The 71,784-nt window shown below is 49.8% G+C and overlaps 5 long non-coding RNA genes across 5 annotated transcripts in view; 4 read left to right on the top strand and 1 right to left on the bottom strand.

Moving 5' to 3' along the window:
* The first annotated feature begins 9,857 nt into the window (after window positions 1-9,857).
* Window positions 9,858-12,183, top strand: LOC148217561 (uncharacterized). The gene is made up of 2 exons (XR_015800997.1): window positions 9,858-10,887; window positions 11,214-12,183. It is a non-coding gene; the product is annotated as an uncharacterized LOC148217561 (long non-coding RNA).
* A 19,436-nt stretch (window positions 12,184-31,619) lies between these two features.
* On the top strand, window positions 31,620-33,779 carry LOC148217560 (uncharacterized). The gene is made up of 3 exons (XR_015800995.1): window positions 31,620-32,585; window positions 32,827-32,994; window positions 33,312-33,779. It is a non-coding gene; the product is annotated as an uncharacterized LOC148217560 (long non-coding RNA).
* LOC148217559 (uncharacterized) lies at window positions 32,752-35,838 on the bottom strand. Its single transcript, XR_015800996.1, has 2 exons — window positions 35,378-35,838; window positions 32,752-34,715 (listed from the first exon to the last, which is right to left on the bottom strand). It is a non-coding gene; the product is annotated as an uncharacterized LOC148217559 (long non-coding RNA).
* An 18,734-nt stretch (window positions 35,839-54,572) lies between these two features.
* On the top strand, window positions 54,573-56,036 carry LOC148217558 (uncharacterized). The gene is made up of 2 exons (XR_015800994.1): window positions 54,573-54,740; window positions 55,067-56,036. It is a non-coding gene; the product is annotated as an uncharacterized LOC148217558 (long non-coding RNA).
* Window positions 56,037-71,692: 15,656 nt separating this feature from the next.
* The window catches only part of LOC148217557 (uncharacterized), a 2,677-nt gene continuing 2,585 nt past the window's right edge, over window positions 71,693-71,784 (top strand). The window contains exon 1 of the long non-coding RNA XR_015800993.1: window positions 71,693-71,784. This exon is cut by the window's right edge and continues 1,289 nt beyond it. This is a non-coding gene — a long non-coding RNA (uncharacterized LOC148217557).

Below are 71,784 nucleotides of genomic sequence, written 5' to 3'. Positions count from 1 at the left end.
GAGCTAGTAGAACTACCCAAGAAATTGGACTTAACGCAGCTTTTACAAGGCTCAAAGTAGCCATACCGAGATGTTTGAGCTAAAAGCCCCAGTTACCAGACTTACAGGCCTAATAGTTATCACCACACCACATTCCCTGGTTGCAGTATTTTTAACAGCAGTGCAGAACGCTACTGAAAATTATTTTTAGGTTGAATTGTTCTCTCCCCTCACTGCCTGTGTAGCTGTTAGAGGCTTCCAGGAGGCTGGGGAAGCAGACTGCTGGTTTCACTTCCAGACACGTCACTTCCATGGTCTGCTGGAGGGCACTTTGAAGCCCGTGTCCTTTTCTTGCTCTATTGTATCTGACAACTTTCCTCCCCCACGTCTGTTTTTTAGCGGGCAGCATTTTTGGAGGGCCAGTCAAAGACCTCAGGCTCCGAGAGAATTCGTCTGCTTTGCTCTGTTTATGTGTGCAACAGATGGGAGCAGCAACTAAGTCAAGTAGTAACTTCTGAGCTGCCCAGTTATCAGTAAAACAAAATATTCTTTTGTGACTCTCGCCAGACGAACATATCATCCTATCCGAGTCACACACTGCCCCTCTGGCATTTTCCAGTCAGACAAAGAATTCCTGGCCCCTTCCTTGCATGAACCTCAGCTCTCCACCTTGTTCCAGAAAGAGTTCTAGATCCAAGGCCCAGTGAGCCAGCTACCCTTTGCTGCCCTGAGCAGTATGGAAACAGCCAAGCCCCAGCCCTGCAGCCCTGCCTAACTCGCCTTTGCCTCCCAAACCTGAACCTTTTCCTTGGCTGTGGCATCCTCACTCATGCAATCCTGAAGACAAAAATCTGATTTGGCAGGTGAGGCCGTTTCTAACGCAAAAGCTTCACCAAGGTTTCTCTTCCAACTTCAGCCTTAAACAGTCCTGTCCTCCTCAGACAGCCCCCACCTCCAGCCTTTAGCTGTAAATACTGACTGGTTTATAGCTAATGCTTGCCACCCCTCAAAATTAAGTCTTTTGATATGCATTTACATCCCTCCCTAACCATGTCCTCATCACCCTTCCCAAACTCAGCCTCATCTCCAGGCCTAGAACCTCTCCCTAGGTGAGGGACTGTCCTCGGGTAGGAGTGCTGACAGACCTGTGCATGAGCCCAGCTGCATAGCCCGTGCTAATCCCAGCCCAGCTCTAGCCTTTAAACCCACTGGGGCTTTGGTACTGGAGGCCCAGTTACAGTAACCCCTGTGGCCGTTCCGCTTCCAGGCCATCTGTGAGTTGTGATCCCCCACCCTACACCACTTTGGTGAGAAATGCATTCCTTTCTTACAAGAAAGTTTTCATTTTATGTCTAAATTCAAGCATTCAGAGAAAACGTGTAGCAATTATATCAAGACAGACATGACAGGCACCAACATTAGTCTTTCATTACACACTTTTCATGCCTTCTCTCCACAGATTTCTTTGAGGCAACTCTGACTCCTTTTCTCACAGGCAGCTCCACACAGCCCCGACTCCTCCTCTCCTCTGTACGACTGGCTAAACCCCAGCCTGTCCCTTCCCCAGCCACCTGAGCCTGTCTGTCCCACACACAGCATCCTCTCACCTTGTCCATCCCTTGCACGGCCACGTGTCCCTTCCTCCTCGCAGCACAGCCAGCAGGCTCCAGCCCACACTGCAGCAGGCTCTGCACCTCCAGCTGGAGCTGTGCTTAGTGAAACTGGCAGCCAGCTGACCCACGCTTTTATAACAACCAGCCTCACTGGGCAGGCAAGGCTGTTTCCACTCCTTGCTAATCAGTACAGCTGTAACTCGTTGGCAACTAGTGCCTTCTGCACTATCCTTACAAACTATTCTCCTACAGAAATGGACCGGAATTCCGCGGGGATTTTCCGGGGATTCCGGGGGGATTTTCTGGGGATTCCGGGAGGATTTTGTCGGGAATTCCGGGGGGATTTTGTCGGGGATTCCGGGGGGAATTTCTGGGGGATTCCGGGGGGATTTTATCGGGGATTCCTGGGGGATATTCCCGGGGATTCCGGGGGGATTTTATCGGGGATTCTGGGCATATTTTCTCGCGGATTCCGGGGGGATTTTCTCAGGGATTCCGGGGAGATTTTATCGGGGATTCCGGGGGGATTTTTCCCGGGAAATGCGGGGGGGCTTTTTCCCCGCGATTCCAGGGGGATTTTCCAGGGATTCCAGGGGGATTTTATCGGGGATACCTGGGGGATTTTCCAGGGGATTCCTGGGGGATTTTCCCGGGGATTCCGGGGGGATTTTCACGGGGATTCCGGGGGGATTTTCACTGGGATTCCGGGGCGATTTTCTCAGGGAATTCCGGGGGATTTTCTCGGGAATTCCGGGGGATTTTCTCGGGAATTCCGGGAGGATTTTCCCGAGTATTCCGGGGGGATTTTCCCGAGTATTCCGGGGGGATTTTTTCGGGGAGTCCGGGGGGATTTTCCCGGGGATTCCGAGGGGATATTCCCGGGGAATTCCGGGGGGATTTTCTCCGGGATTCCGGGGGGATTTTCCAGGGGTTTCAGCGAGGAATTTCCCGGGGAATTCCCGGTGGATTTTCCAGGGGATTCCGGGTGGATTTTCTCGGGGATTCCGGGGGGATTTTCCCGAGTATTCCGGGGGGAATTTTTCGGGGGATTCCGGAGGGATTTTCCCGGGGTATCCGGGGTGATTTTACGAGGAATTCCGGGGGGATTTTCCCGAGTGTTCCGGGGGGATTTCCTCGGGGATTACGGGATGATTTTCTCGGGCAATTCCGGGGGATGTTCTCGGGTATTCCGGGGCCATTATCTCGGTGATTCCGGGGAGATTTTCTCGGGGATTCCGAGATTATTTTCCCGGGGAATTCATGGGGATTTTCCCGGGGATTCCGGGGGGATATTCGCGGGGATTCCGGGGGATTTTCTCGGAGATTCCGGGGGGATTTTCATGGGGATTCCGGGGTATTTTCTCCTGGATTCCGGGGAATTTTCCGTGGATTCCTGGGGGATTTTGCCGAGTATTTCGGGAGAATTTTCTCGGGGATTCCGGGGTGATTTTCCCGGGAAATTCCGGGGGATTTTCTCGGGGATTCCGGGGGATTTTTTCGGGGAGTCCGGAGGGATTTTCCCGGGGATTCCGGGGGGATTTTACGAGGAATTCCGGGGGGGTTTTCTCGGCGATACCGGGGGGATATTCTCGGGGATTCCGGGATGATTTTCCCGGGGAATTCCAGGGGATTATTCCGGCGATTCCGGGGGGATTTTCTCGGCGATTGCGGGGGGATTTTCTCGGGGATTCCGGGGGGATTATCCCGGGGAATTCTAGGGGATTTTCTCGGGGATTCCGGGGGGATTTTCCCGGGGAATTCCGGGGGGATTTTCTCGGGGAGTCCGGGGAGATTTGCCCGGGGATTCCGAGGGATTTTCAGGGGAATCCGGGGGGATTTTCTCGGGGATTCAGGGGGGTTTTTCTCGGGGATTCAGGGGGGATTTTCCAGGGGATTCCGGGGGGATTTTCTCGCGTATTCCCGGGGCATTTTCCTGGAGATTCCAGGGGGATTTTATCGGGGATTCCGGGGGGATTATCCAGGGGATTCCGGGGGGTTTTTCCAGGGGATTCCGGGCATATTTTCCCGAGTATTACGGGCGAATTTTCTCGGGGATTCCGGGGAGATTTTCTTGGGGATTCCGGGGGGGCTTTCACAGGGATTTCTGGGGGATTTTCGCGTGGATTCCGGGGGATTTTCTCGCGGATTCCGGGGGAAATTTCTCGGGAAGTCCGGGGGGATTTTCTAGGGGAATTCCGGGGGATTTTCTCGGGGATTCTGGGGGGATTTTCCCGGCGATTCCGGGTTGATTTTCCCGGGGACTCCGGGGGATTTTCTCGGGGATTTCTGGAGGATTTTCCCGGGGATTCCGGGCGGATTTTCTCGTGGATTCCGGGAGGATTTTCTCTTGGATTCCGGGAGGATTTTCCCGGGGAATTCCGAGGGATTTTCAGGGGAATCCGGGGGGATTTTCTCGGGGATTCCGGGGGGATTTTCTCGGGGATTCAGGGGGGATTTTCCACGGGATTCCGGGGGGATTTTCTCGGGGATTCCGGGAAGATTTTCTCACGTATTCCCGGGGCATTTTCCTGGAGATTCCAGGGGGATTTTATCGGGGATTCCGGGGGGATTATCCAGGGGATTCCGGGGGGATTATCCAGGGGATTCCGGGGGGATATTGCAGAGTATTCCGGGGGGATTTTCTGGGGGATTCCGGGGGGATTTTCCCGGGGATTCCTAGGGGATTTTCCAGGGGATTCCGGGGTGATTATCCCGGGGATTTTCCTGGGGGATTTTCCCGGGGATTCCGGGGGATTTTCTCGGGGATTCCGGGTTGATTTTCCCGGGGAATTCCGAGGGATTTTCTCGGGGATTCCGGGGGAATCTTCCAGGGGATTCGGGGCGGATTTTCTCGGGGATTCCGGGGAGATTATCCCGGGGATTTCGGGGAGATTTTCTGGGGGATTCCTGGGGGATTTTCTCGGGGATAGCGGACGGATTATCACGGGGATTCCGGGATGAGTTTCTCGGGGAATTCAGGGGGATTTTCCAGGGGATTCCGGGGGGATTTTCCCGGGGAATTCCGGGGGATTTTCTCGGGGATTCCGGGGGGATTTTCCCGGGGATTCCCGGGGATTTTCTCTCGGATTTTTTCCCCAATTTTTCAAGCATTTTTTCCCGCAATTTTCCTGGATTTTTCCCAAATTTTCCCCATTTCTCACTGATTATTTTCCCCATTTCTCAATGATTTTTGCCCCAATTTATCAAAGATTTTTTTTCCCCATTTCTCACTGATGTTTTTCCCCATTTTCCCCCCATTTCTCACTGATTTTTATCCCCCATTTTTCAATGATTTTTCCCCATTTCTCTCTGATTTTTGCCCCATTTCACCATGATGTTTTCCCCATTTCTCACTGATTTTTCCGTTGATTTTTCATGGATTTTTCCACCCATTTTTCGTGGATTTTTTCCCCATTTTTCCCCATTTCTCACTGATTTTTTCCCCCATTTATCACTCCTTTTTCCCCATTTTTCCCCATTTCTCACTGATTTTTTCCGCCATTTTTCATTGATTTTTTCCGCCATTTTTCATGGATGTTTCCCCCAATTTTCATGGATATTTCCTGATTTTCCCCCCCATTTCTCACTGATATTTGCCCCCATTTCTCTCTGAATTATTCCCCCCATTTTTCATGCATTTTCCCGCCCATTAATCACTGATTTTTTCCCCATTTCTCACCGACTTTTCCCCCCATTTCTCACTGATTTTTATCCCCCACTTCTGACTGATTTTTCCCAATTTTTCGTTGATCTTTTTCCCCATTCCTCACCGATTTTTCCCCATTTCTCTCTGATTTTTCCATCATTTTTCATGGTTTTTCCCCCCCATTTCTCACTGATTTTACCCCCTTTCTCACTGATTTTATTAATGTTTGTATTTCTATTTCTATTTCTATTTATATTTATTATTATTGTTTTGCATGTTTATGTTTATGTTTATGTTTATGTTTATGTTTATATCTATGCAGGTTAACGTTTGTGCATGTTTATGTCTATGTTTATATTTATGCATATTTATTTTTATGCCGGCGAACGCGGGCAGGCGTTTTATGTAAACGCCTATCCGCCGGGGTCCTAGAGAGGCCGCCATTTTGAGCGTGTCGGGACTCTCAAAATGGCGCCTCGGGCGGCACCCCGGCTGACCTGCCAAAAATGGCGGCAGAAAGGGCGGGAAAAAATCAGGACCCCGGTGTGTAGGCATAAGATGCCTGATTACATCGCCGACGCCGATCCGCTCGCCGCCAATTTTCCCGGATGTTTCAGAGCGTGCCGACAACGGCCGCGCAGTCCGCGGTGCCGCGGGCGTGAGGGCGCCGGCGAGCGCGGACAGGCGTTTTATGTAGACGCCTATCCGCCGGGGTCCTAGAGAGGCCGCCATCTTGAGTGTGTCCGCACTCTCAAAATGGCGGCTCGGGCGGCACCCCGGCTGACCTGCCAAAAATGGCGGCAGAAAGGGCGGGAAAAAATCAGGACCCCGGTGTGTAGGCATAAGATGCCTGATTACATCGCCGACGCCGATCCGCTCGCCGACAATTTTCCCGGACGTGTCAGAGCGTGCCGACAACGGCCGCGCGGTCCCCGGTGCCGCGGGCGTGAGGGCGCCGGCGGGCGCGGACAGGCGTTTTATGTAAACGCCTATCCGCCGGGGTCCTAGAGAGGCCGCCATCTTGAGCGTGTCCGCACTCTCAAAATGGCGGCTCGGGCGGCACCCCGCCTGACCTTCCCAAAATGGCGGCAGAAAGGGCGGGAAAAAATCAGGACCCCGGTGTGTAGGCATAAGATGCCTGATTACATCGCCGACGCCGATCCGCTCGCCGCCAATTTTCCCGGACGTTTCAGAGCGTGCCGACAACGGCCGCGCGGTCCGCGGTGCCGCGGGCGTGAGGGCGCCGGCGGGCGCGGGCAGGCGTTTTACGTAGACCCCTATCCGCCGGGGTCCTAGAGAGGCCGCTATCTTGAGCGTGTCCGCACTCTCAAAATGGCGGCTCGGGGGGCACCCCGCCTGACCTTCCCAAAATGGCGGCAGAAAGGGCGGGAAAAAATCAGGACCCCGGTGTGTAGGCATAAGATGCCTGATTACATCGCCGACGCCGATCCGCTCGCCGCCAATTTTCCCGCACGTTTCAGAGCGTGCCGACAACGGCCGCGCGGTCCGCGGTGCCGCGGGCGTGAGGGCGCCGGCGGGCGCGGGCAGGCGTTTTACGTAGACCCCTATCCTCCGGGGTCCTAGAGAGGCCGCCATCTTGAGCGCTGCCGCAGGGCTGGGTCCCGGCCCGCGGGCCCTTCCGCCATACTGAGAGGGGCACGGTGCAGTACCCGCCCGTGTCCACACGGCGGCAGCACTGCCGCCCAACTCAGCCCGGCACTGCCGCCCTGTCAGGGACAGCCAGAGAAGGGAGAGAGTTCCAAGCACCAGAGTCCCCACCCGTCATAAAATCCTCTCAATGAACGCCCCAAAAAAACCCCGACCCAAACTAAAAATGCCCTGCCTCTGACCAAATGAAAAAAAAAACCTTTTATATATAGAAATCATCTATTTTTTAATTTTTAATTTATAGTCATAATCTAGACATATTGCATATATTCAATTTAATTGCTATTCTATTTATCATATATACAATATTATTTTATTATTCATTATATACATAGATTTATATTACTAATGTTATTTCTATTTTATCTATATCCATCTATATTTGGAGGTTCATAGTTTTTAATATTATTTCCTTAAAAGCTCTGCCTCTAACCAAATAGAAACAAAAAACTCGATTATTTTAAATTATATTTGAATATATTTTTCTATTTAGTTTTCATATTTATATCTGTAGATTTATATGTCTATATTGTGTATTCTATATTTATATACTATTTAATGTAGTTTTTACTAGTATATTAATATACTAGATGCTATTTACATTCTATTATAACATACTATTTAATATAACATATTAAAATCGATAAATTATTTCTATTACATACTACATACATGTATTTTATATTTATATTTATTTCTATAGATTTATACTTACATATATATATGCATATATAGTTATAATAATTTTATGTCAGTATCTATTTTTGCATATTTGTATATTTTTGCCTATATTATTTTCAAAAAACCCTCCTCTAACCAAATAAAAACCAATAAAACATTCCTTTTAAAGTCTGAATATTTATATATTTCTATTTTCATAACATAATATAATGTAATGTAATATATTTATATATTGGTTTCTTATATTTGCTTCTATATTTTTATTCTTTATCTTTTCTATTTACAGTATCTATAAAAAAACCCTACCTCTATCCAAACACAAGCCAATAAAACATTCCTTTTAGACTATATTTAGCTATTTTTTAAGGTTCTGTTTTTCATGCATTCTACACCCACCCCTCCCTCTCAATGTTCTGGCACCCACCATGACCCCCCGCCATGCCCGACTCACCTGCTCCTCCAGCGCAGCCCGGCTCCCTCTCCCAGGGACCTTGGGGTGCCCCAAACCACGTCGGAGCCCCCCTCAGCCTTTTTTCCTCACCCCAAAGAAGGCACAGAACGACTCCTTTAATGAAGTTGTTTTAACAATTGTAAGGCTAGAGCTTTTGGTATCCACTGCTTGCCATCCCTTGTAAACCAATTTTTTTCTTCTTTCTTCTGCAGCTTAATAAACCTCTTTTTTTCCCCATAGTTTTCCAAATGCATGTATTACCGCATATGCATATTTAGAATCAGTAAATATATTTAATGTCTTGTCCTGCTATAATTCACAGGCTCTCACAAGCGTGTGCAGCTCTGCTGTCTGAGCTGACCAGGTGGCTGGTAACCTCCCCCCTTCCTTTAATTGCTTTCCATTCACGATAGAGTATCCTGTAAATCATGAAGAATGGGGGGGAAAATCAGTGAGAAATGGGGAAAAAAATCCCTGAAGAATGGGGGGAAAAATCAGTGAGAAATGGGGAAAAGTGGGGGAAAAAATCCGTTAGAAATGGGTGGGGAAATTCCATGAAAAATGGCGAAAGAAATCAGTGAGAAATGGGGAAAAATGGGTAAAAAATCAGTGCGAAATGGGGGGGGGGGAAATCAATGAGAAATCGGGGAAAAACATAAGTAAGAAACGGGGGGGAAAAGTCCATGAAAAATGGGGAAAAATCAGTGGGAAATGGGGATAAATCTGGAAAAAATCCATGAAAAATGGGGGAAAATATCAGTGAGAAATGGGGGAAAATGGGGAAAAAGTCAGTGAGAAATGGGGAAAAATCAGTGAAAAACGGGGGGGAAACTCCATGAAGAATGGGGAAAAAAATCAGTGAGAAATGGGGAAAAAAATCCCTGAAAAATGGGGGAAAATATCAGTGAGAAATGGGAAAAAATGGGGAAAAAAATCATTGATAAATCGGGGGAAAAATCAGTGTGAAAGGGGGGGAAAAATCGGGATCGGGGACGTGGACCGGGATTGGGATCGGGGACCGGGACGGGGAAATGGGACAGGGACCGGGATCGCGGACGGGGACCTGGGACAGGGACCGGAACCGGGATCGGGGACGGGGACTGGAGACAGGGACCGGGACCGGGATTGGGGACTGGGACCAGGACCGTGATCGGGTTCCGGGACGGGGAACTGGGACTGGGACCAGGATCGGGGACCGGAACCGGGGACTGGGACCGGGACCAGGACTGGGGACGGGGACTGGGGACAGTGACCGGGACTGCAATCGGCACCGCCCCCCGAACCGCTCCCGGAACCGCTCCCCGGGCTACCCCGGCACGGCGACCGGGAACGCCCCCGGCACCGCCCCGGCACCGCCCCCGGTGCCGCCCCCGGCACTGCCCCGGCACCGCCCCGGGTAGCGCCCCCGGCACCGCCCCCGGGGCGGGCCGCCGAACGCACGCGATGACGCGCGGGGGGCGGGACGGCGCGGGGCGGTGACGCGCTTCATGCCAGGAGCAGGGCCGGGTGCGACGAAGACGGGAGCGGGCCGACCCGATACCGCGCGGGGCCGCGGGCCCGGCGGAGCCCGGCCCGCTGGGTAGGGGCCGCCAATGGCACCGGGGGCTTCTGCTTCGGCTTCTGTCCGTGTCGGCGGGGAGGCCCCAGCCAGCGGTGCCCCTCTCCCTCGGCGACACGGGCGTGGAACTCGGCATCGGGCGCTGCATCGCCGCGGACAGCAGGGGGCGCACGGGTACCGATACTGCCATGGGGCCCGGCGCTGCTCTCCTGCTCCGCCGCCAGGCGGCGCTGCGCTGCCGTCCTGCCGCGCCTCCGGGCACGCTCGGTTTCCTCGGGACCCCGGGCCCCGCCTGTCCCGCCGCTGCGGAGGCGGGGGATGCTTTATGGGACTGCCCGAGCTGGCAGTGCCGGGTCTGGGGCGTTGGGGCGCGCCTTGGGGGGCTGCGGGTGCGCTCGTTTCCTCTTCTGCATGGCCTTCTGTGTGAGCATCTCTCGTTGCGACTGCTCTTGGAGAGTCAAACCCCTCCTCCTAAGTGGTCTCAGGAGCCTGGCAGGGTGAGTTTTGTTTCACAGGGGAAAGGGCCACTGGTCGTGTCCAGAGACCTGTGCACCCAGCCAGGTTTCTGCCTGATAAAATTCCAAATGGATGAGGATTTCTCCCAGCCCCAAGCTGCCCCCACCTGTAACCCTGGCTGCCTTTGGGGTGCCCAAAGCCTCCTCTGTGCAGATCTCAGGAACCTGGGAGGGGTGAACAATGTTGCACAGGGAAAAACCCCACCGATTTTATCTCCGGGCCTGGGGCCAGGAGCAGGCATTTGCGTGCTATAATTCCAGAAGGAGCACGGTGTCTCCCAGACCCAAGCCGCATCCAGCTGTGACCCAGCTGCTCTTGGAGTGCCAAAAGCCTCCTCGTAGCTGATCTCAGGAACCCTGGAAGGGTGAGTTTGGTTTCACAGGGAAAAGGCCTCCGTTTGTGTCCAGAGATCAAATAAGGGACTCTGCTTTTCCTCTAGTTCTCCTTCCTGTTTTCACCTGGGCTACAAGGATGGGCATGGCCTGTATTTCTCATATCAAAGTGATGTTACTAAATTTGTCCAGAAGTTCTGATTGTTATTTTTATTAGTAGTAGTAATTTTCTGATAGAAAACACTCTCATTTTGCCTTTCCCACGTTGTTTCCAGGTGCTGCCCAGGATGGACATCTGTGGTCTCAGACAGTGATTCCCGAGGAGCAAGGAAAGCCTTTTCCTCACCTGCACAGTTCAGGTGGATGGGACAGAATTGGTGTGGCCTGACAAGGCAGGAAAAGCTGTCTGTGTTCTGGAGTGCCTTGAAAGCTTTCTCCGTCAGGTTTGGAAGGGGTTTCTCTTTGGGATTTCTTGTGATGCAGCACCACGGGTATCCCTTTGTGCCAAGTCCAGTGCTAAAGGATTGAAGAACTGACAAGTGGGGTCTGGGATGAAAATGCCTCTAATAAAATTAAGCAAAGAATACAATAAGAGAAATGAGCATCCTTTTAATGTCTGAAATAGTTAGGAATAAAAATGCTGGAAAAGGGCACTCTGAATTGGTGTCACTTGTCATGGATAAAACCCCAGAGTGAGGAATCAGAGCAGAAGTTGAGAGCTGGAATCCTTCTGCAGTCGACTTAATTTTCTTTTCCTCCTCTCTTTCAGGACAGGAAGAATCACGACTCTCCTGCCATCTTTGCCAAGAGCTGTGGTGTTTGATCAGCCAAAGCCCAGAGGCTTCAGCACCAGAGGTCTGAGCCTGGAGGGCTCCTGGTGCTGCCCGTGCTGCGGGCTATGTCAGAGGATGCAGGGTTCCTCTTTGCCTCCCTGCTGGGATTAACTGCCATGGGAATGTGGGATCTGGGTGAAACTCCAGCTCTCCTGGTGTTCAGGGGAGCAAGGTCTGAGGGACTCCTCTCTGGGGATGTGCGGTGAAGGACTGAATAGTGTGGAAGGAGAGTATTTATAAACTGTATCACTGTTTCTCCCAAAATTGGGGTGGAGCGGTGATGGGGGTGGTTGGGTTTGGTCTGGGCCTGTTATTCTTTGTGCAATTTTTAAATTCTCTTGTATGATTTACTGTCCGGTATCTTTCTAACAAAAGCTGACATAAATTTAGATTAAGGATTAGAACTTGGCTCCATTCATTGCAAACATTTGACAAGGCTGGAGGACTGGGGTGGTGACTGCTCTCAGGAAAGGTTACTTATTAATACTGTGTCAGATTTCCCGCAGTGACTGTCAGGCCTGCATGGCTGTGAGTTCGTGCTCTTCTCACTGGGGAAATAAGTTCAGCAAAATTAGAAATGTTAGAAAAATCCAGCCAAAAATTCCACCTCTGTACCCCCTAAGTTTTCCCAGTTTTTCCCAGCTAGGAGCTGCACAGAAGTCAGGCAGGGGAAGTGACAACAGGGAACAGCTGAAAAATTCAAAGGCACAAAGAGGAAAGGGGAAAGGTTTCAGAAAACAATTCTATGGTCTAAGAATAATTTCTGATTCCCTACTGAGAAGAACACGAACTCACAGCCATTCAGGCCTGACAGTCCCCTGCAGTGAGAGCTCAGCACACATCCACAGAGGCAAGTCCAGCATCTTAAATGAAAAAATAAAAATAAAAACCAGAAGAAAAAGGTGATTTCTTTTGCTTCAGAGTTATTTCAAGTTCTTAAAGCCCAAGCAACATTTGCTCTTGATTTTGGTTAGGTGAATCATGAGCAGTGGGCACGGGTCATGCCATTCATTGAGCAGAAAACCCGGGGTCATTTAGAGGGGACACAAGAACTGTTTGTGTAGCGACCTCGGGCTGCAGAGGGGCAGGAGAAAGGCCAAGGGAGCTCCCCGGGGCCACCAGGGCCTGTGGGGAACAGAATGGACGCTTGGATGACCAGTGGAGGTGAGGAGTGGATCTGAGTTCATCTACAGGGAAATAAGGAGGGGATACTCTGGAGTGAAAAGCTGAGGTGATGAGTTCACCCACCTGGGCACGAGTTGTGTTTGCACAAAGTGGGAACAGAGGTGAAGGTCAATCCAAAGTCGATCCTGCTTGACCTCTGAATTCCAGGATAAGTTTTACAAGCTGCCAAATGAGGGAGTAAAAATACACAAAAATGAAACTGAGAGCATTCATGAGGTTCCTGGGAGTCCATTACACTGTTGTCATAGAATTCTTAATGAGTTTTGAGCTTTTAATGACAACAATTCAGTACTTTCTTTGGATTAATCACTGTGTAGGATTTGGGGTTTATCTGGATTTTAAAGGCGTCGTGGTGGCCCTGACACTGCTCAGGAGCTGGTAGGAAAAGCAGGGTCAGAGCTCCTGGCAGGCACAGGGTGTTTTTCCCAGAGTGGACTGTGGAGGAATTGTTTGGGCCTTGGATTGTCCCTCTGGGTGATGCCAGTTGCTGTGATTTGTGTAATTCCATACATTTAACTCCCAATACTTCCCAGCCCAGGAGCTTGAGCTGACAGGGCAGCACACAGATTGTTCTCTGTGCTGTGCCCCGATTTGGGGTTGGCTGTCAGCTTTGCGAGCTCCCGTGAATTATGCCCATAGCCCCGAATTCCCTGCTCAATTCCCACTGCCATAACCTCACAGCGCCTCATGGAGTGGGGATATACTGTGGCAGGAAGCTCAGCAGCATCGGCACAGGGACAGGTGTATATTCCAAAGAATTTGCTGTTTCAAACCCTCATCCCCCAGCCCCGCCGATGTCCCTGGGGGGCACTTGACAGAGTTACCTGGATTTCAGCTGATTTCACACCCCCGAGCTCGGGCTCCAGGTGATCTTTTCAAGCAGGAGAAGGCAGGGGCCGGAGGCGCTCGTGGCCCGTGCCGAGGCAGTCCCTGGGGCCACGAGAGGACATCTCTCCCTGCAGAATTTCAGTTCTTTCCAGAGCCTCAGCAGTGACAGAGGACAAAGAGGAAGATGAGGAGGAGGAAGAAGGGGGAGAGGGTTTGAGAGGAGGGGAAGCCCAAATCCGTGCTGTGTGCGGAGCTCCGACAGCACGCTGCAGCCCGCAGCTCAGTGTGAGCACGGGGCAGAGGAGGCGATTTCTGGGCATTCAATCACCCTGAGGCGGGCCCGGCACCGCCCCTGCAGCACCGTCCCCAGCACAGCTCGGTACCGCTCCGGGATCACCCGGCCCCGCCCCCGGTGCCGCCCGGGACCACTGGGGACCGCCCCTAAAGCACCGCCCCGGCCCCGCCCGGTCCCGTCCCCGGGACCTCCGTGCCCCGCCTCGCCAAGCCCCGGCTCCGCCCCGAGCCTGCCCGGGCTGCGCCGGGACCATCGCTGGCGGCCCCGCCCCTCTCCCCCGGGCCGAAGCGGGCTGAAGGAGATGTCCGCACGATTGGAAACGCCGCCGAAAATCGCACCCGTGGGATCGGTGTCGGCGTCGTGCGCAGGCATCCCACTAGAGCGAGCGGGCTCCTTGCTGTGCCCCCCTCCTTTTGCAGCCAGAGTTAGAAGGTCGGGGAGCGACACCCGAGCCGCCATCTTGGGAGAGGCAGGCGCGCAGTACCGCGCTCTGCCCACAGGGTGGCGCTTGGGAGACAGGCAAGGGATGGAATCAAGGAGTGTCCCAATCCTTGAGGAAATCCCCCGGAATGAACGCCCCAAAAAACCCCGACCAGAACTGACAAACCTCCTGCCTCTGTATGAGTGCAAAGGGTGTGCAAGGAGTGTGCAAATAGTGTGCATTAGCAATCGATCGGCAGGCGCGATCAATCGATCGCCGATCTAATCGATCGGCAGGCATTAGCAATCGATCGCCGATCTAATCGATCGGCAGGCGCGATCAATCGATCGCCGATCTAATCGATCGGCAGGCATTAGCAATCGATCGCCGATCTAATCGATCGGCAGGCGCGATCAATCGATCGCCGATCTAATCGATCGGCAGGCATTAGCAATCGATCGCCGATCTAATCGATTGGCAGGCACGATCAATCGATCGCCGATCTGATCGATCGGCAGGCATTGGCAATCGATCGCCGATATAATCGATCAGCAGGCATTAGCAATCGATCGCCGATCTAATCGATCGGCAGGCGCGATCAATCGATCGCCGATCTAATCGATCGGCAGGCGCGATCAATCGACCGCCGATATAATCGATCGGCAGGCACGATCAATCGATCGCCGATCGAATCCATCGGCAGGCACGATCAATCGACCGCCGATATAATCGATCGGCAGGCACGATCAATCGATCGCCGATCTAATCGATCGGCAGGTATTAGCAATCGATCGCAGATCTAATCGATCGGCAGGCATTAGCAATCGAACGCCGATATAATCGATCGGCAGGCGCGATCGATCGATCGCCGATCTAATCGATCGGCAGGCGCGATCAATCGATCGCCGATCTAATCGATCGGCAGGCATTAGCAATCGATCGCCGATATAATCGATCGGCAGGCATTAGCAATCGATCGCCGATCTAATCGATCGGCAGGCGCGATCAATCGATCGCCGATCTAATCGATCGGCAGGCATTAGCAATCGAGCGCCGATCGAATCGATCGGCAGGCGCGATCAATCGATCGCCGATCTAATCGATCGGCAGGCATTAGCAATCGATCGCCGATCTAATCGATCGGCAGGCATTAGCAATCGAACGCCGATATAATCGATCGGTAGTCGTGATCAATCGATCGCCGATCTAATCCATAGGCACGCATTAGCTATCGATCGCCGATCTGATTTTTCCCGCCATTTTTCATGGATTTTTTCCCCCATTTCTTACTGATTTTTCCCCAATTTTTCATGCATTTTTTTCCCGCAATTTTCGTGGATTTTTTCCCATATTTTCCCCATTTCTCACTGATTTTTTTCCCCCATTTCTCAATGATTTGTTTCCCCAATTTATCAAAGATTTTTTTTCCCCATTTCACCATGATGTTTCCCCCATTTCTCACTGATTTTTTCCCCCATTTCTCACTGATTTTTTCCCCCCATTTTTCCATGGATATTTCCCGATTTTCCCCCCCATTGCTCACTGATTTTTGCCCCCATTTCTCTCTGAATTTTCCCCCCATTTTCCATGCATTTTTCCCCCCATTAATCACTGATTTTTTTCCCCATTTATCACTGATATTTGCCCCCATTTCTCTCTGAATTTTTCCTTCCATTTTTCATGCATTTTTCCGCCCATTAATCACTGATTTTCTCCCCATTCATCACTGATTATTGCCCCCATTTTTCACTTATTTTTTCCCCACAGCATCGGCCACCACAGCACGAGCGACAACAGCTCGCTCTGTTCCCGCCATTGCCCATGGATTGTTTGCCTGTTTTCCATGGATTTTTTCCCCATTTCTCACTGATTCCCCCCCCCCCCCCCATTTCTCACTGAATATTCCCCCATTTTTCATCGACTTTTCCCCCATTTCTCACTGATTTTTTCCCCATTTCTCAATTATTTTTCCCCCACTTTTCCCCGTTTCTCACTGATTTATTCCCCCATTTTTCATGGATTTTTTTTCCCCCATTTCTCACTGATTTTTTCCCCCATTTTTCAAAGATTCCCCCCCCGTTTTTCACTGATTTTTCTCCATTTCTCACTGATTTTCCCACCATTTTTCATGTGGTTTTTTTCCATTTCTCACTGATGTTTTACCCCATTCTTATTACCATTCTCATAGCTCTATTTTATATTTATACATATTCTTATATTTGCATTATTTCTGTTATACACTAGATTTTTCATAGATATTTGCTACTTAGATTTCATTATATTTTACATGTATACCAATCTAGTTCTATTCTTTATATTTTATTTTTATATTAGCTATAAAAACCGTGCCTCTACCCAAATAAAAAGCATTTAAACATTCCTTTTAGACTATATTTAGCTATTTTTTATGGTTCTGTTTTTCATGCATTCTGCACCCACCCCTCCCTCTCAATGTTCTGGCACCCAGCATGACCCGACCCCCCCCCCCCCCCCCCCCCATGCCCGACTCACCTGCTCCTCCAGCGCAGCCCGGCTCCCTTTCCCAGGGACCTTGGGGTGCCCCAAACCACGTCGGAGCCCCCAGTCTCCACACCCTCCCCCTCCGTAGGGAACGGGAATGGGATGGGGAGCACACAGGACAAGAAAGGAACACAAAAGACACACTGGACAGAGAGAAGAAAAGGGCTGGAAGCTGGATATGAGGATGAAAGTGGAGCAGCAACAAACCTCAGGACTCTTGACTAGAGAGTGTGGCTGCTGAACGTCTCAAAAAAAACCCCCAGCTCCAACACAACATGCTGTGCTCACGGCTCGGCCTGGGACTCGTCAGTGAACATCTCTCTCTTGCCAGGGCCATAAAGCCCCCGAGAAAACACGAGGTGAGGTTGATGTGCTCCGGCTTTGCTCCTGCTCAGCCCTAACCCCAGCCCCTGCTGCCAGTGAGCACCCTGATCTCTGAACCTCTTCTCAGCTTGTTTGTACGCTTCCAAATTCCTTCCTCTTTCTTCAAGCTTCATCTGTTTCCTGGCATTGGGAGAATGACAAGTGTTTAGCACAGCGCAATGAATACAACAGTCTCATTTTCAGAAGACACGACTGAACGAGAACCGACAGCAGCACTGCTTCGAGACAATCTGGGCACACGTTTCCCTTCCAGCAATCTGAGTGTTCTTTTGTGTCACGCCTGAAATTCTGAAAATGGTTTTTTGAGAAAAATTATCCATAACTAGAAAACAATCAAACCAAATAAATAGAACCCCTAGGATATAATAACAGCCCATATACTACAACACTCCAATTCTAATATTAATAAGAAAACAGAAATTAGCTACACAGCATTACCTCAAACAAACACTACATACTGGCAAGAATCAAAGCCACCACAAAATAATTCAAAAACTACCCTATGCCTTATGCTACAGCCTAGAACGCCATCGGCAAACCTTATCAAGGTATCCTTTAAAAACAACGCCCCACCAAAAACAAAAACAACACAAAACGCCATTCAAGAACACTCCCTTATCAACACCTGAATGAGAAAACATGGCATTAGATAAATAGACCATAGCCCTTATCATACACCATCTACAAACAAAATAAAGCTATACCATACATCCTCGAAAACCACCTTCAAAGCACGACATTAGAAAAAAAACTTTCCAGAATTAAAAGCTGTATCTAACAAAAGCCGTCTGATAAAATTAACAACCAAGCCCCCACCATCAGAGCTGCCCCTACTAAACTCCCCATCGTACATATGAAAAATCAGTTTTAAAAACCTACTTCAATTCATTCTGCCTCAAATACAAAGCCATCCAGAAAGTTACCTTCACTCAAAAACAAAAGCGCACGTAGTAAATAACATTAAAAAATAAAACAGCACACTACACACCACAAGCATAAAATATTGAATTAAAACCAAAAATACCCCTATTCATTAAAGAGCCCAGCCGCAAGCTATATTTAACTATAACTTCGTGCAAACGTACACATATCATTAAAATAGATTTCTTTCAGAATACAGCTGATGATCTAAAATAGTAAAATGTCCGAGAACGATATTATAATAGGATATCCTCGATCATCCTCCCGCAAATTCTCTCCACTGTATTGTCCGACACACACCAGAAAAAAAATCCAGTTTTTACTTTTTTCAGCTAACTTCTCATTTATTAGCTGAGAGGAATGTTGAATTTGTCTTTACAAATGAGCTGTGGATCAGCCTGTAGATAAGGCTAGCACTGAGAGATAAAAGAAACAATGGGATGGATTCCACTGATTGATGAATGGAAAGAGATATTTGCCTTTACAAACAAACTGCAGGGCTGCTGATAAATGAAATTGGATATCGAAAGATGAAAGAAGCAACGGGGGGAAACTATGAATTCTAGAAGAATTAAAAATTAAAAGGGAGGGTTATACATTAGAGGGGAATTTCAGGTATCAGGCGTTCCGGGAAGTCTGTGCCTCTCAAGTACCTCAGCCAATGGGAAAAGAGAGAGGGAAATGCGGCCGGGAAAATAGGATAAAAAGGAGGCTGCGTCCTCCAAAAATTTGAGAGATCCCAGGGGAATGTCCCATGGCCTCTCCCTTTATTCGAATAAAGCAAAAAGGACTCCTCCGTTTCCTTTTTGGACATAAACCGCTGGTGTTTGTGGATTAATTTTCCTGACATTTAGCAACATATTGTTAAAAAAAAAAAAAAAAAAAAAAAAAAAAGTGATCCAGAAGAGGGCAACATTGACAGCCATTCCAAGACAGGATGAACAAATGCTTTCACATTGACAGAGGATGCTGCGATGTTCTGAGAACAGAAGATAGAATAAAATAAAGGAAGGTGATGTTACAAGACAGAAAAGGGTAAAATAAAAGGAGTACCTGAGACTGGGGGGCGGGGGGGAAGAAAATGGGGAAATATTAATTGCTACACACTAGGTACAAATGCTTTTTACAAGTAATTGATGAGAAGCAAGCTAAAAGCGTCTTACTGCTGCTAGTGATATCATGCTCCAAGCTCTGCTAATAATTCCTATTTCTAGCAATAGTTCAATTGAACTCACTACATTCCAACTATTTTTCTGCTTGTTTAGATGGCAGATCCGTTTGGAACACACCTTCGTATAGCAAATTCTATGCCCAGGTAGGGACCTCTCAGTTCTTCCATAAAACATTTTCTTCTGCATTATGGCAAGCCTTTGTTTTAGCTTGACAGCTTTCTTGAAACTTCAATTTACGCATGTATCCAAAGACATTTGCAATTCCAGAAATTGGTAGGCACATCATATGGAAAGTAAATAACATTCTCGAGAGGGAGTTGCTTTGTTACTGAGGGGATGAAAAGCAAGGCTAGAGCTAGTAGAACTACCCAAGAAATTGGACTTAATGCAGCTTTTACAAGGCTCAAAGTAGCCATACCGAGGTGTTTGAGCTAAAAGCCCCAGTTACCAGACTTACAGGCCTAATAGATATCACCACACCACATTCCCTGGTTGCAGTATTTTTAACAGCAGTGCAGAACGCTACTGAAAATTATTTTTAGGTTGAATTGTTCTCTCCCCTCACTGCCTGTGTAGCTGTTAGAGGCTTCCAGGAGGCTGGGGAAGCAGACTGCTGGTTTCACTTCCAGACACGTCACTTCCATGGTCTGCTGGAGGGCACTTTGAAGCCCGTGGCCTTTTCTTGCTCTATTGTATCTGACAACTTTCCTCCCCCACGTCTGTTTTTTAGCGGGCAGCATTTTGGAGGGCCAGTCAAAGACCTCAGGCTCCGAGAGAATTCGTCTGCTTTGCTCTGTTTATGTGTGCAACAGATGGGAGCAGCAACTAAGTCAAGTAGTAACTTCTGAGCTGCCCAGTTATCAGTAAAACAAAATATTCTTTTGTGACTCTCGCCAGACGAACATATCATCCTATCCGAGTCACACACTGCCCCTCTGGCATTTTCCAGTCAGACAAAGAATTCCTGGCCCCTTCCTTGCATGAACCTCAGCTCTCCACCTTGTTCCAGAAAGAGTTCTAGATCCAAGGCCCAGTGAGCCAGCTACCCTTTGCTGCCCTGAGCAGTATGGAAACAGCCAAGCCCCAGCCCTGCAGCCCTGCCTAACTCGCCTTTGCCTCCCAAACCTGAACCTTTTCCTTGGCTGTGGCATCCTCACTCATGCAATCCTGAAGACAAAAATCTGATTTGGCAGGTGAGGGCCGTTTCTAACGCAAAAGCTTCACCAAGGTTTCTCTTCCAACTTCAGCCTTAAACAGTCCTGTCCTCCTCAGACAGCCCCCACCTCCAGCCTTTAGCTGTAAATACTGACTGGTTTATAGCTAATGCTTGCCACCCCCTCAAAATTAAGTCTTTTGATATGCATTTACATCCCTCCCTAACCATGTCCTCATCACCCTTCCCAAACTCAGCCTCATCTCCAGGCCTAGAACCTCTCCCTAGGTGAGGGACTGTCCTCGGGTAGGAGTGCTGACAGACCTGTGCATGAGCCCAGCTGCAGAGCCCGTGCTAATCCCAGCCCAGCTCTAGCCTTTAAACCCACTGGGGCTTTGGTACTGGAGGCCCAGTTACAGTAACCCCTGTGGCCGTTCCGCTTCCAGGCCATCTGGGAGTTGTGATCCCCCACCCTACACCACTTTGGTGAGAAATGCATTCCTTTCTTACAAGAAAGTTTTCATTTTATGTCTAAATTCAAGCATTCCGAGAAAACGTGTAGCAATTATATCAAGACAGACATGACAGGCACCAACATTAGTCTTTCATTACACACTTTTCATGCCTTCTCTCCACAGATTTCTTTGAGGCAACTCTGACTCCTTTTCTCACAGGCAGCTCCACACAGCCCCGACTCCTCCTCTCCTCTGTACGACTGGCTAAACCCCAGCCTGTCCCTTCCCCAGCCACCTGAGCCTGTCTGTCCCACACACAGCATCCTCTCACCTTGTCCATCCCTTGCACGGCCACGTGTCCCTTCCTCCTCGCAGCACAGCCAGCAGGCTCCAGCCCACACTGCAGCAGGCTCTGCACCTCCAGCTGGAGCTGTGCTTAGTGAAACTGGCAGCCAGCTGACCCACGCTTTTATAACAACCAGCCTCACTGGGCAGGCAAGGCTGTTTCCACTCCTTGCTAATCACTACAGCTGTAACTCGTTGGCAACTAGTGCCTTCTGCACTATCCTTACAAACTATTCTCCTACAGAAATGGACCGGAATTCCGGGGGGATTTTCCGGGGATTCCGGGGGGATTTTGTCGGGAATTCCGGGGGGATTTTGTCGGGAATTCCGGGGGGATTTTCTGGGGGATTCCGGGGGGATTTTATAGGGGTTCCTGGGGGATATTCCCGGGGATTTCGGGGGGATTTTCTCGGGGATTCTGGGCATATTTTCTCGCGGATTCCGGGGGGATTTTCTCAGGGATTCCGGGGAGATTTTATCGGGGATTCCGGGGGGATTTTTTCCCGGGAAATCCGGGGGGATTTTCCCCGCGATTCCAGGGGGATTTTCCAGGGGAATTCCGGGCATATTTTCTCGGGGATTCCTGGGGGATTTTCCAAGGGATTCCATGGGGATTATCCAGGGGATTCCAGGGGGATTTTATCGGGGATACCTGGGGGATTTTCCAGGGGATTCCTGGGGGATTTTCCCGGGGATTCCGGGGCGATTTTCTCAGGGAATTCCGGGGGATTTTCTCGGGAATTCCGGGGGATTTTCTCGGGAATTCCGGGAGGATTTTCCCGAGTATTCCGGGGGGGATTTTCCCGAGTATTCCGGGGGGGTTTTTTTCGGGGAGTCCGGGGGGATTTTCCCGGGGATTCCGAGGGGATATTCCCGGGAAATCCGGGGGGATTTTCTCCGGGATTCCGGGGGGATTTTCCAGGGGTTTCAGCGAGGAATTTCCCGGGGAATTCCCGGTGGATTTTCCAGGGGATTCCGGGTGGATTTTCTCGGGGATTCCGGGGGGATTTTCCCGAGTATTCCGGGGGGAATTTTTCGGGGAGTCCGGAGGGATTTTCCCGGGGTATCCGGGGTGATTTTACGAGGAATTCCGGGGGGGATTTTCCCGAGTGTTCCGGGGGGGATTTCCTCGGGGATTACGGGATGATTTTCTCGGGCAATTCCGGGGGATGTTCTCGGGTATTCGGGGGCCATTATCTCGGTGATTCCGGGGAGATTTTCTCGGGGATTCCGAGATTATTTTCCCGGGGAATTCATGGGGATTTTCCCGGGGATTCCGGGGGGATTTTCACTGGGATTCCGGGGCGATTTTCTCAGGGAATTCCGGGGGATTTTCTCGGGAATTCCGGGAGGATTTTCAGGAGTATTCCGGGGGGATTTTCCCGAGTATTCCGGGGGGATTTTTTCGGGGATTCCGGGGGATTTTCTCGGGAATTCCGGGAGGATTTTCAGGAGTATTCCGGGGGGATTTTCCCGAGTATTCCGGGGGGATTTTCTCGGGGATTCCGGGGGGATTTTGCCGAGTATTCCGGGGGGATTTTCACGTGGATTCCGGGGGGATTTTCTCGAGGATTTCGGGAGGATTTTCCCGGAGATACCGGGTCGATTTTCTCGGGGATTCCGGGAGGATTTTCCCGAGTATTCCGGGGGGATATTCTCGGGGATTCCGGGGGGGATTTTCCCGAGTATTTCGGGGGGGTTTTCTCGGGGATTCCGTGGGGATTTCCCCGGGGATTCCGGGGGGATTTTCCCGAGTATTCCGGGAGGATTTTGTCGGGGATTCCGGGGGGATTTTCTGGGGGATTCCGGGGGGATTTTATAGGGGGTTCCTGGGGGATATTCCCGGGGATTCCGGGGGGATTTTATCGGGGATTCCGGGGAGATTTTATCGGGGATTCCGGGGGGATTTTTCCCGGGAAATCCGGGGGGATTTTCCCCGCGATTCCAGGGGGATTTTCCAGGGGATTCCATGGGGATTATCCAGGGGATTCCAGGGGGATTTTCTCGGGGATTCAGGGGGGATTTTCCCGGGGATTCCGGGGGGATTTTCACTGGGATTCCGGGGCGATTTTCTCAGGGAATTCCGGGGGATTTTCTCGGGAATTCCGGGAGGATTTTCAGGAGTATTCCGGGGGGATTTTCCCGAGTATTCCGGGGGGATTTTTTCGGGGAGTCCGGGGGGATTTTCCCGGGGATTCCGGAGGGATTTTCCCAGGGAATTCCTGGAAGAATTTCTCGGGTTTTCCGGGGCGATTTTCCCGGGGAATCCGGGGGGATTTTCTCGGGGATTCCGGGGGGATTTTGCCGAGTATTCCGGGGGGATTTTCTCGGGGATTCCGGGTGGATTTTCCCGAGTATTTCGGGGGGGTTTTCTCGGGGATTCCGTGGGGATTTCCCCGGGGATTCCGGGGGGATTTCTCGAGGATTTCGGGAGGATTTTCCCGGAGATACCGGGTGGATTTTCTCGGGGATTCCGGGAGGATTTTCCCGAGTATTCCGGGGGGATATTCTCGGGGATTCCGGGTGGATTTTCCCGAGTATTTCGGGGGGGTTTTCTCGGGGATTCCGTGGGGATTTCCCCGGGGATTCCGGGGGGATTTTCCCGGGGATTCCGTGGGGATTTCCCCGGGGATTCCGGGGGGATTTTCCCGAGTATTCCGGGAGGATTTTGTCGGGGATTTCCGGGGGATTTTCTCGTGGATTCCGGGACGATTTTCCCGAGGAATTCCGGGGGATTTCCCCGGGGATTCCGGGGGGATTTTCCCGAGTATTCCGGGAGGATTTTGTCGGGGATTCCGGGGGGATTTTCTGGGGGATTCCGGGGGGATTTTATAGGGGGTTCCTGGGGGATATTCCCGGGGATTCCGGGGGGATTTTATCGGGGATTCTGGGCATATTTTCTCGCGGATTCCGGGGGATTTTCTCAGGGATTCCGGGGAGATTTTATCGGGGATTCCGGGGGGATTTTTCCCGGGAAATCCGGGGGGATTTTGTCGGGGATTCCGGGGGGATTTTCTGGGGGATTCCGGGGGGATTTTATCGGCGATTCCTGGGGGATATTCCCGGGGATTCCGGGGGGATTTTATCGGGGATTCTGGGCATATTTTCTCGCGGATTCCGGGGGGATTTTCTCAGGGATTCAGGGGAGATTTTATCGGGGATTCCGGGGGGATTTTTCCCGGGAAATCCGGGGGGATTTTCAGGAGTATTCCGGGGGGATTTTTTCGGGGAGTCCGGGGGGATTTTCCCGGGGATTCCGAGGGGATATTCCCGGGGAATTCCCGGTGGATTTTCCCGGGGATTCCGGGTGTATTTTCTCGGGGATTCCGGGGGGATTTCCCGAGTATTCCGGGGGGAATTTTTCGGGGAGTCCGGAGGGATTTTCCCGGGGTATCCGGGGTGATTTTACGAGGAATTCCGGGGGGATTTTCCCGAGTGTTCCGGGGGATTTCCTCGGGGATTACGGGATGATTTTCTCGGGCAATTCCGGGGGATGTTCTCGGGTATTCGGGGGCCATTATCTCGGTGATTCCGGGGAGATTTTCTCGGGGATTCCGAGATTATTTTCCCGGGGAATTCATGGGGATTTTCCCGGGGATTCCGGGGGGATTTTCCCGAGTATTCCGGGAGGATTTTGTCGGGGATTTCCGGGGGATTTTCTCGTGGATTCCGGGACGATTTTCCCGAGGAATTCCGGGGGGATTTTCTCGGGGATTCCCGGGGGATTTTCCCGGGGAATTCCGGGGGGATTTTCTCGGGGATTCCGGGGGGATTTTCCCGGGGATTCCGGGGGGATTTTCCGGGGTTTCCGGGGGAATTTTCCAGGGGATTCGGGGCCGATTTTCGCGGGGATTCTGGGGGGATTTTCCCTGGGATTGCGGGGGGATTTTCCCTGGTAATTCCAGGGGATTTTCCCGGGGATCTCGGGGTGAGTATCTCGGGGATTCGGGGGGCATTTTCCGGGGATTCCGGGGGGATTTTCCAGGGGATTCCGGGGCGATTTTCCAGGGGATTCCGGGCATATTTTCCCGAGTATTACGGGCGAATTTTCTCGGGGATTCCGGGGAGATTTTCTTCGGGATTCCGGGGGGGCTTTCACGGGGATTTCTGGGGGATTTTCGCCTGGATTCCGGGGGGATTTTCTCGCGGATTCCGGGGGGATTTTCCAGGGGAATTTCGGGGGATTTTCTCGGGGATTCCGGGGGGATTTTCCATCGGACGCCGGGTTGATTTTCCCGGGGACTCCGGGGGATTTTCTCGGGGATTTCTGGAGGATTTTCCCGGGGATTCCGGGCGGATTTTCTCGTGGATTCCGGGAGGATTTTCCCGGGGAATTCCGAGGGATTTTCAGGGGAATCCGGGGGATTTTCTCGGGGATTCAGGGGGGATTTTCCAGGGGATTCCGGGGGGATTTTCTCGGGGATTCCGGGAGATTTTCTCGCGTATTCCCGGGGCATTTTCCTGGAGATTCCAGGGGGATTTTATCGGGGATTCCGGGGGGATTATCCAGGGGATTCCGGGGGGTTTTTCCAGCGGATTCCGGGGGGATTTTCCCGAGTATTCCGGGGGGAATTTTTCGGGGAGTCCGGAGGGATTTTCCCGGGGTATCCGGGGTGATTTTACGAGGAATTCCGGGGTGATTTTACGAGGAATTCCGGGGGGATTTCCTAGGGGATTACGGGATGATTTTCTCGGGCAATTCCGGGGGGATTTCCTCGGTGATTCCGGGGAGATTTTCTCGGGGATTCCGGAGGGATTTTCCCAGGGAATTCCTGGAAGAATTTCTCGGGTTTTCCGGGGCGATTTTCCCGGGGAATCCGGGGGGATTTTCTCGGGGATTCCGGGGGGATTTTGCCGAGTATTCCGGGGGGATTTTCTCGAGGATTTCGGGAGGATTTTCCCGGAGATACCGGGTGGATTTTCTCGGGGATTCCGGGAGGATTTTCCCGAGTATTCCGGGGGGATATTCTCGGGGATTCCGGGGGGATTTTCCCGAGTATTTCGGGGGGGTTTTCTCGGGGATTCCGTGGGGATTTCCCCGGGGATTCCGGGGGGATTTTTCCCGGGAAATCCGGGGGGATTTTCCCGAGTATTCCGGGAGGATTTTGTCGGGGATTTCCGGGGGATTTTCTCGTGGATTCCGGGACGATTTTCCCGAGGAATTCCGGGGGGATTTTCTCGGGGATTCCCGGGGGGATTTTCTCAGGGAATTCCGGGGGGATTTTCTCGGGGATTCCGGGGGGATTTTCTCGGGGATTCCCGGGGGGATATTGCAGAGTATTCCGGGGGGATTTTCCGGGGAATCTGGGGGGATTTTCTCGGGGATTCCGGGGGGATTTTCCGGCGAATTCCGGGGGGATTTTCTCGGGGATTCCGGGGGAATCTTCCAGGGGATTCGGGGCGGATTTTCTCGGGGATTCCGGGGAGATTATCCCGGGGATTTCGGGGAGATTTTCTGGGGGATTCCTGGGGGATTTTCTCGGGGATAGCGGACGGATTATCACGGGGATTCCGGGATGAGTTTCTCGGGGAATTCAGGGGGATTTTCCCGGGGAATTCCGGGGGATTTTCTCGGGGATTCCGGGGGGATTTTCCCGGGGATTCCCGGGGATTTTCTCTCGGATTTTTTTCCCCAATTTTTCAAGCATTTTTTCCCGCAATTTTCGTGGATTTATCCCAAATTTTCCCCATTTCTCACTGATTTTTGCCCCAATTTATCAAAGATTTTTTTCCCCATTTCTCACTGATGTTTTTCCCCATTTTCCCCCCATTTCTCACTGATTTTTATCCCCCATTTTTCAATGATTTTCCCCCATTTCTCTCTGATTTTTTCCCCATTTCACCATGATGTTTTCCCCATTTCTCACTGATTTTTCCGTTGATTTTTCATGGATTTTTCCCCCCATTTTTCGTGGACTTTTTCCCCATTTTTCCCCATTTCTCACTGATTTTTTCCCCCATTTATCACTCCTTTTTCCCCATTTTTCCCCATTTCTCACTGATTTTTTCCGCCATTTTTCATGGATGTTCCCCCAATTTTCATGGATATTTCCTGATTTTCCCCCCCATTTCTCACTGATATTTGCCCCCATTTCTCTCTGAATTATTTCCCCCATTTTTCATGCATTTTCCCGCCCATTAATCACTGATTTTTTCCCCATTTCTCACCGACTTTTCCCCCCATTTCTCACTGATTTTTATCCCCCACTTCTGACTGATTTTTCCCAATTTTTCGTTGATCTTTTTCCCCATTCCTCACCGAATTTTCCCCCATTTCTCTCTGATTTTTATCCCCACTTCTGACTGATTTTTCCCAATTTTTCGTTGATCTTTTTCCCCATTCCTCACCGATTTTTCCCCCATTTCTCTCTGATTTTTCCATCATTTTTCATGGTTTTTCCCCCCCATTTCTCACTGATTTTACCCCATTTCTCACTGATTTTATTAATGTTTGTATTTCTATTTCTAATTATGTTTATATTTATATTTATTATTATTGTTTTGCATGTTTATGTTTATGTTTATGTTTATGTTTATGTTTATGTTTATGTTTATGTTTATGTTTATGTTTATGTTTATGTTTATGTTTATGTTTATGTTTATATCTATGCAGGTTAACGTTTGTGCATGTTTATGTCTATGTTTATATTTATGCATATTTATGTTTATGCCGGCGAACCGCGGGCAGGCGTTTTATGTAAACGCCTATCCGCCGGGGTCCTAGAGAGGCCGCCATCTTGAGCGTGTCGGGACTCTCAAAATGGCGCCTCGGGCGGCACCCCGGCTGACCTGCCAAAAATGGCGGCAGAAAGGGCGGGAAAAAATCAGGACCCCGGTGTGTAGGCATAAGATGCCTGATTACATCGCCGACGCCGATCCGCTCGCCGACAATTTTCCCGGATGTTTCAGAGCGTGCCGACAACGGCCGCGCGGTCCGCGGTGCCGCGGGCGTGAGGGCGCCGGCGGGCGCGGGCAGGCGTTTTACGTAGACGCCTATCGGCCGGGGTCCTAGAGAGGCCGCCATCTTGAGTGTGTCCGCACTCTCAAAATGGCGGCTCGGGCGGCACCCCGCCTGACCTTCCCAAAATGGCGGCAGAAAGGGCGGGAAAAAATCAGGACCCCGGTGTGTAGGCATAAGATGCCTGATTACATCGCCGACGCCGATCCGCTCGCCGCCAATTTTCCCGGACGTGTCAGAGCGTGCCGACAACGGCCGCGCGGTTCGCGGTGCCGCGGGCGTGAGGGCGCGGCGGGCGCGGGCAGGCGTTTTATGTAGACGCCTATCCGCCGGGGTCCTAGAGAGGCCGCCATCTTGAGTGTGTCCGCACTCTCAAAATGGCGGCTCGGGCGGCACCCCGCCTGACCTTCCCAAAATGGCGGCAGAAAGGGCGGGAAAAAATCAGGACCCCCGGTGTGTAGGCAAAAGATGCCTGATTACATCGCCGACGCCGATCCGCTCGCCGACAATTTTCCCGGACGTGTCAGAGCGTGACGACAACGGCCGCGCGGTCCGCGGTGCCGCGGGCGTGAGGGCGCGGCGGGCGCGGGCAGGCGTTTTACGTAGACGCCTATCCGCCGGGGTCCTAGAGAGGCCGCCATCTTGAGTGTGTCCGCACTCTCAAAATGGCGGCTCGGGCGGCACCCCCACCTGACCTTCCCAAAATGGCGGCAGAAAGGGCGGGAAAAAATCAGGACCCCCGGTGTGTAGGCATAAGATGCCTGATTACATCGCCGACGCCGATCCGCTCGCCGACAATTTTCCCGGACGTGTCAGAGCGTGCCGACAACGGCCGCGCGGTCCGCGGTGCCGCGGGGCGTGAGGGCGCCGGCGGGCCGCGGGCAGGCGTTTTATGTAGACGCCTATCCGCCGGGGTCCTAGAGAGGCCGCCATCTTGAGCGCTGCCGCAGGGCTGGGTCCCGGCCCGCGGGCCCTTCCGCCATCCTGAGAGGGGCACGGTGCAGTACCCGCCTGTGTCCACACGGCGGCAGCACTGCCGCCCAACTCAGCCCGGCACTGCCGCCCTTGTCAGGGACAGACAGAGAAGGGAGAGAGTTCCAAGCACCAGAGTCCCCACCCGTCATAAAATCCTCTCAATGAACGCCCCAAAAAAACCCCGACCCAAACTAAAAATGCCCTGCCTCTGACCAAATGAAAAAAAAAACCTTTTATATAGAGAAATCATCTATTTTTTAATATTTAATTTATAGTCATAATCTAGACATATTTCATATATTCAATTTAATTGCTATTCTATTTATCATATATACAATATTATTTTATTATTCATTATATACATAGATTTATATTACTAATGTTATTTCTATTTTATCTATATCCATCTATATTTGTAGGTTCATAGTTTTTAATATTATTTCTTTAAAAGCTCTGCCTCTAACCAAATAGAAACAAAAAACTCCATTATTTTAAATTCTATTTGAATATATTTTTTTATTTAGTTTTCATATTTATATCTGTAGATTTATATGTCTATATTGTGTATTCTATATTTATATACTATTTAACGTATTTTTTACTTGTATATTAATATACTATATGCTATTTACATTCTATTATAACATACTATTTAATATAACATATTAAAATCGATAAATTATTTATATTACATACTACATACATGTATTTTATATTTATATTTATTTCTATAGATTTATACTTACATATATATATGCATATATAGTTATAATAATTTTATGTCAGTATCTATTTTTGCATATTTGTATATTTTTGCCTATATTATTTATATTATTTATTAAAAACCCTCCTCTAACCAAATAAAAAACAATAAAAAATTCCTTTTAAAGTCTAAATATTTATATATTTCTATTTTCATAACATAATATAATGTAATGTAATATATTTATATATTGGTTTCTTATATTTGCTTCTATATTTTTATTCTTTATCTTTTCTATTTACAGTATCTATAAAAAACCCCTACCTCTAGCCAAACACAAACCAATAAAACATTCCATTTAGACTATATTTAGCTATTTTTTAAGGTTCTGTTTTTCATGCATTCTACACCCACCCCTCCCTCTCAATGTTCTGGCACCCACCAGGACCCCCCCCATGCCCGACTCACCTGCTCCTCCAGCGCAGCCCGGCTCCCTCTCCCAGGGACCTTGGGGTGCCCCAAACCACGTCGGAGCCCCCCTCAGCCTTTTTTCCTCACCCCAAAGAAGGCACAGAACGACTCCTTTAATGAAGTTGTTTTAACAATTGTAAGGCTAGAGCTTTTGGTATCCACTGCTTGCCATCCCTTGTAAACCAATTTTTTTCTTCTTTCTTCTGCAGCTTAATAAACCTCTTTTTTTCCCCATAGTTTTCCAAATGCATGTATTACCGCATATGCATATTTAGAATCAGTAAATATATTTAATGTCTTGTCCTGCTATAATTCACAGGCTCTCAAAAGCGTGTGCAGCTCTGCTGTCTGAGCTGACCAGGTGGCTGCTAACCTCCCCCCTTCCTTTAATTGCTTTCCATTAACGATAGAGTATCCTGTAAATCATGAAGAATGGGGGGGAAAAATCAGTGAGAAATGGGGAAAAAAATCCATGAAAAATGGGGGAACAAATCAGTGAGCAACGGGGAAAAGTGGGGAAAAGTTAATTGAGAAATGGGGAAAAAATCAGTGAGAAATGGGGAAAAAAATCCCTGAAGAATGGGGAAAAAAATCCGTGAGAAATGGGGAAAAAATCAGTGAGAAATGGGTGGGGAAATTCCATGAAAAATGGCGAAAGAAATCAGTGAGAAATGGGGAAAAATGGGTAAAAAATCAGTGCGAAATGGGGGGGGGGGGGGGGAATCAATGAGAAATCGGGGAAAAACATAAGTAAGAAACGGGGGGGGAAAATCCATGAAAAATGGGGAAAAATCAGTGGGAAATGGGGGAAAATGGGGAAAAAGTCAGTGAGAAATGGGGAAAAATCAGTGAAAAACGGGGGGAAAACTCCATGAAGAATGGGAAAAAAAATCAGTGAGAAATGGGGGAAAAAATCCCTGAAAAATGGGGGAAAATATCAGTGAGAAATGGGAAAAAATGGGGAAAAAAATCATTGATAAATCGGGGGAAAAATCAGTGTGAAAGGGGGGGGAAAATCGGGATCGGGGACGTGGACCGGGACTGGGATCGGGGACCGGGATGGGGAAATGGGACAGGGACCGGGATCGCGGACGGGGACCTGGGACAGGGACCGGGACCGGGATCGGGGACGAGGACTGGAGACAGGGACCGGGACCGGGATTGGGGACTGGGACCAGGACCGTGATCGGGTTCCGGGACGGGGAACTGGGACTGGGACCAGGATCGGGGACCGGAACCGGGGACTGGGACCGGGACCAGGACTGGGGACGGGGACTGGGGACAGTGACCGGGACTGCAATCGGCACCGCCCCCAGAACCGCTCCCGGAACCGCTCCCCGGGCTACCCCGGCACGGCGACCGGGAACGCCCCCGGCACCGCCCCGGCACCGCCCCCGGTGCCGCCCCCGGCACTGCCCCGGCACCGCCCCGGGTAGCGCCCCCGGCACTGCCCCCGGGGCGGGCCGCCGAACGCACGCGATGACGCGCGGGGGGCGGGACGGCGCGGGGCGGTGACGCGCTTCATGCCAGGAGCAGGGCCCGGGTGCGACGAAGACGGGAGCGGGCCGACCCGATACCGCGCGGGGCCGCGGGCCCGGCGGAGCCCGGCCCGCTGGGTAGGGGCCGCCAATGGCACCGGGGCTTCTGCTTCGGCTTCTGTCCGTGTCGGCGGGGAGGCCCCAGCCAGCGGTGCCCCTCTCCCTCGGCGACACGGGCGTGGAACTCGGCATCGGGCGCTGCATCGCCGCGGACAGCAGGGGGCGCACGGGTACCGATACTGCCATGGGGCCCGGCGCTGCTCTCCTGCTCCGCCGCCAGGCGGCGCTGCGCTGCCGTCCTGCCGCGCCTCCGGGCACGCTCGGTTTCCTCGGGACCCTCGGGACCGGCCGGGACGCGGGGACTGCCCGTGCGGACCCGGGGACCCCGGGCCCCGCCTGTCCCGCCGCTGCGGAGGCGGGGGATGCTTTATGGGACTGCCCGAGCTGGCAGTGCCGGGTCTGGGGCGTTGGGGCGCGCCTTGGGGGGCTGCGGGTGCGCTCGTTTCCTCTTCTGCATGGCCTTCTGTGTGAGCATCTCTCGTTGCGACTGCTCTTGGAGAGTCAAACCCCTCCTCCTAAGTGGTCTCAGGAGCCTGGCAGGGTGAGTTTTGTTTCACAGGGGAAAGGGCCACTGGTCGTGTCCAGAGACCTGTGCACCCAGCCAGGTTTCTGCCTGATAAAATTCCAAATGGATGAGGATTTCTCCCAGCCCCAAGCTGCCCCCACCTGTAACCCTGGCTGCCTTTGGGGTGCCCAAAGCCTCCTCTGTGCAGATCTCAGGAACCTGGGAGGGGTGAACAATGTTGCACAGGGAAAAACCCCACCGATTTTATCTCCGGGCCTGGGGCCAGGAGCAGGCATTTGCGTGCTATAATTCCAGAAGGAGCACGGTGTCTCCCAGACCCAAGCCGCATCCAGCTGTGACCCAGCTGCTCTTGGAGTGCCAAAAGCCTCCTCGTAGCTGATCTCAGGAACCCTGGAAGGGTGAGTTTGGTTTCACAGGGAAAAGGCCTCAGTTTGTGTCCAGAGATCAAATAAGGGACTCTGCTTTTCCTCTAGTTCTCCTTCCTGTTTTCACCTGGGCTAGAAGGATGGGCATGGCCTGTATTTCTCATATCAAAGTGATGTTACTAAATTTGTCCAGAAGTTCTGATTATTATTTATTAGTAGTAGTAATTTTCTGATAGAAAACACTCTCATTTTGCCTTTCCCACGTTGTTTCCAGGTGCTGCCCAGGATGGACATCTGTGGTCTCAGACAGTGATTCCCGAGGAGCAAGGAAAGCCTTTTCCTCACCTGCACAGTTCAGGTGGATGGGACAGAATTGGTGTGGCCTGACAAGGCAGGAAAAGCTGTCTGTGTTCTGGAGTGCCTTGAAAGCTTTCTCCGTCAGGTTTGGAAGGGGTTTCTCTTTGGGATTTCTTGTGATGCAGCACCACGGGTATCCCTTTGTGCCAAGTCCAGTGCTAAAGGATTGAAGAACTGACAAGTGGGGTCTGGGATGAAAATGCCTCTAATAAAATTAAGCAAAGAATACAATAAGAGAAATGAGCATCCTTTTAATAGTTAGGAATAAAAATGCTGGAAAAGGGCACTCTGAATTGGTGTCACTTGTCATGGATAAAACCCCAGAGTGAGGAATCAGAGCAGAAGTTGAGAGCTGGAATCCTTCTGCAGTCGACTTAATTTTCTTTTCCTCCTCTCTTTCAGGACAGGAAGAATCACGACTCTCCTGCCATCTTTGCCAAGAGCTGTGGTGTTTGATCAGCCAAAGCCCAGAGGCTTCAGCACCAGAGGTCTGAGCCTGGAGGGCTCCTGGTGCTGCCCGTGCTGTGGGCTATGTCAGAGGATGCAGGGTTCCTCTTTGCCTCCCTGCTGGGATTAACTGCCATGGGAATGTGGGATCTGGGTGAAACTCCAGCTCTCCTGGTGTTCAGGGGAGCAAGGTCTGAGGGACTCCTCTCTGGGGATGTGCGGTGAAGGACTGAATAGTGTGGAAGGAGAGTATTTATAAACTGTATCACTGTTTCTCCCAAAATTGGGGTGGAGCACTGATGGGGGCGGTTGGGTTTGGTCTGGGCCGGTTATTCTTTGTGCAATTTTTAAATTCTCTTGTATGATTTACTGTCCGGTATCTTTCTAACAAAAGCTGACATAAATTTAGATTAAGGATTAAAACTTGGCTCCATTCATTGCAAACATTTGACAAGGCTGGAGGACTGGGGTGGTGACTGCTCTCAGGAAAGGTTACTTATTAATACTGTGTCAGATTTCCCGCAGTGACTGTCAGGCCTGCATGGCTGTGAGTTCGTGCTCTTCTCACTGGGGAAATAAGTTCAGCAAAATTAGAAATGTTAGAAAAATCCAGCCAAAAATTCCACCTCTGTACCCCCTAAGTTTTCCCAGTTTTTCCCAGCTAGGAGCTGCACAGAAGTCAGGCAGGGGAAGTGACAACAGGGAACAGCTGAAAAATTCAAGGGCACAAAGAGGAAAGGTTTCAGAAAACAATTCTATGGTCTAAGAATAATTTCTGATTCCCTACTGAGAAGAACACGAACTCACAGCCATTCAGGCCTGACAGTCCCCTGCAGTGAGAGCTCAGCACACATCCACAGAGGCAAGTCCAGCATCTTAAATGAAAAAATAAAAATAAAAACCAGAAGAAAAAGGTGATTTCTTTTGCTTCAGAGTTATTTCAAGTTCTTAAAGCCCAAGCAACATTTGCTCTTGATTTTGGTTGGGTGAATCATGAGCAGTGGGCACGGGTCATGCCATTCATTGAGCAGAAAACCCGGGGTCATTTAGAGGGGACACAAGAACTGTTTGTGTAGCGACCTCGGGCTGCAGAGGGGCAGGAGAAAGGCCAAGGGAGCTCCCTGGGGCCACCAGGGCCTGTGGGGAACAGAATGGACGCTTGGATGACCAGTGGAGGTGAGGAGTGGATCTGAGTTCATCTACAGGGAAATAAGGAGGGGATACTCTGGAGTGAAAAGCTGAGGTGATGAGTTCACCCACCTGGGCACGAGTTGTGTTTGCACAAAGTGGGAACAGAGGTGAAGGTCAATCCAAAGTCGATCCTGCTTGACCTCTGAATTCCAGGATAAGTTTTACAAGCTGCCAAATGAGGGAGTAAAAATACACAAAAATGAAACCGAGAGCATTCATGAGGTTCCTGGGAGTCCATTACACTGTTGTCATAGAATTCTTAATGAGTTTTGAGCTTTTAATGACAACAATTCAGTACTTTCTTTGGATTATTCACTGTGTAGGATTTGGGGTTTATCTGGATTTTAAAGGCCTCGTGGTGGCCCTGACACTGCTCAGGAGCTGGTAGGAAAAGCAGGGTCAGAGCTCCTGGCAGGCACAGGGTGTTTTTCCCAGAGTGGACTGTGGAGGAATTGTTTGGGCCTTGGATTGTCCCTCTGGGTGATGCCAGTTGCTGTGATTTGTGTAATTCCATACATTTAACTCCCAATACTTCCCAGCCCAGGAGCTTGAGCTGACAGGGCAGCACACAGATTGTTCTCTGTGCTGTGCCCCGATTTGGGGTTGGCTGTCAGCTTTGCTAGCTCCCGTGAATTATGCCCATAGCCCCGAATTCCCTGCTCAATTCCCACTGCCATAACCTCACAGCGCCTCATGGAGTGGGGATATACTGTGGCAGGAAGCTCAGCAGCATCAGCACAGGGACAGGTGTATATTCCAAAGAATTTGCTGTTTCAAACCCTCATCCCCCAGCCCCGCCGATGTCCCTGGGGGGCACTTGACAGAGTTACCTGGATTTCAGCTGATTTCACCCCCCCGAGCTCGGGCTCCAGGTGATCTTTTCAAGCAGGAGAAGGCAGGGGCCGGAGGCGCTCGTGGCCCGTGCCGAGGCAGTCCCTGGGGCCACGAGAGGACATCTCTCCCTGCAGAATTTCAGTTCTTTCCAGAGCCTCAGCAGTGACAGAGGACAAAGAGGAAGATGAGGAGGAGGAAGAAGGGGGAGAGGGTTTGAGAGGAGGGGAAGCCCAAATCCGTGCTGTGTGCGGAGCTCCGACAGCACGCTGCAGCCCGCAGCTCAGTGTGAGCACGGGGCAGAGGAGGCGATTTCTGGGCATTCAATCACCCTGAGGCGGGCGCGGCACCGCCCCTGCAGCACCGTCCCCAGCACAGCTCGGTACCGCTCCGGGATCACCCGGCCCCGCCCCCGGTGCCGCCCGGGACCACTGGGGACCGCCCCTAAAGCACCGCCCCGGCCCCGCCCGGTCCCGTCCCCGGGACCTCCGTGCCCCGCCTCGCCAAGCCCCGGCTCCGCCCCGAGCCTGCCCGGGCTGCGCCGGGACCATCGCTGGCGGCCCCGCCCCTCTTCCCCGGGCCGAAGCGGGCTGAAGGAGATGTCCGCACGATTGGAAACGCCGCCGAAAATCGCACCCGTGGCATCGGTGTCGGCGTCGTGCGCAGGCATCCCACTAGAGCGAGCGGGCTCCTTGCTGTGCCCCCCTCCTTTTGCAGCCAGAGTTAGAAGGTCGGGGGCGCGACACCCGAGCCGCCATCTTGGGAGAGGCAGGCGCGCAGTACCGCGCTCTGCCCACAGGGTGGCGCTTGGGAGACAGGCAAGGGATGGAATCAAGGAGTGTCCCAATCCTTGAGGAAATCCTCCGAAATGAACGCCCCAAAAAACCCCGACCAGAACTGAGAAACCTCCTGCCTCTGTATGAGTGCAAAGGGTGTGCAAGGAGTGTGCAAATAGTGTGCATTAGCAATCGATCGGCAGGCATTGGCAATCGATCGCCGATCTAATCGATCGGCAGGCGCGATCAATCGATCGCCGATCTAATCGATCGGCAGGCGCGATCAATCGATCGCCGATCTAATCGATCGGCAGGCATTAGCAATCGATCGCCGATCTAATCGATCGGCAGGCGCGCTCAATCGATCGCCGATCTAATCGATCGGCAGGCGCGATCAATCGATCGCCGATCTAATCGATCGGCAGGCATTAGCAATCGATCGCCGATCTAATCGATCGGCAGGCGCGATCAATCGATCGCCGATCTAATCGATCGGCAGGCATTAGCAATCGATCGCCGATCTAATCGATCGGCAGGCATTAGCAATCGATCGCCGATCTAATCGATCGGCAGGCGCGATCAATCGATCGCCGATCTAATCGATCGGCAGGCATTAGCAATCGATCGCCGATCTAATCGATCGGCAGGCGCGCTCAATCGATCGCCGATCTAATCGATCGGCAGGCGCGATCAATCGATCGCCGGGCTAATCGATCGGCAGGCATTAGCAATCGAACGCCGATATAATCGATCGGTAGTCGTGATCAATCGATCGCCGATATAATCGATCGGTAGTCGTGATCAATCGATCGCCGATCTAATCCATAGGCACGCATTAGCTATCGATCGCCGATCTGATTTTTCCCGCCATTTTTCATGGATTTTTTCCCCCATTTCTTACTGATTTTTCCCCAATTTTTCATGCATTTTTTCCCGCAATTTTCCTGGATTTTTTCCCATATTTTCCCCATTTCTCACTGATTTTTTTCCCCCATTTCTCAATGATTTGTTTCCCCAATTTATCAAAGATTTTTTTTCCCCATTTCACCATGATGTTTCCCCCATTTCTCACTGATTTTTTCCCCCATTTCTCACTGATTTTTTCCCCCCATTTTTCCATGGATATTTCCCGATTTTCCCCCCCATTGCTCACTGATTTTTGCCCCCATTTCTCTCTGAATTTTCCCCCCATTTTCCATGCATTTTTCCCCCCATTAATCACTGATTTTTTTTCCCCATTTATCACTGATATTTGCCCCCATTTCTCTCTGAATTTTTCCTTCCATTTTTCATGCATTTTTCCGCCCATTAATCACTGATTTTCTCCCCATTTATCACTGATTATTGCCCCCATTTTTCACTTATTTTTTCCCCACAGCATCGGCCACCACAGCACGAGCAACAACAGCTCGCTCTGTTCCCGCCATTGCCCATGGATTGTTTGCCTGTTTTCCATGGATTTTTTCCCCATTTCTCACTGATTTCCCCCCCCCCCAATTTCTCACTGAATATTCCCCCATTTTTCATCGACTTTTCCCCCATTTACCACTGATTTTTCCCCCATTTCTCGCTGATTTTGTCCCAAATTTTCCCCCATTTCTCATTGATTTTTTTCCCTGTTTCTCACTGATTTTTCCCCCATTTCTTAATGACTTTTCCCGCCATTCGTCACGGATTTTTTCCCCCATTTCTCACTGATTTTTTCCCCATTTCTCAATTATTTTTTCCCCCACTTTTCCCCGTTTCTCACTGATTTATTCCCCCATTTTTCATGGATTTTTTTTCCCCCATTTCTCACGGATTTTTTTCCCCATTTTTCAAAGATTCCCCCCCCGTTTTTCACTGATTTTTCTCCATTTCTCACTGATTTTCCCACCATTTTTCATGTGGTTTTTTTCCATTTCTCACTGATGTTTTACCCCATTCTTATTCCCATTCTCATAGCTCTATTTTATATTTATACATATTCTTATATTTGCATTATTTCTGTTATACACTAGATTTTTCATAGATATTTGCTACTTAGATTTCATTATATTTTACATGTATACCAATCTAGTTCTATTCTTTATATTTTATTTTTATATTAGCTATAAAAACCGTGCCTCTACCCAAATAAAAAGCATTTAAACATTCCTTTTAGACTATATTTAGCTATTTTTTATGGTTCTGTTTTTCATGCATTCTGCACCCACCCCTCCCTCTCAATGTTCTGGCACCCAGCATGACCCGACCCCCCCCCCCCCCCCCCCATGCCCGACTCACCTGCTCCTCCAGCGCAGCCCGGCTCCCTTTCCCAGGGACCTTGGGGTGCCCCAAACCACGTCGGAGCCCCCAGTCTCCACACCCTCCCCCTCCGTAGGGAACGGGAATGGGATGGGGAGCACACAGGACAAGAAAGGAACACAAAAGACACACTGGACAGAGAGAAGAAAAGGGCTGGAAGCTGGATATGAGGATGAAAGTGGAGCAGCAACAAACCTCAGGACTCTTGACTAGAGAGTGTGGCTGCTGAACGTCTCAAAAAAAACCCCCAGCTCCAACACAACATGCTGTGCTCACGGCTCGGCCTGGGACTCGTCAGTGAACATCTCTCTCTTGCCAGGGCCATAAAGCCCCCGAGAAAACACGAGGTGAGGTTGATGTGCTCCGGCTTTGCTCCTGCTCAGCCCTAACCCCAGCCCCTGCTGCCAGTGAGCACCCTGATCTCTGAACCTCTTCTCAGCTTGTTTGTACGCTTCCAAATTCCTTCCTCTTTCTTCAAGCTTCATCTGTTTCCTGGCATTGGGAGAATGACAAGTGTTTAGCACAGCGCAATGAATACAACAGTCTCATTTTCAGAAGACACGACTGAACGAGAACCGACAGCAGCACTGCTTCGAGACAATCTGGGCACACGTTTCCCTTCCAGCAATCTGAGTGTTCTTTTGTGTCACGCCTGAAATTCTGAAAATGGTTTTTTGAGAAAAATTATCCATAACTAGAAAACAATCAAACCAAATAAATAGAACCCCTAGGATATAATAACAGCCCATATACTACAACACTCCAATTCTAATATTAATAAGAAAACAGAAATTAGCTACACAGCATTACCTCAAACAAACACTACATACTGGCAAGAATCAAAGCCACCACAAAATAATTCAAAAACTACCCTATGCCTTATGCTACAGCCTAGAACGCCATCGGCAAACCTTATCAAGGTATCCTTTAAAAACAACGCCCCACCAAAAACAAAAACAACACAAAACGCCATTCAAGAACTCCCTTATCAACACCTGAATGAGAAAACATGGCATTAGATAAATAGACCATAGCCCTTATCATACACCATCTACAAACAAAATAAAGCTATACCATACATCCTCGAAAACCACCTTCAAAGCACGACATTAGAAAAAAAACTTTCCAGAATTAAAAGCTGTATCTAACAAAAGCCGTCTGATAAAATTAACAACCAAGCCCCCACCATCAGAGCTGCCCCTACTAAACTCCCCATCGTACATATGAAAAATCAGTTTTAAAAACCTACTTCAATTCATTCTGCCTCAAATACAAAGCCATCCAGAAAGTTACCTTCACTCAAAAACAAAAGCGCACGTAGTAAATAACATTAAAAAATAAAACAGCACACTACACACCACAAGCATAAAATATTGAATTAAAACCAAAAATACCCCTATTCATTAAAGAGCCCAGCCGCAAGCTATATTTAACTATAACTTCGTGCAAACGTACACATATCATTAAAATAGATTTCTTTCAGAATACAGCTGATGATCTAAAATAGTAAAATGTCCGAGAACGATATTATAATAGGATATCCTCGATCATCCTCCCGCAAATTCTCTCCACTGTATTGTCCGACACACACCAGAAAAAAAATCCAGTTTTTACTTTTTTCAGCTAACTTCTCATTTATTAGCTGAGAGGAATGTTGAATTTGTCTTTACAAATGAGCTGTGGATCAGCCTGTAGATAAGGCTAGCACTGAGAGATAAAAGAAACAATGGGATGGATTCCACTGATTGATGAATGGAAAGAGATAGTTGCCTTTACAAACAAACTGCAGGGCTGCTGATAAATGAAATTGGATATCGAAAGATGAAAGAAGCAACGGGGGGAAACTATGAATTCTAGAAGAATTAAAAATTAAAAGGGAGGGTTATACATTAGAGGGGAATTTCAGGTATCAGGCGTTCCGGGAAGTCTGTGCCTCTCAAGTACCTCAGCCAATGGGAAAAGAGAGAGGGAAATGCGGCCGGGAAAATAGGATAAAAAGGAGGCTGCGTCCTCCAAAAATTTGAGAGATCCCAGGGGAATGTCCCATGGCCTCTCCCTTTATTCGAATAAAGCAAAAAGGACTCCTCCGTTTCCTTTTTGGACATAAACCGCTGGTGTTTGTGGATTAATTTTCCTGACATTTAGCAACATATTGTTTAAAAAAAAAAAAAAAAAAAAAAAAAAAAAAGTGATCCAGAAGAGGGCAACATTGACAGCCATTCCAAGACAGGATGAACAAATGCTTTCACATTGACAGAGGATGCTGCGATGTTCTGAGAACAGAAGATAGAATAAAATAAAGGAAGGTGATGTTACAAGACAGAAAAGGGTAAAATAAAAGGAGTACCTGAGACTGGGGGGCGGGGGGGAAGAAAATGGGGAAATATTAATTGCTACACACTAGGTACAAATGCTTTTTACAAGTAATTGATGAGAAGCAAGCTAAAAGCGTCTTACTGCTGCTAGTGATATCATGCTCCAAGCTCTGCTAATAATTCCTATTTCTAGCAATAGTTAAATTGAACTCACTACATTCCAACTATTTTTCTGCTTGTTTAGATGGCAGATCCGTTTGGAACACACCTTCGTATAGCAAATTCTATGCCCAGGTAGGGACTTCTCAGTTCTTCCATAAAACATTTTCTTCTGCATTATGGCAAGCCTTTGTTTTAGCTTGACAGCTTTCTTGAAACTTAAATTTACGCATGTATCCAAAGACATTTGCAATTCCAGAAATTGGTAGGCACATCATATGGAAAGTAAATAACATTCTCGAGAGGGAGTTGCTTTGTTACTGAGGGGATGAAAAGCAAGGCTAGAGCTAGTAGAACTACCCAAGAAATTGGACTTAACGCAGCTTTTACAAGGCTCAAAGTAGCCATACCGAGATGTTTGAGCTAAAAGCCCCAGTTACCAGACTTACAGGCCTAATAGTTATCACCACACCACATTCCCTGGTTGCAGTATTTTTAACAGCAGTGCAGAACGCTACTGAAAATTATTTTTAGGTTGAATTGTTCTCTCCCCTCACTGCCTGTGTAGCTGTTAGAGGCTTCCAGGAGGCTGGGGAAGCAGACTGCTGGTTTCACTTCCAGACACGTCACTTCCATGGTCTGCTGGAGGGCACTTTGAAGCCCGTGTCCTTTTCTTGCTCTATTGTATCTGACAACTTTCCTCCCCCACGTCTGTTTTTTAGCGGTGTCCTGGTTTTGGGCAAATTTGGGGGAAAACCTCCAGAAGGAGCCCCCAGACAGCAAACCCCACGACTCCTCCCCCCCCTACCCCACCGGGTTCGGGAAGAATTTCCTCGGAGAAGAGTGGGAGAAAAAACCTGTTTATTTAACAAGCAAGACACTCCCCAGCACAGGGAAAAAAGACAACACCAGCTGACAAAAAAACTCTTTCACCGTTCTGAAGGGATGACAAACTCAGTCTCTCTGGCGAGTGGTCGCTCAGTTATCAGTCTCTGGCGCTGGGGATGACTGCTGCAGGTGACAAAGTGTAGCCTCCCGGTGTTTCTTGGGGTTCCCAGGTCCCCGTCCGTTCAGATGGTATCCAGGAGAGGGAGGGGACGGGGTGGAAGAGAAAACAGTCCAGGGAAAAAGTTGGACTGCCTAGCTGAACTAACTAATAAGCAGAAAGCAAGGGCAAAGCGAAGGAAAGAAAAAGGCAGAAGCGAGCAAGCAGGCAAGCAAGCAGGCAAGCAAGCAAGCAAGCAAGCAAGCAAGCAAGCCGAGCTAAAACCTCTCCTAAACATAGACCATGGGGGAGGTGAGCCGGCTGATAACAAGACAAAACAAAGCTTCACTCTCAGACTCAGTCCTGGAAGCACAGGACATAATACCAAACATAATCAGGACACACGATTGGAGATAGAAACACCATAACATCACCCTAGGACATTCCACCCCTTATCTCCATATCGTGAACATACTAAACAGCATGTAAAAACTTCAGCAAGTAGAAATTTCCATCTTTCACTTATTCGGACACATTTTCTTCCATCTCACTTGCTCAGACCTTTGACACTTACATATTTCCTTCTGTCTCATGCTGCCTCACCCCACAATCAGATCTCCCTGAGGCACACATCGTGTTGTTCCATCTCTCTGCATTACCCACCATGTACAACCTGGTCCTTGAGCAAAGACAATTCCACGAATGGGTTTGTCTGTACTCGGGGCAGAATTGATCCAAACTGCCTTCCCTAACAAACCTCTGATATGTGCCACTGGGACTTTGTCTCCATCTACTATATTCAGGGACTCAGACTGGGCAGGGCCCGCTCGGTTGGTGGAACCCCGGGTGTTAACTAACCAAGTGGCCTTTGCTAAATGCTGCTCCCAGTTTTTGAATGATCCCCCACCCAATGCTCTCAAGGTGGTTTTTAACAGTCCATTGTACCTTTCCACCTTCCCTGCAGCTGGTGCATGGTAGGGGATATGGTACACCCACTCAATGCCATGTTCCCTAGCCCAAGTGTTGATAAGGCTATTCTTGAAATGAGTCCCATTGTCTGACTCAATCCTCTCAGGGGTGCCATGCCTCCAAAGGACCTGCTTTTCCAGGCCCAGGATGGTGTTACGGGCTGTAGCGTGAGACACAGGGTAGGTCTCCAACCATCCAGTGGTGGCTTCCACCATGGTCAGTACATAGCGCTTGCCCTGGCGGGTTTGAGGCAGTGTGATGTAGTCAATCTGCCAGGCCTCTCCATACTTGTACTTGGACCACCGCCCCCCATACCAGAGGGGCTTCACCCGCTTGGCTTGCTTGATGGCAGCGCACGTCTCACAGTCATGGATAACTTGAGAAATACTGTCCATGGTTAGATCCACCCCTCGGTCTCGTGCCCACTTATATGTGGCATCTCTGCCCTGATGACCTGAGGCATCATGGGCCCATCGAGCCAGGAACAACTCTCCCTTGTGTTCCCAATCAAGGTCTATCTTCGACACCCCTATCTTTGCAGCCTGATCTACCTGCTGATTGTTTTCCTGCTCTTCATTAGCCCTACTTCTGGGAACATGGGCATCTACATGGCGAACCTTCACAGGTAATTTCTCTAACCGGGTAGCGATATCTTTCCACTTCTCGTGCTGGTAGCAACAGCCATTGGTTGAGGCTTACTATATTAAACACCAGAAAGATGGTCTCTTTAACACTCAGGGGGAACTGAACATTCTCTAATAAGGATGTAACAAATTCAGAGGAGAAGAAGGAGAACAAAGGCTGAAAAGCCTCATCCCCTGCTTCTCCTCTAACAAACTGAGTGCACAACCACAACCAAGAACCATACATTCCTGGGACAGATTCCAGCACCTTTATAAATCTCCTGCAGGCCATTAAAACCAAGCCCAGCCCGATGGATATTTTGGTCAATGCCCCTCTGCTACAGAAACTACGCATTAGGGACAATACCGGAGCTATTTCTGGATAAGCAAATAAACCCAGGGACCACAAAGGTATTAAGACTTCAAAAAACCCTAGGGACCAAAATCCCATGCAGGCCTCCACCCCAAAAGACATGAATTCCAACAACATAGCCAATAACTGCTCTATACCAACACAAAAGAATTTGAACCAAATTATTATTATTAGAACAGGGTTTTTTTCCCACTTTCTCGAGCCTCGAGTTGGGCGCCAATTTATTTGTCCTGGTTTTGGGCAAATTTGGGGGAAAACCTCCAGAAGGAGCCCCCAGACAGCAAACCCCACGACTCCTCCCCCCCCTACCCCACCGGGTTCGGGAAGAATTTCCTCGGAGAAGAGTGGGAGAAAAAACCTGTTTATTTAACAAGCAAGACACTCCCCAGCACAGGGAAAAAAGACAACACCAGCTGACAAAAAAACTCTTTCACCGTTCTGAAGGGATGACAAACTCAGTCTCTCTGGCGAGTGGTCGCTCAGTTATCAGTCTCTGGCGCTGGGGATGACTGCTGCAGGTGACAAAGTGTAGCCTCCCGGTGTTTCTTGGGGTTCCCAGGTCCCCGTCCGTTCAGATGGTATCCAGGAGAGGGAGGGGACGGGGTGGAAGAGAAAACAGTCCAGGGAAAAAGTTGGACTGCCTAGCTGAACTAACTAATAAGCAGAAAGCAAGGGCAAAGCGAAGGAAAGAAAAAGGCAGAAGCGAGCAAGCAGGCAAGCAAGCAGGCAAGCAAGCAAGCAAGCAAGCAAGCAAGCAAGCCGAGCTAAAACCTCTCCTAAACATAGACCATGGGGGAGGTGAGCCGGCTGATAACAAGACAAAACAAAGCTTCACTCTCAGAGTCAGTCCTGGAAGCACAGGACATAATACCAAACATAATCAGGACACACGATTGGAGATAGAAACACCATAACATCACCCTAGGACAAGCGGGCAGCATTTTTGGAGGGCCAGTCAAAGACCTCAGGCTCCGAGAGAATTCGTCTGCTTTGCTCTGTTTATGTGTGCAACAGATGGGAGCAGCAACTAAGTCAAGTAGTAACTTCTGAGCTGCCCAGTTATCAGTAAAACAAAATATTCTTTTGTGACTCTCGCCAGACGAACATATCATCCTATCCGAGTCACACACTGCCCCTCTGGCATTTTCCAGTCAGACAAAGAATTCCTGGCCCCTTCCTTGCATGAACCTCAGCTCTCCACCTTGTTCCAGAAAGAGTTCTAGATCCAAGGCCCAGTGAGCCAGCTACCCTTTGCTGCCCTGAGCAGTATGGAAACAGCCAAGCCCCAGCCCTGCAGCCCTGCCTAACTCGCCTTTGCCTCCCAAACCTGAACCTTTTCCTTGGCTGTGGCATCCTCACTCATGCAATCCTGAAGACAAAAATCTGATTTGGCAGGTGAGGCCGTTTCTAACGCAAAAGCTTCACCAAGGTTTCTCTTCCAACTTCAGCCTTAAACAGTCCTGTCCTCCTCAGACAGCCCCCACCTCCAGCCTTTAGCTGTAAATACTGACTGGTTTATAGCTAATGCTTGCCACCCCTCAAAATTAAGTCTTTTGATATGCATTTACATCCCTCCCTAACCATGTCCTCATCACCCTTCCCAAACTCAGCCTCATCTCCAGGCCTAGAACCTCTCCCTAGGTGAGGGACTGTCCTCGGGTAGGAGTGCTGACAGACCTGTGCATGAGCCCAGCTGCAGAGCCCGTGCTAATCCCAGCCCAGCTCTAGCCTTTAAACCCACTGGGGCTTTGGTACTGGAGGCCCAGTTACAGTAACCCCTGTGGCCGTTCCGCTTCCAGGCCATCTGGGAGTTGTGATCCCCCACCCTACACCACTTTGGTGAGAAATGCATTCCTTTCTTACAAGAAAGTTTTCATTTTATGTCTAAATTCAAGCATTCAGAGAAAACGTGTAGCAATTATATCAAGACAGACATGACAGGCACCAACATTAGTCTTTCATTACACACTTTTCATGCCTTCTCTCCACAGATTTCTTTGAGGCAACTCTGACTCCTTTTCTCACAGGCAGCTCCACACAGCCCCGACTCCTCCTCTCCTCTGTACGACTGGCTAAACCCCAGCCTGTCCCTTCCCCAGCCACCTGAGCCTGTCTGTCCCACACACAGCATCCTCTCACCTTGTCCATCCCTTGCACGGCCACGTGTCCCTTCCTCCTCGCAGCACAGCCAGCAGGCTCCAGCCCACACTGCAGCAGGCTCTGCACCTCCAGCTGGAGCTGTGCTTAGTGAAACTGGCAGCCAGCTGACCCACGCTTTTATAACAACCAGCCTCACTGGGCAGGCAAGGCTGTTTCCACTCCTTGCTAATCAGTACAGCTGTAACTCGTTGGCAACTAGTGCCTTCTGCACTATCCTTACAAACTATTCTCCTACAGAAATGGACCGGAATTCCGCGGGGATTTTCCGGGGATTCCGGGGGGATTTTCCGGGGATTCCGGGAGGATTTTGTCGGGAATTCCGGGGGGATTTTGTCGGGGATTCCGGGGGGAATTTCTGGGGGATTCCGGGGGGATTTTATCGGGGATTCCTGGGGGATATTCCCGGGGATTCCGGGGGGATTTTATCGGGGATTCTGGGCATATTTTCTCGCGGATTCCGGGGGGATTTTCTCAGGGATTCCGGGGAGATTTTATCGGGGATTCCGGGGGGATTTTTCCCGGGAAATGCGGGGGGCTTTTTCCCCGCGATTCCAGGGGGATTTTCCAGGGGATTCCAGGGGGATTTTATCGGGGATACCTGGGGGATTTTCCAGGGGATTCCTGGGGGATTTTCCCGGGGATTCCGGGGGGATTTTCACGGGGATTCCGGGGGGATTTTCACTGGGATTCCGGGGCGATTTTCTCAGGGAATTCCGGGGGATTTTCTCGGGAATTCCGGGGGATTTTCTCGGGAATTCCGGGAGGATTTTCCCGAGTATTCCGGGGGGATTTTCCCGAGTATTCCGGGGGGATTTTTTCGGGGAGTCCGGGGGGATTTTCCCGGGGATTCCGAGGGGATATTCCCGGGGAATTCCGGGGGGATTTTCTCCGGGATTCCGGGGGGATTTTCCAGGGGTTTCAGCGAGGAATTTCCCGGGGAATTCCCGGTGGATTTTCCAGGGGATTCCGGGTGGATTTTCTCGGGGATTCCGGGGGGATTTTCCCGAGTATTCCGGGGGGAATTTTTCGGGGAGTCCGGAGGGATTTTCCCGGGGTATCCGGGGTGATTTTACGAGGAATTCCGGGGGGATTTTCCCGAGTGTTCCGGGGGGATTTCCTCGGGGATTACGGGATGATTTTCTCGGGCAATTCCGGGGGATGTTCTCGGGTATTCGGGGGCCATTATCTCGGTGATTCCGGGGAGATTTTCTCGGGGATTCCGAGATTATTTTCCCGGGGAATTCATGGGGATTTTCCCGGGGATTCCGGGGGGATATTCGCGGGGATTCCGGGGGATTTTCTCGGAGATTCCGGGGGGATTTTCATGGGGATTCCGGGGTATTTTCTCCTGGATTCCGGGGAATTTTCCGTGGATTCCTGGGGGATTTTGCCGAGTATTTCGGGAGAATTTTCTCGGGGATTCCGGGGTGATTTTCCCGGGAAATTCCGGGGGATTTTCTCGGGGATTCCGGGGGATTTTTTCGGGGAGTCCGGAGGGATTTTCCCGGGGATTCCGGGGGGATTTTACGAGGAATTCCGGGGGGGTTTTCTCGGCGATACCGGGGGGATATTCTCGGGGATTCCGGGATGATTTTCCCGGGGAATTCCAGGGGATTATTCCAGCGATTCCGGGGGGATTTTCTCGGCGATTGCGGGGGGATTTTCTCGGGGATTCCGGGGGGATTATCCCGGGGAATTCTAGGGGATTTTCTCGGGGATTCCGGGGGGATTTTCCCGGGGAATTCCGGGGGGATTTTCTCGGGGAGTCCGGGGAGATTTGCCCGGGGATTCCGAGGGATTTTCAGGGGAATCCGGGGGGATTTTCTCGGGGATTCAGGGGGGATTTTCCAGGGGATTCCGGGGGGAATTTCTCGCGTATTCCCGGGGCATTTTCCTGGAGATTCCAGGGGGATTTTATCGGGGATTCCGGGGGGATTATCCAGGGGATTCCGGGGGGTTTTTCCAGGGGATTCCGGGCATATTTTCCCGAGTATTACGGGCGAATTTTCTCGGGGATTCCGGGGAGATTTTCTTGGGGATTCCGGGGGGGCTTTCACAGGGATTTCTGGGGGATTTTCGCGTGGATTCCGGGGGGATTTTCTCGCGGATTCCGGGGGAAATTTCTCGGGGAGTCCGGGGGGATTTTCTAGGGGAATTCCGGGGGATTTTCTCGGGGATTCTGGGGGGATTTTCCCGGCGATTCCGGGTTGATTTTCCCGGGGACTCCGGGGGATTTTCTCGGGGATTTCTGGAGGATTTTCCCGGGGATTCCGGGCGGATTTTCTCGTGGATTCCGGGAGGATTTTCTCTTGGATTCCGGGAGGATTTTCCCGGGGAATTCCGAGGGATTTTCAGGGGAATCCGGGGGGATTTTCTCGGGGATTCCGGGGGGATTTTCTCGGGGATTCAGGGGGGATTTTCCACGGGATTCCGGGGGGATTTTCTCGGGGATTCCGGGAAGATTTTCTCACGTATTCCCGGGGCATTTTCCTGGAGATTCCAGGGGGATTTTATCGGGGATTCCGGGGGGATTATCCAGGGGATTCCGGGGGGATTATCCAGGGGATTCCGGGGGGATATTGCAGAGTATTCCGGGGGGATTTTCTGGGGGATTCCGGGGGGATTTTCCCGGGGATTCCTAGGGGATTTTCCAGGGGATTCCGGGGTGATTATCCCGGGGATTTTCCTGGGGGATTTTCCCGGGGATTCCGGGGGATTTTCTCGGGGATTCCGGGTTGATTTTCCCGGGGAATTCCGAGGGATTTTCTCGGGGATTCCGGGGGAATCTTCCAGGGGATTCGGGGCGGATTTTCTCGGGGATTCCGGGGAGATTATCCCGGGGATTTCGGGGAGATTTTCTGGGGGATTCCTGGGGGATTTTCTCGGGGATAGCGGACGGATTATCACGGGGATTCCGGGATGAGTTTCTCGGGGAATTCAGGGGGATTTTCCAGGGGATTCCGGGGGGATTTTCCCGGGGAATTCCGGGGGATTTTCTCGGGGATTCCGGGGGGATTTTCCCGGGGATTCCCGGGGATTTTCTCTCGGATTTTTTCCCCAATTTTTCAAGCATTTTTTCCCGCAATTTTCCTGGATTTTTCCCAAATTTTCCCCATTTCTCACTGATTATTTTCCCCATTTCTCAATGATTTTTGCCCCAATTTATCAAAGATTTTTTTTCCCCATTTCTCACTGATGTTTTTCCCCATTTTCCCCCCATTTCTCACTGATTTTTATCCCCCATTTTTCAATGATTTTTCCCCATTTCTCTCTGATTTTTGCCCCATTTCACCATGATGTTTTCCCCATTTCTCACTGATTTTTCCGTTGATTTTTCATGGATTTTTCCACCCATTTTTCGTGGATTTTTTCCCCATTTTTCCCCATTTCTCACTGATTTTTTCCCCCATTTATCACTCCTTTTTCCCCATTTTTCCCCATTTCTCACTGATTTTTTCCGCCATTTTTCATTGATTTTTTCCGCCATTTTTCATGGATGTTTCCCCCAATTTTCATGGATATTTCCTGATTTTCCCCCCCATTTCTCACTGATATTTGCCCCCATTTCTCTCTGAATTATTCCCCCCATTTTTCATGCATTTTCCCGCCCATTAATCACTGATTTTTTCCCCATTTCTCACCGACTTTTCCCCCCATTTCTCACTGATTTTTATCCCCCACTTCTGACTGATTTTTCCCAATTTTTCGTTGATCTTTTTCCCCATTCCTCACCGATTTTTCCCCCATTTCTCTCTGATTTTTCCATCATTTTTCATGGTTTCCCCCCCCCATTTCTCACTGATTTTACCCCCTTTCTCACTGATTTTATTAATGTTTGTATTTCTATTTCTATTTCTATTTATTATTATTGTTTTGCATGTTTATGTTTATGTTTATGTTTATGTTTATGTTTATGTTTATGTTTATGTTTATGTTTATGTTTATGTTTATGTTTCTATCTATGCAGGTTAACGTTTGTGCATGTTTATGTCTATGTTTATATTTATGCATATTTATTTTTATGCCGGCGAACGCGGGCAGGCGTTTTATGTAAACGCCTATCCGCCGGGGTCCTAGAGAGGCCGCCATCTTGAGCGTGTCGGGACTCTCAAAATGGCGCCTCGGGCGGCACTCCGGCTGACCTGCCAAAAATGGCGGCAGAAAGGGCGGGAAAAAATCAGGACCCCGGTGTGTAGGCATAAGATGCCTGATTACATCGCCGACGCCGATCCGCTCGCCGCCAATTTTCCCGGATGTTTCAGAGCGTGCCGACAACGGCCGCGCGGTCCGCGGTGCCGCGGGCGTGAGGGCGCCGGCGGGCGCGGGCAGGCGTTTTATGTAAACGCCTATCCGCCGGGGTCCTAGAGAGGCCGCCATCTTGAGTGTGTCCGCACTCTCAAAATGGCGGCTCGGGCGGCACCCCGGCTGACCTGCCAAAAATGGCGGCAGAAAGGGCGGGAAAAAATCAGGACCCCGGTGTGTAGGCATAAGATGCCTGATTACATCGCCGACGCCGATCCGCTCGCCGCCAATTTTCCCGGACGTGTCAGAGCGTGCCGACAACGGCCGCGCGGTCCGCGGTGCCGCGGGCGTGAGGGCGCCGGCGAGCGCGGACAGGCGTTTTATGTAAACGCCTATCCGCCGGGGTCCTAGAGAGGCCGCCATCTTGAGCGCTGCCGCACGGCTGGGTCCCGGCCCGCGGGCCCTTCCGCCATCCTGAGAGGGGCACGGTGCAGTACCCGCCTGTGTCCACACGGCGGCAGCACTGCCGCCCAACTCAGCCCGGCACTGCCGCCCTGTCAGGGACAGCCAGAGTAGGGAGAGAGTTCCAAGCACCAGAGTCCCCACCCGTCATAAAATCCTCTCAATGAACGCCCCAAAAAAACCCCGACCCAAACTAAAAATGCCCTGCCTCTGACCAAATGAAAAAAAAAACCTTTTATATATAGAAATAATCTATTTTTTAATATTTAATTTCTAGTCATAATCTAGACATATTGCATATATTCAATTTAATTGCTATTCTATTTATCATATATACAATATTATTTTATTATTCATTATATACATAGATTTATATTACTAATGGTATTTCTATTTTATCTATATCCATCTATATTTGGAGGTTCATAGTTTTTAATATTATTTCTTTAAAAGCTCTGCCTCTAACCAAATAGAAACAAAAAACTCGATTATTTTAAATTATATTTGAATATATTTTTCTATTTAGTTTTCATATTTATATCTGTAGATTTATATGTCTATATTGTGTATTCTATATTTATATACTATTTAATGTAGTTTTTACTAGTATATTAATATACTAGATGCTATTTACATTCTATTATAACATACTATTTAATATAACATATTAAAATCGATAAATTATTTCTATTACATACTACATACATGTATTTTATATTTATATTTATTTCTATAGATTTATACTTACATATATATATGCATATATAGTTATAATAATTTTATGTCAGTATCTATTTTTGCATATTTGTATATTTTTGCCTATATTATTTTCAAAAAACCCTCCTCTAACCAAATAAAAACCAATAAAACATTCCTTTTAAAGTCTGAATATTTATATATTTCTATTTTCATAACAGAATATAATGTAATGTAATATATTTATATATTGGTTTCTTATATTTGCTTCTATACTTTTATTCTTTATCTTTTCTATTTACAGTATCTATAAAAAAACCCTACCTCTATCCAAACACAAGCCAATAAAACATTCCTTTTAGACTATATTTAGCTATTTTTTAAGGTTCTGTTTTTCATGCATTCTACACCCACCCCTCCCTCTCAATGTTCTGGCACCCACCATGACCCCCCGCCATGCCCGACTCACCTGCTCCTCCAGCGCAGCCCGGCTCCCTCTCCCAGGGACCTTGGGGTGCCCCAAACCACGTCGGAGCCCCCCTCAGCCTTTTTTCCTCACCCCAAAGAAGGCACAGAACGACTCCTTTAATGAAGTTGTTTTAACAATTGTAAGGCTAGAGCTTTTGGTATCCACTGCTTGCCATCCCTTGTAAACCAATTTTTTTCTTCTTTCTTCTGCAGCTTAATAAACCTCTTTTTTTCCCCATAGTTTTCCAAATGCATGTATTACCGCATATGCATATTTAGAATCAGTAAATATATTTAATGTCTTGTCCTGCTATAATTCACAGGCTCTCACAAGCGTGTGCAGCTCTGCTGTCTGAGCTGACCAGGTGGCTGGTAACCTCCCCCCTTCCTTTAATTGCTTTCCATTCACGATAGAGTATCCTGTAAATCATGAAGAATGGGGGGGAAAATCAGTGAGAAATGGGGAAAAAAATCCCTGAAGAATGGGGGGAAAAATCAGTGAGAAATGGGGAAAAGTGGGGAAAAAATCCGTTAGAAATGGGTGGGGAAATTCCATGAAAAATGGCGAAAGAAATCAGTGAGAAATGGGGAAAAATGGGTAAAAAATCAGTGCGAAATGGGGGGGGGGGAAATCAATGAGAAATCGGGGAAAAACATAAGTAAGAAACGGGGGGGAAAAGTCCATGAAAAATGGGGAAAAATCAGTGGGAAATGGGGATAAATCTGGAAAAAATCCATGAAAAATGGGGGAAAATATCAGTGAGAAATGGGGGAAAATGGGGAAAAAGTCAGTGAGAAATGGGGAAAAATCAGTGAAAAACGGGGGGGAAACTCCATGAAGAATGGGGAAAAAAATCAGTGAGAAATGGGGAAAAAAATCCCTGAAAAATGGGGGAAAATATCAGTGAGAAATGGGAAAAAATGGGGAAAAAAATCATTGATAAATCGGGGGAAAAATCAGTGTGAAAGGGGGGGAAAAATCGGGATCGGGGACGTGGACCGGGACTGGGATCGGGGACCGGGACGGGGAAATGGGACAGGGACCGGGATCGCGGACGGGGACCTGGGACAGGGACCGGAACCGGGATCGGGGACGGGGACTGGAGACAGGGACCGGGACCGGGATTGGGGACTGGGACCAGGACCGTGATCGGGTTCCGGGACGGGGAACTGGGACTGGGACCAGGATCGGGGACCGGAACCGGGGACTGGGACCGGGACCAGGACTGGGGACGGGGACTGGGGACAGTGACCGGGACTGCAATCGGCACCGCCCCCCGAACCGCTCCCGGAACCGCTCCCCGGGCTACCCCGGCACGGCGACCGGGAACGCCCCCGGCACCGCCCCGGCACCGCCCCCGGTGCCGCCCCCGGCACTGCCCCGGCACCGCCCCGGGTAGCGCCCCCGGCACCGCCCCCGGGGCGGGCCGCCGAACGCACGCGATGACGCGCGGGGGGCGGGACGGCGCGGGGCGGTGACGCGCTTCATGCCAGGAGCAGGGCCGGGTGCGACGAAGACGGGAGCGGGCCGACCCGATACCGCGCGGGGCCGCGGGCCCGGCGGAGCCCGGCCCGCTGGGTAGGGGCCGCCAATGGCACCGGGGCTTCTGCTTCGGCTTCTGTCCGTGTCGGCGGGGAGGCCCCAGCCAGCGGTGCCCCTCTCCCTCGGCGACACGGGCGTGGAACTCGGCATCGGGCGCTGCATCGCCGCGGACAGCAGGGGGCGCACGGGTACCGATACTGCCATGGGGCCCGGTGCTGCTCTCCTGCTCCGCCGCCAGGCGGCGCTGCGCTGCCGTCCTGCCGCGCCTCCGGGCACGCTCGGTTTCCTCGGGACCCCGGGCCCCGCCTGTCCCGCCGCTGCGGAGGCGGGGGATGCTTTATGGGACTGCCCGAGCTGGCAGTGCCGGGTCTGGGGCGTTGGGGCGCGCCTTGGGGGGCTGCGGGTGCGCTCGTTTCCTCTTCTGCATGGCCTTCTGTGTGAGCATCTCTCGTTGCGACTGCTCTTGGAGAGTCAAACCCCTCCTCCTAAGTGGTCTCAGGAGCCTGGCAGGGTGAGTTTTGTTTCACAGGGGAAAGGGCCACTGGTCGTGTCCAGAGACCTGTGCACCCAGCCAGGTTTCTGCCTGATAAAATTCCAAATGGATGAGGATTTCTCCCAGCCCCAAGCTGCCCCCACCTGTAACCCTGGCTGCCTTTGGGGTGCCCAAAGCCTCCTCTGTGCAGATCTCAGGAACCTGGGAGGGGTGAACAATGTTGCACAGGGAAAAACCCCACCGATTTTATCTCCGGGCCTGGGGCCAGGAGCAGGCATTTGCGTGCTATAATTCCAGAAGGAGCACGGTGTCTCCCAGACCCAAGCCGCATCCAGCTGTGACCCAGCTGCTCTTGGAGTGCCAAAAGCCTCCTCGTAGCTGATCTCAGGAACCCTGGAAGGGTGAGTTTGGTTTCACAGGGAAAAGGCCTCCGTTTGTGTCCAGAGATCAAATAAGGGACTCTGCTTTTCCTCTAGTTCTCCTTCCTGTTTTCACCTGGGCTACAAGGATGGGCATGGCCTGTATTTCTCATATCAAAGTGATGTTACTAAATTTGTCCAGAAGTTCTGATTGTTATTTTTATTAGTAGTAGTAATTTTCTGATAGAAAACACTCTCATTTTGCCTTTCCCACGTTGTTTCCAGGTGCTGCCCAGGATGGACATCTGTGGTCTCAGACAGTGATTCCCGAGGAGCAAGGAAAGCCTTTTCCTCACCTGCACAGTTCAGGTGGATGGGACAGAATTGGTGTGGCCTGACAAGGCAGGAAAAGCTGTCTGTGTTCTGGAGTGCCTTGAAAGCTTTCTCCGTCAGGTTTGGAAGGGGTTTCTCTTTGGGATTTCTTGTGATGCAGCACCACGGGTATCCCTTTGTGCCAAGTCCAGTGCTAAAGGATTGAAGAACTGACAAGTGGGGTCTGGGATGAAAATGCCTCTAATAAAATTAAGCAAAGAATACAATAAGAGAAATGAGCATCCTTTTAATGTCTGAAATAGTTAGGAATAAAAATGCTGGAAAAGGGCACTCTGAATTGGTGTCACTTGTCATGGATAAAACCCCAGAGTGAGGAATCAGAGCAGAAGTTGAGAGCTGGAATCCTTCTGCAGTCGACTTAATTTTCTTTTCCTCCTCTCTTTCAGGACAGGAAGAATCACGACTCTCCTGCCATCTTTGCCAAGAGCTGTGGTGTTTGATCAGCCAAAGCCCAGAGGCTTCAGCACCAGAGGTCTGAGCCTGGAGGGCTCCTGGTGCTGCCCGTGCTGCGGGCTATGTCAGAGGATGCAGGGTTCCTCTTTGCCTCCCTGCTGGGATTAACTGCCATGGGAATGTGGGATCTGGGTGAAACTCCAGCTCTCCTGGTGTTCAGGGGAGCAAGGTCTGAGGGACTCCTCTCTGGGGATGTGCGGTGAAGGACTGAATAGTGTGGAAGGAGAGTATTTATAAACTGTATCACTGTTTCTCCCAAAATTGGGGTGGAGCGGTGATGGGGGTGGTTGGGTTTGGTCTGGGCCTGTTATTCTTTGTGCAATTTTTAAATTCTCTTGTATGATTTACTGTCCGGTATCTTTCTAACAAAAGCTGACATAAATTTAGATTAAGGATTAGAACTTGGCTCCATTCATTGCAAACATTTGACAAGGCTGGAGGACTGGGGTGGTGACTGCTCTCAGGAAAGGTTACTTATTAATACTGTGTCAGATTTCCCGCAGTGACTGTCAGGCCTGCATGGCTGTGAGTTCGTGCTCTTCTCACTGGGGAAATAAGTTCAGCAAAATTAGAAATGTTAGAAAAATCCAGCCAAAAATTCCACCTCTGTACCCCCTAAGTTTTCCCAGTTTTTCCCAGCTAGGAGCTGCACAGAAGTCAGGCAGGGGAAGTGACAACAGGGAACAGCTGAAAAATTCAAAGGCACAAAGAGGAAAGGGGAAAGGTTTCAGAAAACAATTCTATGGTCTAAGAATAATTTCTGATTCCCTACTGAGAAGAACACGAACTCACAGCCATTCAGGCCTGACAGTCCCCTGCAGTGAGAGCTCAGCACACATCCACAGAGGCAAGTCCAGCATCTTAAATGAAAAAATAAAAATAAAAACCAGAAGAAAAAGGTGATTTCTTTTGCTTCAGAGTTATTTCAAGTTCTTAAAGCCCAAGCAACATTTGCTCTTGATTTTGGTTGGGTGAATCATGAGCAGTGGGCACGGGTCATGCCATTCATTGAGCAGAAAACCCGGGGTCATTTAGAGGGGACACAAGAACTGTTTGTGTAGCGACCTCGGGCTGCAGAGGGGCAGGAGAAAGGCCAAGGGAGCTCCCCGGGGCCACCAGGGCCTGTGGGGAACAGAATGAACGCTTGGATGACCAGTGGAGGTGAGGAGTGGATCTGAGTTCATCTACAGGGAAATAAGGAGGGGATACTCTGGAATGAAAAGCTGAGGTGATGAGTTCACCCACCTGGGCACCAGTTGTGTTTGCACAAAGTGGGAACAGAGGTGAAGGTCAATCCAAAGTCGATCCTGCTTGACCTCTGAATTCCAGGATAAGTTTTACAAGCTGCCAAATAAGGGAGTAAAAATACACAAAAATGAAACTGAGAGCATTCATGAGGTTCCTGGGAGTCCATTACACTGTTGTCATAGAATTCTTAATGAGTTTTGAGCTTTTAATGACAACAATTCAGTACTTTCTTTGGATTAATCACTGTGTAGGATTTGGGGTTTATCTGGATTTTAAAGGCGTCGTGGTGGCCCTGACACTGCTCAGGAGCTGGTAGGAAAAGCAGGGTCAGAGCTCCTGGCAGGCACAGGGTGTTTTTCCCAGAGTGGACTGTGGAGGAATTGTTTGGGCCTTGGATTGTCCCTCTGGGTGATGCCAGTTGCTGTGATTTGTGTAATTCCATACATTTAACTCCCAATACTTCCCAGCCCAGGAGCTTGAGCTGACAGGGCAGCACACAGATTGTTCTCTGTGCTGTGCCCCGATTTGGGGTTGGCTGTCAGCTTTGCGAGCTCCCGTGAATTATGCCCATAGCCCCGAATTCCCTGCTCAATTCCCACTGCCATAACCTCACAGCGCCTCATGGAGTGGGGATATACTGTGGCAGGAAGCTCAGCAGCATCGGCACAGGGACAGGTGTATATTCCAAAGAATTTGCTGTTTCAAACCCTCATCCCCCAGCCCCGCCGATGTCCCTGGGGGGCACTTGACAGAGTTACCTGGATTTCAGCTGATTTCACCCCCCCGAGCTCGGGCTCCAGGTGATCTTTTCAAGCAGGAGAAGGCAGGGGCCGGAGGCGCTCGTGGCCCGTGCCGAGGCAGTCCCTGGGGCCACGAGAGGACATCTCTCCCTGCAGAATTTCAGTTCTTTCCAGAGCCTCAGCAGTGACAGAGGACAAAGAGGAAGATGAGGAGGAGGAAGAAGGGGGAGAGGGTTTGAGAGGAGGGGAAGCCCAAATCCGTGCTGTGTGCGGAGCTCCGACAGCACGCTGCAGCCCGCAGCTCAGTGTGAGCACGGGGCAGAGGAGGCGATTTCTGGGCATTCAATCACCCTGAGGCGGGCCCGGCACCGCCCCTGCAGCACCGTCCCCAGCACAGCTCGGTACCGCTCCGGGATCACCCGGCCCCGCCCCCGGTGCCGCCCGGGACCACTGGGGACCGCCCCTAAAGCACCGCCCCGGCCCCGCCCGGTCCCGTCCCCGGGACCTCCGTGCCCCGCCTCGCCAAGCCCCGGCTCCGCCCCGAGCCTGCCCGGGCTGCGCCGGGACCATCGCTGGCGGCCCTGCCCCTCTCCCCCGGGCCGAAGCGGGCTGAAGGAGATGTCCGCACGATTGGAAACGCCGCCGAAAATCGCACCCGTGGGATCGGTGTCGGCGTCGTGCGCAGGCATCCCACTAGAGCGAGCGGGCTCCTTGCTGTGCCCCCCTCCTTTTGCAGCCAGAGTTAGAAGGTCGGGGAGCGACACCCGAGCCGCCATCTTGGGAGAGGCAGGCGCGCAGTACCGCGCTCTGCCCACAGGGTGGCGCTTGGGAGACAGGCAAGGGATGGAATCAAGGAGTGTCCCAATCCTTGAGGAAATCCCCCGGAATGAACGCCCCAAAAAACCCCGACCAGAACTGACAAACCTCCTGCCTCTGTATGAGTGCAAAGGGTGTGCAAGGAGTGTGCAAATAGTGTGCATTAGCAATCGATCGGCAGGCGCGATCAATCGATCGCCGATCTAATCGATCGGCAGGCGCGATCAATCGATCGCCGATATGATCGATCGGCAGGCATTAGCAATCGATCGCCGATATAATCGATCGGCAGGCATTAGCAATCGATCGCCGATCTAATCGATCGGCAGGCGCGATCAATCGATCGCCGATCTAATCGATCGGCAGGCGCGATCAATCGATCGCCGATCTAATCGATCGGCAGGCATTAGCAATCGATCGCCGATCTAATCGATCGGCAGGCGCGATCAATCGATCGCCGATCTAATCGATCGGCAGGCGCGATCAATCGATCGCCGGGCTAATCGATCGGCAGGCATTAGCAATCGAACGCCGATATAATCGATCGGTAGTCGTGATCAATCGATCGCCGATCTAATCCATAGGCACGCATTAGCTATCGATCGCCGATCTGATTTTTCCCGCCATTTTTCATGGATTTTTTCCCCCATTTCTTACTGATTTTTCCCCAATTTTTCATGCATTTTTTCCCGCAATTTTCCTGGATTTTTTCCCATATTTTCCCCATTTCTCACTGATTTTTTTCCCCCATTTCTCAATGATTTGTTTCCCCAATTTATCAAAGATTTTTTTTTCCCCATTTCACCATGATGTTTCCCCCATTTCTCACTGATTTTTTCCCCCATTTCTCACTGATTTTTTCCCCCCTTTTTTCCATGGATATTTCCCGATTTTCCCCCCCATTGCTCACTGATTTTTGCCCCCATTTCTCTCTGAATTTTCCCCCCATTTTCCATGCATTTTTCCCCCCATTAATCACTGATTTTTTTTCCCCATTTATCACTGATATTTGCCCCCATTTCTCTCTGAATTTTTCCTTCCATTTTTCATGCATTTTTCCGCCCATTAATCACTGATTTTCTCCCCATTTATCACTGATTATTGCCCCCATTTTTCACTTATTTTTTCCCCACAGCATCGGCCACCACAGCACGAGCAACAACAGCTCGCTCTGTTCCCGCCATTGCCCATGGATTGTTTGCCTGTTTTCCATGGATTTTTTCCCCATTTCTCACTGATTTTCCCCCCCCCCCCCCATTTCTCACTGAATATTCCCCCATTTTTCATCGACTTTTCCCCCATTTACCACTGATTTTTCCCCCATTTCTCGCTGATTTTGTCCCAAATTTTCCCCCATTTCTCATTGATTTTTTTCCCTGTTTCTCACTGATTTTTCCCCCATTTCTTAATGACTTTTCCCGCCATTCGTCACGGATTTTTTCCCCCATTTCTCACTGATTTTTTCCCCATTTCTCAATTATTTTTTCCCCCACTTTTCCCCGTTTCTCACTGATTTATTCCCCCATTTTTCATGGATTTTTTTCCCCCATTTCTCACGGATTTTTTTCCCCATTTTTCAAAGATTCCCCCCCCGTTTTTCACTGATTTTTCTCCATTTCTCACTGATTTTCCCACCATTTTTCATGTGGTTTTTTTCCATTTCTCACTGATGTTTTACCCCATTCTTATTCCCATTCTCATAGCTCTATTTTATATTTATACATATTCTTATATTTGCATTATTTCTGTTATACACTAGATTTTTCATAGATATTTGCTACTTAGATTTCATTATATTTTACATGTATACCAATCTAGTTCTATTCTTTATATTTTATTTTTATATTAGCTATAAAAACCGTGCCTCTACCCAAATAAAAAGCATTTAAACATTCCTTTTAGACTATATTTAGCTATTTTTTATGGTTCTGTTTTTCATGCATTCTGCACCCACCCCTCCCTCTCAATGTTCTGGCACCCAGCATGACCCGACCCCCCCCCCCCCCCCCCCCCATGCCCGACTCACCTGCTCCTCCAGCGCAGCCCGGCTCCCTTTCCCAGGGACCTTGGGGTGCCCCAAACCACGTCGGAGCCCCCAGTCTCCACACCCTCCCCCTCCGTAGGGAACGGGAATGGGATGGGGAGCACACAGGACAAGAAAGGAACACAAAAGACACACTGGACAGAGAGAAGAAAAGGGCTGGAAGCTGGATATGAGGATGAAAGTGGAGCAGCAACAAACCTCAGGACTCTTGACTAGAGAGTGTGGCTGCTGAACGTCTCAAAAAAAACCCCCAGCTCCAACACAACATGCTGTGCTCACGGCTCGGCCTGGGACTCGTCAGTGAACATCTCTCTCTTGCCAGGGCCATAAAGCCCCCGAGAAAACACGAGGTGAGGTTGATGTGCTCCGGCTTTGCTCCTGCTCAGCCCTAACCCCAGCCCCTGCTGCCAGTGAGCACCCTGATCTCTGAACCTCTTCTCAGCTTGTTTGTACGCTTCCAAATTCCTTCCTCTTTCTTCAAGCTTCATCTGTTTCCTGGCATTGGGAGAATGACAAGTGTTTAGCACAGCGCAATGAATACAACAGTCTCATTTTCAGAAGACACAACTGAACGAGAACCGACAGCAGCACTGCTTCGAGACAATCTGGGCACACGTTTCCCTTCCAGCAATCTGAGTGTTCTTTTGTGTCACGCCTGAAATTCTGAAAATGGTTTTTTGAGAAAAATTATCCATAACTAGAAAACAATCCAACCAAATAAATAGAACCCCTATGATATAATAACAGCCCATATACTACAACACTCCAATTCTAATATTAATAAGAAAACAGAAATTAGCTACACAGCATTACCTCAAACAAACACTACATACTGGCAAGAATCAAAGCCACCACAAAATAATTCAAAAACTACCCTATGCCTTATGCTACAGGCTAGAACGCCATCGGCAAACCTTATCAAGGTATCCTTTAAAAACAACGCCCCACCAAAAACAAAAACAACACAAAACGCCATTCAAGAACTCCCTTATCAACACCTGAATGAAAAAACATGGCATTAGATAAATAGACCATAGCCCTTATCATACACCATCTACAAACAAAATAAAGCTATACCATACATCCTCGAAAACCACCTTCAAAGCACGACATTAGAAAAAAAACCTTTCCAGAATTAAAAGCTGTATCTAACAAAAGCCGTCTGATAAAATTAACAACCAAGCCCCCACCATCAGAGCTGCCCCTACTAAACTCCCCATCGTACATATGAAAAATCAGTTTTAAAAACCTACTGTCAATTCATTCTGCCTCAAATACAAAACCATCCAGAAAGTTACCTTCACTCAAAAACAAAAGCGCACGTAGTAAATAACATTAAAAAATAAATCAGCACACTACACACCACAAGCATAAAATATTGAATTAAAACCAAAAATACCCCTATTCATTAAAGAGCCCAGCCGCAAGCTATATTTAACTATAACTTCGTGCAAACGTACACATATCATTAAAATAGATTTCTTTCAGAATACAACTGATGATCTAAAATAGTAAAATGTCCGAGAACGATATTATAATAGGATATCCTCGATCATCCTCCCGCAAATTCTCTCCACTGTATTGTCCGACACACACCAGAAAAAAAATCCAGTTTTTACTTTTTTCAGCTAACTTCTCATTTATTAGCTGAGAGGAATGTTGAATTTGTCTTTACAAATGAGCTGTGGATCAGCCTGTAGATAAGGCTAGCACTGAGAGATAAAAGAAACAATGGGATGGATTCCACTGATTGATGAATGGAAAGAGATAGTTGCCTTTACAAACAAACTGCAGGGCTGCTGATAAATGAAATTGGATATCGAAAGATGAAAGAAGCAACGGGGGGAAACTATGAATTCTAGAAGAATTAAAAATTAAAAGGGAGGGTTATACATTAGAGGGAATTTCAGGTATCAGGCGTTCCGGGAAGTCTGTGCCTCTCAAGTACCTCAGCCAATGGGAAAAGAGAGAGGGAAATGCGGCCGGGAAAATAGGATAAAAAGGAGGCTGCGTCCTCCAAAAATTGGAGAGATCCCAGGGGAATGTCCCATGGCCTCTCCCTTTATTCGAATAAAGCAAAAAGGACTCCTCCGTTTCCTTTTTGGACATAAACCGCTGGTGTTTGTGGATTAATTTTCCTGACATTTAGCAACATATTGTTAAAAAAAAAAAAAAAAAAAAAAAAAAAAAAGTGATCCAGAAGAGGGCAACATTGACAGCCATTCCAAGACAGGATGAACAAATGCTTTCACATTGACAGAGGATGCTGCGATGTTCTGAGAACAGAAGATAGAATAAAATAAAGGAAGGTGATGTTACAAGACAGAAAAGGGTAAAATAAAAGGAGTACCTGAGACTGGGGGGCGGGGGGGAAGAAAATGGGGAAATATTAATTGCTACACACTAGGTACAAATGCTTTTTACAAGTAATTGATGAGAAGCAAGCTAAAAGCGTCTTACTGCTGCTAGTGATATCATGCTCCAAGCTCTGCTAATAATTCCTATTTCTAGCAATAGTTAAATTGAACTCACTACATTCCAACTATTTTTCTGCTTGTTTAGATGGCAGATCCGTTTGGAACACACCTTCGTATAGCAAATTCTATGCCCAGGTAGGGACTTCTCAGTTCTTCCATAAAACATTTTCTTCTGCATTATGGCAAGCCTTTGTTTTAGCTTGACAGCTTTCTTGAAACTTAAATTTACGCATGTATCCAAAGACATTTGCAATTCCAGAAATTGGTAGGCACATCATATGGAAAGTAAATAACATTCTCGAGAGGGAGTTGCTTTGTTACTGAGGGGATGAAAAGCAAGGCTAGAGCTAGTAGAACTACCCAAGAAATTGGACTTAACGCAGCTTTTACAAGGCTCAAAGTAGCCATACCGAGATGTTTGAGCTAAAAGCCCCAGTTACCAGACTTACAGGCCTAATAGTTATCACCACACCACATTCCCTGGTTGCAGTATTTTTAACAGCAGTGCAGAACGCTACTGAAAATTATTTTTAGGTTGAATTGTTCTCTCCCCTCACTGCCTGTGTAGCTGTTAGAGGCTTCCAGGAGGCTGGGGAAGCAGACTGCTGGTTTCACTTCCAGACACGTCACTTCCATGGTCTGCTGGAGGGCACTTTGAAGCCCGTGTCCTTTTCTTGCTCTATTGTATCTGACAACTTTCCTCCCCCACGTCTGTTTTTTAGCGGGCAGCATTTTTGGAGGGCCAGTCAAAGACCTCAGGCTCCGAGAGAATTCGTCTGCTTTGCTCTGTTTATGTGTGCAACAGATGGGAGCAGCAACTAAGTCAAGTAGTAACTTCTGAGCTGCCCAGTTATCAGTAAAACAAAATATTCTTTTGTGACTCTCGCCAGACGAACATATCATCCTATCCGAGTCACACACTGCCCCTCTGGCATTTTCCAGTCAGACAAAGAATTCCTGGCCCCTTCCTTGCATGAACCTCAGCTCTCCACCTTGTTCCAGAAAGAGTTCTAGATCCAAGGCCCAGTGAGCCAGCTACCCTTTGCTGCCCTGAGCAGTATGGAAACAGCCAAGCCCCAGCCCTGCAGCCCTGCCTAACTCGCCTTTGCCTCCCAAACCTGAACCTTTTCCTTGGCTGTGGCATCCTCACTCATGCAATCCTGAAGACAAAAATCTGATTTGGCAGGTGAGGCCGTTTCTAACGCAAAAGCTTCACCAAGGTTTCTCTTCCAACTTCAGCCTTAAACAGTCCTGTCCTCCTCAGACAGCCCCCACCTCCAGCCTTTAGCTGTAAATACTGACTGGTTTATAGCTAATGCTTGCCACCCCTCAAAATTAAGTCTTTTGATATGCATTTACATCCCTCCCTAACCATGTCCTCATCACCCTTCCCAAACTCAGCCTCATCTCCAGGCCTAGAACCTCTCCCTAGGTGAGGGACTGTCCTCGGGTAGGAGTGCTGACAGACCTGTGCATGAGCCCAGCTGCATAGCCCGTGCTAATCCCAGCCCAGCTCTAGCCTTTAAACCCACTGGGGCTTTGGTACTGGAGGCCCAGTTACAGTAACCCCTGTGGCCGTTCCGCTTCCAGGCCATCTGTGAGTTGTGATCCCCCACCCTACACCACTTTGGTGAGAAATGCATTCCTTTCTTACAAGAAAGTTTTCATTTTATGTCTAAATTCAAGCATTCAGAGAAAACGTGTAGCAATTATATCAAGACAGACATGACAGGCACCAACATTAGTCTTTCATTACACACTTTTCATGCCTTCTCTCCACAGATTTCTTTGAGGCAACTCTGACTCCTTTTCTCACAGGCAGCTCCACACAGCCCCGACTCCTCCTCTCCTCTGTACGACTGGCTAAACCCCAGCCTGTCCCTTCCCCAGCCACCTGAGCCTGTCTGTCCCACACACAGCATCCTCTCACCTTGTCCATCCCTTGCACGGCCACGTGTCCCTTCCTCCTCGCAGCACAGCCAGCAGGCTCCAGCCCACACTGCAGCAGGCTCTGCACCTCCAGCTGGAGCTGTGCTTAGTGAAACTGGCAGCCAGCTGACCCACGCTTTTATAACAACCAGCCTCACTGGGCAGGCAAGGCTGTTTCCACTCCTTGCTAATCAGTACAGCTGTAACTCGTTGGCAACTAGTGCCTTCTGCACTATCCTTACAAACTATTCTCCTACAGAAATGGACCGGAATTCCGCGGGGATTTTCCGGGGATTCCGGGGGGATTTTCCGGGGATTCCGGGAGGATTTTGTCGGGAATTCCGGGGGGATTTTGTCGGGGATTCCGGGGGGAATTTCTGGGGGATTCCGGGGGGATTTTATCGGGGATTCCTGGGGGATATTCCCGGGGATTCCGGGGGGATTTTATCGGGGATTCTGGGCATATTTTCTCGCGGATTCCGGGGGGATTTTCTCAGGGATTCCGGGGAGATTTTATCGGGGATTCCGGGGGGATTTTTCCCGGGAAATGCGGGGGGCTTTTTCCCCGCGATTCCAGGGGGATTTTCCAGGGGATTCCAGGGGGATTTTATCGGGGATACCTGGGGGATTTTCCAGGGGATTCCTGGGGGATTTTCCCGGGGATTCCGGGGGGATTTTCACTGGGATTCCGGGGCGATTTTCTCAGGGAATTCCGGGGGATTTTCTCGGGAATTCCGGGGGATTTTCTCGGGAATTCCGGGAGGATTTTCCCGAGTATTCCGGGGGGATTTTCCCGAGTATTCCGGGGGGATTTTTTCGGGGAGTCCGGGGGGATTTTCCCGGGGATTCCGAGGGGATATTCCCGGGGAATTCCGGGGGGATTTTCTCCGGGATTCCGGGGGGATTTTCCAGGGGTTTCAGCGAGGAATTTCCCGGGGAATTCCCGGTGGATTTTCCAGGGGATTCCGGGTGGATTTTCTCGGGGATTCCGGGGGGATTTTCCCGAGTATTCCGGGGGGAATTTTTCGGGGAGTCCGGAGGGATTTTCCCGGGGTATCCGGGGTGATTTTACGAGGAATTCCGGGGGGATTTTCCCGAGTGTTCCGGGGGGATTTCCTCGGGGATTACGGGATGATTTTCTCGGGCAATTCCGGGGGATGTTCTCGGGTATTCCGGGGCCATTATCTCGGTGATTCCGGGGAGATTTTCTCGGGGATTCCGAGATTATTTTCCCGGGGAATTCATGGGGATTTTCCCGGGGATTCCGGGGGGATATTCGCGGGGATTCCGGGGGATTTTCTCGGAGATTCCGGGGGGATTTTCATGGGGATTCCGGGGTATTTTCTCCTGGATTCCGGGGAATTTTCCGTGGATTCCTGGGGGATTTTGCCGAGTATTTCGGGAGAATTTTCTCGGGGATTCCGGGGTGATTTTCCCGGGAAATTCCGGGGGATTTTCTCGGGGATTCCGGGGGATTTTTTCGGGGAGTCCGGAGGGATTTTCCCGGGGATTCCGGGGGGATTTTACGAGGAATTCCGGGGGGGTTTTCTCGGCGATACCGGGGGGATATTCTCGGGGATTCCGGGATGATTTTCCCGGGGAATTCCAGGGGATTATTCCAGCGATTCCGGGGGGATTTTCTCGGCGATTGCGGGGGGATTTTCTCGGGGATTCCGGGGGGATTATCCCGGGGAATTCTAGGGGATTTTCTCGGGGATTCCGGGGGGATTTTCCCGGGGAATTCCGGGGGGATTTTCTCGGGGAGTCCGGGGAGATTTGCCCGGGGATTCCGAGGGATTTTCAGGGGAATCCGGGGGGATTTTCTCGGGGATTCAGGGGGGATTTTCCAGGGGATTCCGGGGGGAATTTCTCGCGTATTCCCGGGGCATTTTCCTGGAGATTCCAGGGGGATTTTATCGGGGATTCCGGGGGGATTATCCAGGGGATTCCGGGGGGTTTTTCCAGGGGATTCCGGGCATATTTTCCCGAGTATTACGGGCGAATTTTCTCGGGGATTCCGGGGAGATTTTCTTGGGGATTCCGGGGGGGCTTTCACAGGGATTTCTGGGGGATTTTCGCGTGGATTCCGGGGGGATTTTCTCGCGGATTCCGGGGGAAATTTCTCGGGGAGTCCGGGGGGATTTTCTAGGGGAATTCCGGGGGATTTTCTCGGGGATTCTGGGGGGATTTTCCCGGCGATTCCGGGTTGATTTTCCCGGGGACTCCGGGGGATTTTCTCGGGGATTTCTGGAGGATTTTCCCGGGGATTCCGGGCGGATTTTCTCGTGGATTCCGGGAGGATTTTCTCTTGGATTCCGGGAGGATTTTCCCGGGGAATTCCGAGGGATTTTCAGGGGAATCCGGGGGGATTTTCTCGGGGATTCCGGGGGGATTTTCTCGGGGATTCAGGGGGGATTTTCCACGGGATTCCGGGGGGATTTTCTCGGGGATTCCGGGAAGATTTTCTCACGTATTCCCGGGGCATTTTCCTGGAGATTCCAGGGGGATTTTATCGGGGATTCCGGGGGGATTATCCAGGGGATTCCGGGGGGATTATCCAGGGGATTCCGGGGGGATATTGCAGAGTATTCCGGGGGGATTTTCTGGGGGATTCCGGGGGGATTTTCCCGGGGATTCCTAGGGGATTTTCCAGGGGATTCCGGGGTGATTATCCCGGGGATTTTCCTGGGGGATTTTCCCGGGGATTCCGGGGGATTTTCTCGGGGATTCCGGGTTGATTTTCCCGGGGAATTCCGAGGGATTTTCTCGGGGATTCCGGGGGAATCTTCCAGGGGATTCGGGGCGGATTTTCTCGGGGATTCCGGGGAGATTATCCCGGGGATTTCGGGGAGATTTTCTGGGGGATTCCTGGGGGATTTTCTCGGGGATAGCGGACGGATTATCACGGGGATTCCGGGATGAGTTTCTCGGGGAATTCAGGGGGATTTTCCAGGGGATTCCGGGGGGATTTTCCCGGGGAATTCCGGGGGATTTTCTCGGGGATTCCGGGGGGATTTTCCCGGGGATTCCCGGGGATTTTCTCTCGGATTTTTTCCCCAATTTTTCAAGCATTTTTTCCCGCAATTTTCCTGGATTTTTCCCAAATTTTCCCCATTTCTCACTGATTATTTTCCCCATTTCTCAATGATTTTTGCCCCAATTTATCAAAGATTTTTTTCCCCATTTCTCACTGATGTTTTTCCCCATTTTCCCCCCATTTCTCACTGATTTTTATCCCCCATTTTTCAATGATTTTTCCCCATTTCTCTCTGATTTTTGCCCCATTTCACCATGATGTTTTCCCCATTTCTCACTGATTTTTCCGTTGATTTTTCATGGATTTTTCCACCCATTTTTCGTGGATTTTTTCCCCATTTTTCCCCATTTCTCACTGATTTTTTCCCCCATTTATCACTCCTTTTTCCCCATTTTTCCCCATTTCTCACTGATTTTTTCCGCCACTTTTCATTGATTTTTTCCGCCATTTTTCATAGATGTTTCCCCCAATTTTCATGGATATTTCCTGATTTTCCCCCCCATTTCTCACTGATATTTGCCCCCATTTCTCTCTGAATTATTCCCCCCATTTTTCATGCATTTTCCCGCCCATTAATCACTGATTTTTTCCCCATTTCTCACCGACTTTTCCCCCCATTTCTCACTGATTTTTATCCCCCACTTCTGACTGATTTTTCCCAATTTTTCGTTGATCTTTTTCCCCATTCCTCACCGATTTTTCCCCCATTTCTCTCTGATTTTTCCATCATTTTTCATGGTTTCCCCCCCCCATTTCTCACTGATTTTACCCCCTTTCTCACTGATTTTATTAATGTTTGTATTTCTATTTCTATTTCTATTTATTATTATTGTTTTGCATGTTTATGTTTATGTTTATGTTTATGTTTATGTTTATGTTTATGTTTATGTTTCTATCTATGCAGGTTAACGTTTGTGCATGTTTATGTCTATGTTTATATTTATGCATATTTATTTTTATGCCGGCGAACGCGGGCAGGCGTTTTATGTAAACGCCTATCCGCCGGGGTCCTAGAGAGGCCGCCATCTTGAGCGTGTCGGGACTCTCAAAATGGCGCCTCGGGCGGCACTCCGGCTGACCTGCCAAAAATGGCGGCAGAAAGGGCGGGAAAAAATCAGGACCCCGGTGTGTAGGCATAAGATGCCTGATTACATCGCCGACGCCGATCCGCTCGCCGCCAATTTTCCCGGATGTTTCAGAGCGTGCCGACAACGGCCGCGCGGTCCGCGGTGCCGCGGGCGTGAGGGCGCCGGCGGGCGCGGGCAGGCGTTTTATGTAAACGCCTATCCGCCGGGGTCCTAGAGAGGCCGCCATCTTGAGTGTGTCCGCACTCTCAAAATGGCGGCTCGGGCGGCACCCCGGCTGACCTGCCAAAAATGGCGGCAGAAAGGGCGGGAAAAAATCAGGACCCCGGTGTGTAGGCATAAGATGCCTGATTACATCGCCGACGCCGATCCGCTCGCCGCCAATTTTCCCGGACGTGTCAGAGCGTGCCGACAACGGCCGCGCGGTCCGCGGTGCCGCGGGCGTGAGGGCGCCGGCGAGCGCGGACAGGCGTTTTATGTAAACGCCTATCCGCCGGGGTCCTAGAGAGGCCGCCATCTTGAGCGCTGCCGCACGGCTGGGTCCCGGCCCGCGGGCCCTTCCGCCATCCTGAGAGGGGCACGGTGCAGTACCCGCCTGTGTCCACACGGCGGCAGCACTGCCGCCCAACTCAGCCCGGCACTGCCGCCCTGTCAGGGACAGCCAGAGTAGGGAGAGAGTTCCAAGCACCAGAGTCCCCACCCGTCATAAAATCCTCTCAATGAACGCCCCAAAAAAACCCCGACCCAAACTAAAAATGCCCTGCCTCTGACCAAATGAAAAAAAAAACCTTTTATATATAGAAATCATCTATTTTTTAATATTTAATTTCTAGTCATAATCTAGACATATTGCATATATTCAATTTAATTGCTATTCTATTTATCATATATACAATATTATTTTATTATTCATTATATACATAGATTTATATTACTAATGGTATTTCTATTTTATCTATATCCATCTATATTTGGAGGTTCATAGTTTTTAATATTATTTCTTTAAAAGCTCTGCCTCTAACCAAATAGAAACAAAAAACTCGATTATTTTAAATTATATTTGAATATATTTTTCTATTTAGTTTTCATATTTATATCTGTAGATTTATATGTCTATATTGTGTATTCTATATTTATATACTATTTAATGTAGTTTTTACTAGTATATTAATATACTAGATGCTATTTACATTCTATTATAACATACTATTTAATATAACATATTAAAATCGATAAATTATTTCTATTACATACTACATACATGTATTTTATATTTATATTTATTTCTATAGATTTATACTTACATATATATATGCATATATAGTTATAATAATTTTATGTCAGTATCTATTTTTGCATATTTGTATATTTTTGCCTATATTATTTTCAAAAAACCCTCCTCTAACCAAATAAAAACCAATAAAACATTCCTTTTAAAGTCTGAATATTTATATATTTCTATTTTCATAACAGAATATAATGTAATGTAATATATTTATATATTGGTTTCTTATATTTGCTTCTATACTTTTATTCTTTATCTTTTCTATTTACAGTATCTATAAAAAAACCCTACCTCTATCCAAACACAAGCCAATAAAACATTCCTTTTAGACTATATTTAGCTATTTTTTAAGGTTCTGTTTTTCATGCATTCTACACCCACCCCTCCCTCTCAATGTTCTGGCACCCACCATGACCCCCCGCCATGCCCGACTCACCTGCTCCTCCAGCGCAGCCCGGCTCCCTCTCCCAGGGACCTTGGGGTGCCCCAAACCACGTCGGAGCCCCCCTCAGCCTTTTTTCCTCACCCCAAAGAAGGCACAGAACGACTCCTTTAATGAAGTTGTTTTAACAATTGTAAGGCTAGAGCTTTTGGTATCCACTGCTTGCCATCCCTTGTAAACCAATTTTTTTCTTCTTTCTTCTGCAGCTTAATAAACCTCTTTTTTTCCCCATAGTTTTCCAAATGCATGTATTACCGCATATGCATATTTAGAATCAGTAAATATATTTAATGTCTTGTCCTGCTATAATTCACAGGCTCTCACAAGCGTGTGCAGCTCTGCTGTCTGAGCTGACCAGGTGGCTGGTAACCTCCCCCCTTCCTTTAATTGCTTTCCATTCACGATAGAGTATCCTGTAAATCATGAAGAATGGGGGGGAAAATCAGTGAGAAATGGGGAAAAAAATCCCTGAAGAATGGGGGGAAAAATCAGTGAGAAATGGGGAAAAGTGGGGAAAAAATCCGTTAGAAATGGGTGGGGAAATTCCATGAAAAATGGCGAAAGAAATCAGTGAGAAATGGGGAAAAATGGGTAAAAAATCAGTGCGAAATGGGGGGGGGGGAAATCAATGAGAAATCGGGGAAAAACATAAGTAAGAAACGGGGGGGAAAAGTCCATGAAAAATGGGGAAAAATCAGTGGGAAATGGGGATAAATCTGGAAAAAATCCATGAAAAATGGGGGAAAATATCAGTGAGAAATGGGGGAAAATGGGGAAAAAGTCAGTGAGAAATGGGGAAAAATCAGTGAAAAACGGGGGGGAAACTCCATGAAGAATGGGGAAAAAAATCAGTGAGAAATGGGGAAAAAAATCCCTGAAAAATGGGGGAAAATATCAGTGAGAAATGGAAAAAATGGGGAAAAAATCATTGATAAATCGGGGGAAAAATCAGTGTGAAAGGGGGGGAAAAATCGGGATCGGGGACGTGGACCGGGATTGGGATCGGGGACCGGGACGGGGAAATGGGACAGGGACCGGGATCGCGGACGGGGACCTGGGACAGGGACCGGAACCGGGATCGGGGACGGGGACTGGAGACAGGGACCGGGACCGGGATTGGGGACTGGGACCAGGACCGTGATCGGGTTCCGGGACGGGGAACTGGGACTGGGACCAGGATCGGGGACCGGAACCGGGGACTGGGACCGGGACCAGGACTGGGGACGGGGACTGGGGACAGTGACCGGGACTGCAATCGGCACCGCCCCCCCGAACCGCTCCCGGAACCGCTCCCCGGGCTACCCCGGCACGGCGACCGGGAACGCCCCCGGCACCGCCCCGGCACCGCCCCCGGTGCCGCCCCCGGCACTGCCCCGGCACCGCCCCGGGTAGCGCCCCCGGCACTGCCCCCGGGGCGGGCCGCCGAACGCACGCGATGACGCGCGGGGGGCGGGACGGCGCGGGGCGGTGACGCGCTTCATGCCAGGAGCAGGGCCGGGTGCGACGAAGACGGGAGCGGGCCGACCCGATACCGCGCGGGGCCGCGGG

This window comes from Sturnus vulgaris, unplaced genomic scaffold, assembly GCF_052056855.1.
Source record: "Sturnus vulgaris isolate bStuVul1 unplaced genomic scaffold, bStuVul1.hap1 Scaffold_663, whole genome shotgun sequence".
In the NCBI taxonomy this organism is placed as follows: domain Eukaryota; kingdom Metazoa; phylum Chordata; class Aves; order Passeriformes; family Sturnidae; genus Sturnus; species Sturnus vulgaris.
The sequence above is the reverse complement of the archived record's forward strand: the minus strand, read 5'-3'. Positions and strand labels throughout refer to the sequence as shown.